This window comes from Furipterus horrens, unplaced genomic scaffold, assembly GCF_987537825.1.
Source record: "Furipterus horrens unplaced genomic scaffold, mFurHor1.1.pri manual_scaffold_1, whole genome shotgun sequence".
Classification (NCBI taxonomy): domain Eukaryota; kingdom Metazoa; phylum Chordata; class Mammalia; order Chiroptera; family Furipteridae; genus Furipterus; species Furipterus horrens.
Genome location: NW_028327171.1, coordinates 45,538,545 through 45,610,353, shown reverse-complemented (window position 1 = coordinate 45,610,353; position 71,809 = coordinate 45,538,545). Strand labels below are relative to the sequence as shown.

The window sequence follows — 71,809 nt, the reverse complement described above, 5'->3', positions numbered from 1 at the left end:
CCCAGCTCTCCCACCTGTTTTTTACTTAAAAACTGTTTTAAAATAATTTTAATCGTACCATTTCCAGAATGTGGATCCAGATTTTTCCAACACTTGTCATGACAACATAATCTTTCCCTGTCACTGTGCAGTTCACCTGTTTTTGTGGATGGCTGCAGGTGAGTCCATTGTGTGGGTGGAAGCAAAGGTTTTCATCCCTTGACATAAGAATGTTTATATTCAAAGTCTTACAAAAGTAGAAAATGTGAATCACATTTAGTCAAGTCTCATAAACCACTTATTTTTAAAAGGCATTTATCAAGGCGGGGCTACTCAATGCATAGTCTGAGTTTTGTTGCAAACAGGAAGAAATCATCCCTGCCCCAGAAGCTTATATTCTAGTTCCTGGAGAATTGAAAATGAAGGCAGTGTGGTCTGGTGGTCAGTGACTTGCAGTCTGGAGTCAGACTTCACTGGGTTGAGTACATCCCCCTGTCTTCCCTCCACTTATTGAACAAATAATTTACTTTAACCTTTCTAAGCCCTAGCTTCCTCATCTGCAGAATAGTGTTAATCTAATTCACCTTGCAGAGTTGTGGTAAGGATTAAAGGCAATATATGTAAAGTGCCAGACATTTGGTAGGCTTTCAGAAATGTTGGTTATAATTAAAGTAGCACAAAACACATGTCAAATGCTAAAAGGACACCATGTAAAGCCAGGGGGTCAGAGCATTGAGGGGTAAAGGAGTGAACAGTTCTTCAAGAGCAGAGGTTCTCAACCCTGGCCACGTATTAGAATCAGCTGGAAGCTTTGAAATTCTTTCATGCCCAGGCCCCACTCAGACCAGTTAACCCAGAATGGGGCCCAGGCCTGGGCATATTTTTTAAAAGCTGCCCAGGTGAATCCAGGGCAACCGCAAATTGAGAACCACTGCCCTAAGAGGTGTTTGAAATATGATTTGGAAAAGAACCCGACACGTATTAACTTGTATATGCTAGGTGCTTTCACAACTGTTAGTTCCTCTACGTTCTCCTGACAGTCATCTTAGGCAGATGCTTTTAATCCTATGTGAGATGAAAGGAAGCAGAGATTTATAAAGATCACTGAAATCTACCCACCACCCAACCCAGACACTATTTTACTGCTTGATGCTCTAGGGCCTCCAACAGAAACATAATGTGAGCCATAAATGAAAGGCATAGGTGTAGTTTCAAATTTTCTAGTAGCCACGTTAAAAATTTTAAAAGAAACAGGTGAACTTAATTTTTTAAATATATTTTTATTTAACCCAATATACCTATAATATTATCATTTCAACATGTAATTAATATAAAAATTATTAATGAGATATTTTACATTACTGTTTTCATACAGAGTCTTTAAAATCTGGTGTGTGTTTTACATTTAAAGCACATCTCAACTCAGACTGGCTAAAAGTGCTCAACGGCCACCTGTGTTGTGGGATTGGACTAGGTAAAGTACAGTTGACCTGGAGTCCTGCTGGGCATATAAAAAGAGGTGGGACAGGTCCATGGATGGGGGGGGGGGTGAGGATTAGCCAAGAGATTCTTAAGTGAGAGAGCGTCCTATGACGTGGTGTTCAAGATAACGGTCCAATGGCTGGAGAGTTTGGAGCCCACCCATAAGCCAGAACAAGTAGTCCAACTGGAGGGAGAAACATATGCAAAAGAATTACACTGGACCCATATCTTACACCATAAACAAAAATCAACTCAAAATGTATTAACTTAAACATAAGAGCTGAATGTATAAAACTCCCAGAAGAAAATAGAGAGGAAAATCGCCTTGACATTGGTCTTGGCAATTACTTTTTGGACCTGACACCAAAAGCAAAAATAAACACATGAGACTACTACATCAAACTAAAAAGTTTCTGCTCAGCCAAAGGAAAAAATGAACAAAATGAAAAGGCAATTTATGGAACAGGAGAAAATATTTGCAAACGTACATCCAAAATAAGTTAATATTGAAAACATATAAGGAACTCTTACAATTCAATAGCAAAAAACCAAATAACCCGATATTTTAAATGGGCAAAGGATCTGACATACAAATGGCCAGCAGGTACATGAAAAAGGTGCTCAACATCACTAATCATCAGGGAATGAAAATCAAAACCACAATGAGCTATCATCTCACACCTGTTAGGATGGTTATTATTAAAAATATAAAAGATCACAGGTGTTGGTAAGGATGCAGCGAAAAGGGAACCCTTCCTTCCACAGTGTTGGTAAGAATGTAAATTAGTATAGCTATTATGGAAAATAGTATGACTGTCCCTCAAAAAATTAAAAATAGAACTACCACTTGATCTGACAATTTCACTTCTGGTTATATCCAAAAGGAAATTAAATGACTATGTTAAAGAGATAGTCATTCCTATGTTTGTTGCAGCATTACTCACAACTGCCAAGATATGGAAACAACGTACATGTCTGTCAACAGATGAATGGCTAAAGAAGGTGTGATTATGTATGTATATATGTGTGTATAAACATACACACATACAAACACATACATGTATATAAACATGCAGTGAAATATTATTTGGCCATAAAAAAGAAAGAAATCCTGTCATTTACAACATGCATGAAACTGGAGGGCACTGTGCTAAGAGAAATACATCAGACAGAGAAAGACAAATACTATATGATATCACTAACAGGTGGAATCTAAATAAAGTTGAACTCAGAAATAGCTAGGGACTGAGAGATGAGAGAAATGGGGAGATGGTTAAAGGGTACAAACTTTCACTTATGAGGAAATTCTGAGAACCTAATGTACAGCATAGTAATTGTAGTTTATAACACTGTATTGTAATACTTGAAATTTGCTGAGAATATATCTTACGTATTCTCACCAAAAAAAAAAGTAACTCTGTGAGGTGATAAATGTGTTAATTAGTTTATTTGTGGTGATCATTTCACAATGTATATGTATATCAAGTCATCACATTGTATATACATTTAAAATATACAGAATATCATTTTTCAGTTATACCTCAATAAAGCTAGGGGAGAAAAAGTCCAAAGACAATGAGGAGCTAATAAGAGTTGGAAGAAAAATAACCCAGCAGGGGATCAGCCCCATAAGTAGGACTGGGAACCTTGGCACCTGCCCTCACCCCAGCTGGAGGAGACCTCAGCCGGGCCACAACGTGACTTACCCAGTTGGGAAAGGGCTGTTTTATGGTTCCTTTGGCTCCCCACTCACGGAAGCAGACTTGCACCAGATCTCTCCCCGCCCATTCCCCCCACCACCCCTGTAGCCCATAAAGGGTAATGGAGCTGAAGTTAAAATAGTCACATGAAACCCACCTTATTTGAAAGGGCACCTGCTTTAAAGGCCAAATTTCCTGAACCCAGGTTTATACATTAAGCTAGAGAAAGACCTAATTAATTCAGACCCCACTCACTCTGAATTTGGGATAGATTCTGCCTCAGGCTGGTCTGAAGTCCTTCCTTTGCACTATCTATGAAGAAACGGTTTGCTAAGCAAATAAATAGTGCAGGACAGATTACAGAAACAGGTCTGACTTACTTAAAACCATTTTAAAGAACTTTTAAGAATCGCCTTAGCAGCTCCATTCACAGAAAGTTAATGAGATCATTACAGCTGGTCCTTATCTATTTCAACATTTCAGTTTTCCAAGCACCTTCATACACATTTTCTGATGTGACCCTTGGGTGGACTTCCTGTTACTTTTCAGTCTCCAGCAACTGACTTAAGGCCTGACATGTAGTAGGTACTTAATAGTTGCTTAATGAATAGAGGGTGGCATGGCAAATAGTATTAGTCCCCTATTACAGGTGAGAAACTGAGACTGCCTCAGAGTTGTACATCATGCATCTTGGGCTGTTGCAGCAGCTGCACCAGCAGCATGGCTAGTAACTGGTGAAACAGGGCTTTCAGCCATTCCTTGCTCTCTGGGATCCTTCCACTCTATTATACTGTTATCAGGACTTCTGCCTGACAACAGTTTATTAGCTGAGTTTGAGGAATAGTCTGTTCCTAGGCACAACAAAAAAAGCCCAATTTTTCTTTCGTAAATAGCCTTTTCCTCGGGTACGGGTTAGTGAGTTCAGAAACACGTGTCTCCCCACTACCCAGCCACAGTCCCCTTCTTGGAGGAGTAGGGTGACCTTTTAGACCAGGACTAACTCTGACTCACGTCAGGGCCAGCATACCTGTGTTTCCTCCCTGGGGGGAAGAGCTGGGAGAATTGGAGACAGCTCCAAACTGATTTGGGCCCGCCTCCTCCAGAGACTGCTTCCCAAAGCACAGGCCTCCCCAAGAAGGATGGTCTCTGTTCGCTGGGTTTCCCTGTCCGCACGGGGGTGGGTGTGGGGGGTGGTGAGGGGCGCTGGTGCGGTGAGGGAGGGAAGATGGTCGCTGTCTCTCCCTGGCCTTTGTTCTGGAGGCTCTGCCGGCTTGGAACACTGCGCAGAGAAAATTCCCTGACCGTGAGATCTGCAGGCTGCAGGGTCCCCGGGGAAGGCTGGGCCTGGGGCTCTTTCGTGCTGCAGCTGGAAAGAGGGGTTGGGTTTCAGCAAGCAGGGCTGGGGGAAGGTAGCCTGCCTTCCCGGCGGGGAGGGAGCCAGCCCTGCGAGTCAATGGTGCCGACAGCTTCCTGTCGAGAGCTGGGGGCCCACTTGACTGCTCCCCACTCAGTGGATTAGGGGGTGAAAGACCCAAGGGGGAGGGAGAGCAGGAGGGGCGCCCAGGCGCTATCTGCCCTGGCTGGGGGAGAGGGAGGCAGAGCACCAAATCCTTTTTTGCTAAAGAATTCTGCTGGCTCTTTGTCACACGGTCCAGCAAGCTGGTCCAGCAAGCGGCCTCTGTCTGGGGAGGGGGTTATGCTGAGCCTTGGCACTCAATGGGACCATGGGCTGTTTGTTTAAAGTCCCCTCCCCCCAACTTGGCCACATACACATCCCCCCAGTGCCTGACAGGGAGGAAATGCAGTAGCCACAGACCTGCTTGGTGAAGAGGAGATAGACTCCGGCTGTGACAGGGAACACACGGTGGCTGGATTGAGGGCAGTGCACACAGCTCTGACTCCTAGGTCTCTCCCCCAGCTGGTACCTCCCAGCCAAGTGCAGCCGTGGCCAGAGAATGAGGCCTCCCACTACAGCCTTCAGTTCTAAGTATCAAGCCTTAATTAGAGATGCCCTGTTCTATACAACAAGCATTTATTGAACACCTGCTGTATATGGACGTAGGCACAGAGACAAGTAGGATTCAGATTTGCCTTAAGAAGGTAGACTTGAGATGATAAGGTTTGAACGGGACAGGGTACAATGAGGCACAGAGAAGGGTACCCAGCTCAGCCTTGGGTCTCAGAACTTCCTGGAGTAGAAGGTGCCTCAGAGGAGGAAGAGGCCAGCAGGGAGGGGGTTCAGTTCAGAAGGAGCTCCCTGAGGACCCATTTCAGTGGCAGTGGATTTCTGGGAGCAGTTTCAGATCCCACATGGTGTGCAAATCACCTCCTTCTCACCACCCTGCTCTGTCACTATTGCCCAAGAGGTGGCCTAGGACCCATAGGTCTATGGGAGGCAGAGAGGACCAGCAAGCCAGCAGTGCCTACCTTCTTCCCAGCTGACATAGGCCTCGTGTGTGTGTGTGGTGGGGGGGGGCAAGGGGGGGCGGTCAGCAGTTTTCCCGGTCAGATGAGCTCACACCCTCTCCCCTCCCCACACTCCCTGTGATGGATGCATTGGATGGCTGGGAGAGAGAAGGGGCTGCCACTTGGGCCACCAGCCCTCTATAACCCTCCAAAAGAAGACCAACAGCCCCAGGGCGAAAGTCCTTGCCACCGGACACCTCCCCAACATCTGAGTGTGTGTACTGTTAATCGCCACCTTGGACTTTTCAGATCCTTGGCTGCCTCCTCTTTGGGATTTCTGGTGCGGCTCTGTCTGCCCTGTAGGTGATTTTTGTTCCAAGCTCCATATCTATTGTTTACATAGCTCAGTGTTCCATGGAGTTAGAACAACATGCTTTCCCTTCCACTGCAGGTGCTAGAAAAAACACCCCATCTGAGGGGGGCAGGTGGAAAGGCCATGTGTGCTGTCAGGCACCTCATTCTGATGGGCTCCTCCATTTAGGATACCTGTCTGTGACACTCTGAGCTGGCTCAGCCCTGAGGCCCTAGCAGTTCCTGGAAGTGGCCTGGGACTCTGAGGGAGCCCAGGTTCCGGAACTCTCTCTAAGAGTTCCGGCTCTAAGAAAGGAGCTGTCCCTGCATGGAGTTCTACAGGCCTGGAATGCCGCCCAAAGAGGGGGTGATGGGCATGCAGCTCTCTCCAACCCAGCTACCAGCTGCCACCTTATCTGAGGGCTCTGAGGAGAACGAGGGAAGCTCATGCTGGGATGTCCAACAGGCAGGGTGATGGGAGAGGATGGATGGGGGATTGGAGTGGATGGGAGAGGAAGAGAAAGGCTGTTCACTCAACCTCGCAGAGGACCTGAACACTCCTCCACTCCTGCTTTTAACCAGCTTGTTCTATCTTGGGGGATTCTCTACAGCACCTTTTTTATTTATTTATTTATTTTACTTCTCCACTGCAAAGATCTTGCTTCTTCTTTCTTGCATAGTTTAAAAACTGTCTAGGTGCGGTGGGCAGAGGACTCTGATGATTATCCCTAAGGGTCTCCTCCTGGATTGCCCCCGAGAGCCTGGTGCAAAGCTCCCCACCCTCCAAGAAATCTCATTCCTGCTTCTTTCTTTGTTTTCCCTTTCCTTCTACCCTCCCACTTCTCCTTTCTCTGCCCTGCAGTCCTGGTTCCTCCAGCACATTCTCCTTTTGGGTCTCTGGGTCTTTTTCACTCACACTCTGTGTGTTGCTCATCCTTATCCATCAGCCAATAAGCACTAGGGTAAGCCAACTCATTCCCTGGACCTCAGTTTCCCTGTTTATAAAATGATGGGAGCTGCTGGTCGGGTGGGTGGGAGTCAAATGGTCTTGAGAGTCCCAGCAAGCTTTGCCATCCTAAGATCTGAAGCACTGCCTCATCGACGGCCAGGTTCCTGGGCAGGTGTTAGGAAAAAATAGACTGCCCAGAATGTGCACAAGGCCCTGACCTCTTGATCCTGGCCAGGCCAGGGCTGGGGGGCAATCTCTCTTAGGAATTCAAATCACCACTGGTCAAATGACAGGATGGGGCACAGTGGAATGGGGACACACCGATGAGAAGGGAATGAGATGCACCTTTCACTCTACCCTCTCCCTTGACTAGTTCAAATACTCTTGAACTCTGAAAAAAATTCCTGAATGTTCCTGAGCCAAGAATCCCCAAAGGAGTGGCTCAGTGTCTGGGGTTACAGAGACTTTGTTACTTTAGCAAAGCACACTACACGCCATTTACTGCTTTAATTTAATTATTTATGATAACACTTCAGAGTAAAAACTACACTTGTCAAAATAAAGGGGACTTTGTGCTGCAATGACCCAAATTTTATTGTTGCATTACTTAATGCACCGAAACCTGGTAATCGGCACCAGATCTCCCTGCAACCTGGGCAAATCAGCGCCGTGTGAGGAGGACTGAAATGGATTATTGCTTCCTGGGGGAATTATTTTAAACTATTCTAACAAAAAGGCATGTTGAGCCCATCCTCCCACCCTAATCTCATCTCCTCCTTTTCCCCAAATAAGCTGGCTTTCAAACACATTTGGACCACCTTCCCTCTTCTGCACCAGCAGTTCCCCACCATGCACTAGCTACACAATTCCTAAACCTATCTGCACAATAGAATCCCTGGTGAGTTTTTAAAACAATTCAGATTCCTGGGATCCACCCTGAAGAACCAACCCTCTCTGAGCTTAATTGTCACCTCTCCTTGCCATCTCTAACTTCCGCACCCTGTCAAGCATTTCCTCCTCTGTGGTTCCGTTTGCTCTTTTCCTGACAGCTTCACTCCTTGACTGTAAGTTCCTTGAGGGCAGGGTCTCTATCTTTTACCTCTGTGCCTTTCGTGTCGCAGAGTGTCTGCGCATGGGGAGCTCCATAAAGGGTGGCCGGTTGAGTGCTGGGAGGTATTTTGAGAAACTAAGAGTTGTGAGAGTATCAGACCAAGTCCAGAGCATCCTCTCCTGTCCTCACCCAGAGCTGGGTCCCTCTGATTCCCACCTGATGGCTGCAGAACCACATTCATCCTTTGGCAGAAATGGCCTTCTTAGCCAAAAGACCTTTGAGGGCATGAAATTCCTGGCTATGCTGTGCGGTGGACTTTGCAGAAGTTTGGAGATGTGAATTCACAGCAGAGTATAATGGGTGTGTAATCTGGCCTCACTGTTCACAGCAAGTCTGTCAAGACCAGCTTCAGGGCCCTCCCCCAAGTCCCAAGGCTAACACATTCTCAGCACCTCAGCCCCTGCCCCTCCATTATTCACAGTGATGACAGTGGTGATGGCAGCCTAGGTGAACCACAAATGAATCTTGTGATGGATGCCCAAAACGAAGATGTCCCCATCCATTTATCCCATTCATTCATCCATCTACACAGTCATGTATTACTAAGTCAGAAGAAGGATTAAAAAATAAAAGGAGACCTAGTTTCTGCTCTTTAGGGGCTGGCAATCTAGTTGGAAAACAGTGGTTATAATTCCAGTGCTCCAGTCTTCAACTATCCATCTGTAATAAGGATAATTTCCCACACTGTCGATGCTTACATTTACAAAGCCCTTGCCATGTGACCTGGAGTTCCTTTCACCAGGGAGAGAATGCTTCACTTTTGCCATCTCTAAAACCGATTTGGACCAGATGAGTTCTGAGATCCCTTCCTGCCCCAGTCCAGGCGGGTTTGTTCAGGAGGAAATCCCTCCTAGAAAAGGAACTTCTGGGGCCCACATTCTGCACATAGATGGCTTCTTGGAGGTGTCTGCTAAGGAACCAGGAATTTTTGAAGACCTAATAAGCCTGAGTCAGAGACCTTGGGAACAATCGCTTGAGGGCTTTGAAGGTTGAGGGAAGAGAAGCAGTTTCTGAAACCAAATTGGATCAGAACTATGAGAATGGAGTTTGGGCATTAGTAGTTCTTAAGAGCTCCTCAGGTGCCCCCAATATGCAGCCAGGGTTAAGAACCACTTATCTAACAAACTAGCCTATTTAATGTTGGAGGGATCTGATGCCAGGAAGGATGTAACCTGAGCAGAGACCCAGGTGAGACCAGCATAGAACAGATGCTGAGCTGCCCGAGCTCCTGCTTTCCCACATGGCTTGCCTGCTTCTCCACTTCGCTATGGAGGGTTAGTTCTTTCTCTCATGGACATCCAGGCCCTGCTGTCCTTGGATACCCCGATTTGTCCCCAACCTGAGGACAGTGCCTAGAGCTGTCTGGCCCCTGATGTATCTTTTGCCAGTGCTCAGAGGCCGAGGGGCAGGTGGCGGCAGGTGAGACTGGAGCCTTCAATCCAGGGGCTTTTGCCAGAGTATACTGGGATTGTTTGTCTTAAACTAACAGGGCTTGTTCCAGGAAGACGTTGTCTGGATGGGGCAGCCACACCATTCATCATGGTGGCTCCGGGGCTGGGGGCAAGAAGTCAGCTTCCAAGGCCCTGGCCCACAGGGGAGGGCTTGGGGACTGCTCCCCTAGGCCCGGCCTGGAGAAGATGTCAGGAAACCTAATGAGCAACCAGACAGCTGCAACTTGTTAAAGAGCGCCTGGGGCCCATTGTAACTGAGACCTTTGAATATACATCATAGTCAAATAAACAGCATCCTCCAGCTCAACGGCCAGTCCCCTCCAGTGCCAAGCTGGTCCTGCCCAGCCCACCCAGCTCCCCCCACCTCCTCCTCCCAGTCCTCCCTCCTTTCTTGACTGAAAATGAATAGATTTTGACAGGGAGAGATGGGTGCAGCCTGGTTCTCTGACCAGCTCTTCTTCCTTCCTCTAAATAGAAATAGTACAATAGCCGCATCACAGACCTTATCATCCTGTCGAGGTCCCCATGGGTTTCAGAAAATCCAGATGGCTCTGTAGGACCCCAGAGAACCTCTGTAGGACCCATCTTTCACCTGTCAGAACCTTCTGGAGCCACTGAGACCTAACCTGGAATGCCCAGTCCCAGCTTCTCGTCTCCTCCTCCATCAAAACCCACCTCAGAGGTTACCACCTATGGGAAGCCATACAGACTTACCTAGGCAGAGCTGCTTGCTGGTTTTCTGCTTTGAATGAATGAATGAATTTGTGGTTCATGCCTCTAGGAGCTAACTCTAAGCCCAGGTGAATCTAGAGTTCTGTGTCCTCTGCCACACTGAGCTTCTTGAGAATAGGGACCAGATTTTATTGAGGCCTGAATCCCCAGACTACCACAGTGCATGACACCTGGAGGGCTGGAGTAAGCCTGTGGAGAACCAACCCCTCCTGTGTACCGCTCGTCCCCCTCAGTAATGCTCTCATTCACCCATTAGGTTACGTTAGGATCCCAGGGCAATACATGGTAAGTGGGCTGTGCATGAAGTGATTACTGCCCTGCAGCCAGGGGTGCTGGCAGGAAGGATCCCAAGCAGGAGGCCATGGCACTGTCCTCACAGTAGTGAATGTTGGACAGAAAGATTTTTAGGTCCATTAGGGAAGGGGCCCTGTCTGGGAAAAGTCTAATTTAAGATGGAGAAATGAAAGCAGAAAGGCAAGACAGGACTGTGAAGTGGAGGGCAACATATTTCCTTACCAGAGGATTGCCCCTCACCACGGGGGACATCAGTTTACCAGTGTCCTCCACCTCATCACCAGGAACCTCCCCTCCCCACAGCACACTCTACCTCACTCCAGTATACCGTTTAGCATACTACATCATACTTCTTCATGGATATCATATAAATATAATGTTGAGGTTCTAAGGCCCTCTCATGGTCTGTAGAGGCAACCCTGTCTCTAAGCCCACTAGATATGAGAAAGGAACCAGAGGGCAGAAGAGAGACCTGAGACTAAACAAACAGAACAGGTCTCTGTATACCCACAAGTAGCAGTTTGGGCCAGCCCAACCACATTTAACTGCCCTATTGACCTAGGCCAGGTGGCAAACCTTTCCGATGTAGACATTCCAAACAAGTGTGTGTGTGTGTGTGTGTGTGTGTGTGTGTGTGTGTGTTTGTGTGTGTGTGTGAGGTGACATCTACTAAACATTCATTAGTTTTTACAGGCATTGTGCTAGGTGCTTTATATACATATAAAGCACATTCAATCTTTATAAACTCCTGGGGGGATGGTATAATTGAATTTATTTTTCAAATAAAGAAACTTGACACTTATCCAGAGTTATATAGCTTGTAAACTGTTGAGCCAAGAGCTGGGGTTTGAACCTTGGTCTTCCCAATCCTAAAATCTGTTACTTCAGGCCGTAAACAGGCCAAAGATCATTATCTTTCGCCTACGGCAGAAGGCAGAAAAGGCAGCACATACCAGATCACTGGGCAGGTAAGACAACCTCTAATTAAAATTGGTTGTAAGCATCCTGCTCTAGGGATGGTCCAGAAATAGTCAGTTCTGCTGACCATATATCTCTGTGTACCAGGGTTGGTACAGAGAGACATCACTACTTGAGGACACCCTGTACTGCCAGCCATTCCTCCAGGTGACAAGCAGAATAAGCACCTCACACATATCTTTCCTCGGGTTCTTTCCTCCTGAATGAGCTAGGCTCCCTCCCTGGCCTGGAGCCTACCTACGTCAGCCACTTCAGTGTGGTCCACCCTATACCCCTGTTCCCTTGACCTGCATCGGGTCTGCCAATGTCCACCCTAAGCACTCCTGTCATCTTTTTTATCACTGCAGTCTGGCCATAGAGCCCTGCAGAAGTAAGGTGCATGGGGTTCAGGATCATGCCATCCCATGATTGCCCCTCCTCCTGTCCCCCTCTTCAGGGTCTTCTATAGTTAGAAAACTCTACAGGTTCTAGCACTGTACCTGGTACACAGGGACTGATGGGGACATTTGGGTAAGCTCTTTCAATATAGGGGCACTCAATTGAGGGGCCAGGCTGGGGTGGAAATCCCTACCCCCACAGAGATGCTGATCACTTACTAAGCCGTGTACCCTTGAGGCTCTGTCTGCCCAGGAAGCGGGTAGGAGTGCTTTTCTCTCCTTTATACAAAAGTGCTGTGTAAATGCTGATAGTCCTGGTGTTGAAGTCCTATCTCATGGAACAAATCAATGAATGAATAATTCCAACCTGCTCTCTAAATTTTAGCCATAGCAGACAGGAGTAGACTCTCCTGGATACCTTATCTGGGCCCATCCCCTTCTCCCTCACACTGGTGTTTCTCTGCCTACCCTCCCACTTGCTCTATGCTCTGAATAGAAAGTGTTCTTTTCACTTGCCCCAAATCATCCCTATTGGAACACCCAGCACCCCCCACCTAGTTTTGCCTCCCAGGAATTCTTGCCCTCCCTCTTTTCTTGACCTCCTCCTCCTCCTTTCAGAATTATTTTTACTTATTTGTTTTTAATTTTTTAATTGTGGTAAAATAAACATAACATACAATTTACCACGTTAACCACTTGTATGGGTACAGTTCAGGGGCATGAAGTACATTCACATTGTGTGCAACCATCAGCACTATCCATCTCCAGAACATTTTTTGCTTTCCAAAATGGAAACTGTCTCCTTTAAACAATAACTTTTCACTCCCCCTCCTCCCAGCCCCTGAAAATCACCATCCTACTTTCTGTCCCTTTGAGTTTGACTACTCCAGATAGCTCATGTAAGTGGAATCATACAGTATTTGTTCTTTTGTAACTGGCTTATTTTAGTTAGCGTAATATCTTCAAGGTTCATCCATGTTGTAACATGTTTGAGAATTTCCTTTCTCTTTAAGGCTGAATAATATTCCATTGTGGGTATATACGACATTGTGTTTATTCATCCATCTGTTGATGGACTTTTGGGTTGCTTCCAGCTTTTGTCTATTGTGAATGATGCTTGCTGTGAACATCAGTGTCCCCTGCTTCTTGGCTTCCACTTTATTTTTTTCCTTTATTTGTTCCTTCCCCTCTGATTGGAAAACCACAAAATATTAAGCAGCAACAGAGCCTGGGTTTTTCAGAACAATCTCAGTTTCATATAATTTTTTCTGTTGTCTTTACAAGCCACAGAAAAGTCCCAGAAATTTCAAAAAATTTTCTCCTTCTGTGTCTTATATCCAGAAGAGACACAAAAGTCCTTTATAAGATTTTGATTTTTTTTTTTTTTTTTGTTCAGGAAATTTCATTACTTTTAAAAGTTCCTCCCTATTAAATAAAGAATAAACATCTTTGCTTGGCCCTGCTGCCTCCAGGTATCATCTCTGCCCTTCCATTTACTGCCAAACCTCTCTGAGTGTTCCCCAACACTTCTTCCGCTTCCTCACCCCCTGCCACTCTCTTAATGCCCTGCAATCTGGCTTGGCGGTACAATTCTACTGAATCTGCTCTTGCCAAGGTCACCAATGACTTCTTTTCAAAACAAGTCTCAATTATTCTATTTCTTGATTATCAAATAAATGCTTCATTGTAGAAAAATTGGCAAGTAGAGAATAGTGCATAGGAGCAGACAAAGGCTAACCCATACATAACCACACCACCCTGAGGTGAGCACTGTGAGCACTTGGCATTCTTTCTTCCAGTCTTTCTTCTTTATTCCAATAATTGTCTTACTTTTCATCATCTCATCTTTCCTGGTGCCTGTAGCACTTAATGCTATTGAATATTTACTTCTTTTTATTTATTTTTTAAAGATTTTATTTGTTTATCTTTAGAGAGAGGGAGAAAGTGAGGGAGAGAAACATCAATGTGTGGTTGCCTCTCACATGCCCCCAACTAGGGACCTGGCCCGTAACCCAGACATGTGCCCTGACTGAGAATTGAACCAGCGACCCTTTGGATAGTAGGCCGGTACTCAATCCTCTTGAGCCACATCAGCCCGGTTGAATGTTTACTTCTTTAAACCCACTCCTCTAACCCACTTTTCTAGTTTCTAATTCACCAGGAGAACTATTCTCTATGACTCACTCAAGCTTCCCAGATTGGAGCTCCATAATCCCCACTCTAAAATTTCAGCCAGAAAGCCTTCCTTAAATATAACTTAATCTCTCTCCTCCAACCATTTTCAGTCAGATCAACAGAGGAGGCCTGGGGTCCTTCCTACTACACAAACGACAGAAAGAGAGTTCAGAGAGGGAATGCACATATATAATTAGGCGATCAGGGAAGAGGGATGCGAGAAGAGACATCTGACCTCAGTCCTAAAGGATGGGTAGGATTTGACGTGGAAAAAAAATTGTTTTTTAATACAGGAAGGAAACAGCATGAGCCAAAGCATGGAGGTGATCTAGTATAGAAAACAGCTAACCAGTAAGCTGCCTCCTGGGACAACTCTTCTATGCTCTGAGGATGTTCCCAAGATGGTTCCTGAGTCATTCCCCATCTGTCCCATCTATCCCATAGATAAAGCAGTTTCAGCAACTGTAAGGTGGGGGGTTGGCTGATGGAAGCACTATGGGCTTTGAGGACAGAACAATCCAAGTTCAAATTCCTGGTTCTGCCTTTGACTAGTTCTGTGACTGTGAGTAAGCAGGTCATGTCTCTGAGTCTCACTTTCCTCATCTGTGAAATGAGGATTATGATACCTACGTTAGGATGTTGTTATAAGAATTACATGTAGTAATCTTGAGGATGTAGTAACTGCTCAATAAGTGACACATAGCAACAACGTCATTATTGGTACTACTTGAGAATTACCATTGTCGGAGAGGTTCAGTCATATTTCCTTTGTCTCTTTCATTTTTGCTGTAATGAGGTGGAATCAGAAAAGACTTCAGTCCTCGTGCCACTTGGCCATGTGACCTTCAGCAAAACATTTTAATGTCAATGTCTCCACCTGTAAAATAGGGCTAGTTACTCCCCTGCCAGTATACCCCAGGTCCTCAGTTAAGGTTCTGAAAATCATTGCTTTTCTTGCTACCCTCCCAGAGCCCAGTGTGTGGCCCCAGGCTGGGCTGTCGGTCAGAGTTGCTGGATCATGGGGTAGGGTGGGATGGGATCGGGTAGAGGCAGGACCCAGAGCTTAATGCATAAATAACAAGCCATCCTGGTCTCATTTCGAAAGGCCTGCTCTCCAACCCTTTAATCATGGAGCTGCTCTTCCCTGGCCACCCTCCAGGGCCCGCCTTCCTACTTCCCATGCAGAGGAGCGCCCCATGAAGGAGCCTTGGGTCTTTGCAGTGGCCTGTTTTGCATGGTGAGCCTGCTAATAGATCCCAGGAACCAAAGGGGCTGCCTCTCAGGTGACTCACCCATACCCAGCATCCCCAACCCCATCTCACAGGCTCAGCTCAGGATTCCACATGTCACCCCCTCTCTGACCAGGCCTACCCTTCACTTCCACCTGGCTGGAAAATGGATTTGACAGGACAGTGTCCTCGCCACGGTGTGTACATTGCACAAACGAAAGCATCAGTCCCCTAGGCTTGATTGTTCCAAATGTTCTCGTGGGACAAATGGAAACCTAATATTAAAAATTGAGCCAGTCTCAGAAAATCCAGGACATGTGTTTGCCATGTTGATTACCAGCCCCCCTAACTGTAGGCAAACCTCTCTTTAGGCAAGGCGGAGTATTCCTTTGGGATCAACAGCAAAGTATGCTGTGGCTGGGGGTGGGGTGGGGAGAGGGGATTGCATATGAAATCACATTTGGCAACTTGAGTCGTATTTTTAATGCACTAATGGAGTTGGCTTCTTCGAGAAAAGAACCAGTGATTCTTTTTCGTATGGGAATGAATTCATATGGGAAAGAGTTCCAATAGAAGGAGCTATTTTTAGATTTGGGTACACTGGATTTGCTTAAACTGAGGCACACCGGTGTCTAGTTTGCAACCCTTTCATTTGAGGTTTCCTTCTCTGAGTATCCTTGGTGTCTGACTTCCACCACCCGTGGTGTCATTTGCGCTCCTTCCTGACAGAGATGAGGTGCAGGGTGGCACAGTAAAGTGGACAGCACTTGGACATTGGCACAAGCTGGGCCGGGGTTTGAATCTCTGCTCTGCCACTTCTCAACCAGGTAACCTTACACATATTATGGGCTGCTTTCTGCTTTTGTTCCGAGCTGGGATGGACCTAGAAGGGGATGGGAAGTATTCTTCCTCGACAAAACATTTGGGAGGATTAAATCAGGTTATGTTTCATAAGTCATTGAACATTTGCTGACGCACAGGAGAGACTAGACCATGAGATTCCCTCCCCCCAAGGCTCTGCCTTCAGAAGTTCTTAAAAAATAACATCTGCCAGCTTAAGGAGCACATCTGCCTGTTCCCCAGCTCACCATTAGGCCCTGCTAACCTGAGCACATCCTGGGCTCTCCCCTAACCAGGGCTCTCTCCCCTTTTTCCAGATGAGCCCCTCCTCCTGAGTCCTGAACTCAGGCAGACAATGGAGCTGCAAGATTACAGCAGACTGAGGTACCTTCGTGAGAACCACCGCTGCTCCCTGCCTCCCTGCATCCAGGCAGAGCTAGCCTGTGGCGCTCTCATAAGTCACAGAATACTAGAATCCTAGTGCTGGGAGTGTCCTTAGAGACCTTGTGCTTCTAGTTCCTTGTGGTGCAAGTGGGGAAACTGAGGCCAAGAGAGGCATTGTTAGTGTCAGGATCAGCACAAAAGACACTCTTAGGAGACTCAGATTGTCTTCTCTCTGTCCTGTTTCCCCTGGCGGGTGGCTGGCCTGGCCACACTGGAAGCCTGCATTCCGCCCAAGCAAAGACTGTGTCCCTCATTAGTCCACGCCCAGAGCTCTGAGTAAATGGTGTTGGCTGATGGCTGACAAAATTCTTCACAAAGAAAGATTTTAAACGAGTGCTGGAAGCCTCCTAGTTTTCCATCCTTGTCTTTGGGAGGCAGTGTGGTGCCGGGAAAGAATGTGGACCTGGAGCCAAGACACTTGGGTTTTGTAAAATGCAGCAAACTCACATATACAAAGTGACCGGCATAGTCACATGGGCTGGGCTTGGGGAAGGAGCTAGATAGTGGAGGCCATTATCTGGAAAATTAGTTCTGGTTCTGCTGCTGCATGACCTTGGGCAAGTCAACAAGCCTCTCAGAGTTTTGGTTTTCTGGAAGACAGGAACAATAACACATCCCCAGCCTACCTCCCAGGGGAACTGGGTCTTCCAGGGATTTCACAGGCCTTCACAGAGCAAGTGACATCAGTCTTTCAGGTTTTCCCGAACTCCAGAGAGCCATGCTCACCCCTTTCTTGTACAGACCTCAGTGCTCACAATTCCACCTCCCTGGAAGGACTTCTAGCAAGTCGATGACCTTGCCAAGACTCAGGAATAGGATTTACCCTGGCTCTTTGGACATGGATGACAGGTGTTTGTGAAGCCCCTGAAATCATGTGCAAGCTTCTGTGTGTGTGTGTGTGTGTGTGTGTGTAGCGGCCTCTAGCTCTCATTAGATTTTCAAGGAGGGCTGTGCCCTAGTATGGGTTAGGAACCTCCAGGCCCCAAAACCCTCTGCAGGGCCCAGTTCCTTGTCCCTAAGCCCTGACACTGTGAAGAGCACCTGAACTCCAGGTGAGTATCAAGGCTCCCCTGAGTGCTTACCAGCCCCGGGCCCTGCAGCAGACCAGGGAAGGGAAGCCTATACTAGCTCCTTCAGGCCTCGAGGAGCTTGAATCACATCTTTACAAGCACAGTGCCTTCGTGAAGGTGTTTCTTTCTGCTCCATCCTTCATGAACTCTTGCAGGTCCAATAGGGTGAAGTGGGAGTGAAGGGGCAGGCTGGGATGTGGGCTTCTAGAGGCATCCAAGGTGGGGCATGTTGCAAGGAGAGCAGCTGGCCCTGGACTGTGGGTGCTGACAGAGCGCAGAGGCTCAGCCCTTCCCCCTCGGGTTTGGGCAGATGAGGACTGAGTGACAGCAGCAGGTCCAAGCCAAGTGGCCTAATGGGGCTCTCAGGCCTCTTCAGCCACCACGGAGGCCCCGGAAATACCAGAGCTGGGAGGGGGCGACAGGGTGGGGGTCGGGGGAGACAGAGGCCTAACCTCCTATCACTTGGGTCTCTGCCAGGCCATCCTTCAGCCCCAGCCACACTGGCCGCCTGTCCCAGGCACCCTTCCCTGCCATTAGACAACTGCCTCTCCCCAGCCAGGTCCTGAGCTTCCTCTCCTATCAGGCTCCAACACCACACTCAGAAAGACCTTGTATGTTTTTCAAATTAATGCAATTAAGAGCATTAAAGTTTGCGAACGATAGACTTTTTCATTTTCCTTTTATTTGATTAGAGAAATTCCCACTGCACAGTTCCTCCAAATGAAACCCAGACCCGAGGCCCATTGTTCCGGGGGCTTCCATGAGAACATTACCTTTCAATCTCACACACTAATGTGTTTAGTGTTACAGTCCCCCCCCCCCCCCCCAGGCGGCTGCAGGAAGGATCTGGAGTCTTGATTAAAGCAGCCTTTGCTGGGCAGGAATGTGGACTCCTCCGCCTGGGAGTCACAGAGGGGCTGGGTATTTGCTCGGCAGAGTCTCTGCTCACATGGCCAGCTGGCCAGGGACCGGGCTCGAGGGCAGCAGTGCCTGGCTGTAATTAGGCATTTTCCCCCCTCTCTTGCCTTTGCTCTCAGACCTCCTGCATCACCACCTCTCATCCCAACACATTCATATGCAAGAACGCAATGCCCTCCCATGCACACGCGTGCACACACTCACATGCTCTGTCTCTCTTTTCTTCTCTTTATTGTCTCCCTCTGTCCTTTTTCTCCTCTCTTCTTTCTCATCTTCGGTCCCAGGTACACTGGACTTCCCAGCAGCCTCTCCATGGTCAGCTCTGTTTAGAGGCAACATACAAGAAATCACACCTCTCCTCCTTTGCTCAGGCCCAAAGCGCCAAGGCGAAGAGCAAAATGAGAGCCAAAAGTGAAAAATTGATTAGAGGAATATGTAAGGAAGGCCAGAGAGAGAGAAGAGAGTGGGTCATAACTCCTGTTAAAAAATGCGAATAGTGCCATATATAAACAGGATGTTAAGTCTATACTTCTCCCGCCACAAATCACCAAAGACTCAGCAGCACTGGATGGCCCAGGTTCCTTCCTCCTTCAACTGCGATCTCCCTCCCAGGCCTCTGCAAAACTCCACACCCTATTGTCCCTGTGTGTAAATCCCAAACCATTCACATGCTCAGGCTGGCTTTTTGAGAAGCCGCTCTGTGGGAAGTGGAGGCAGGGAGGCTGGTGCCTATTTAAGGCAAGGGAAGATAGAGGCTGGATTAAAGCTATGGTGGAGAATGGGGAACAGCGGGAGGACTAGAGGGATGACTCAGCCGGTTCAGAACCAGATCTGCTGCTTCCCACCTGGGCTGCTGCCTCATTTATTCTACTCCATCCCTGGGGAGGAAAGTACCCCCACGTGGACTAGGAAAGTTGAGGAGCTGATTTGCAAGGCTAAGTGAGGGGAGTTCACTGGCCTTTTGTTCATGCAGACACTCACTCAGGCAATACTTGGCTGATGAGATAAATCCACCTACACCTTTAAGCTGTACCTCCCCCACGCAGGGCCCAGAAGGTCTAACCCTTGGATCGATCCCAGTGTTCTGCTGCAAACATCTGCCAGGGCCAACAGCCCCCAGGGAGCGGATACATAATGTGAACTGCATTTGGATGAAGAAGGAGTTGGAGAAGGCAGCGTGAGGGAATCTGGATTGCAGTGGAAACTGCTCAGGAATTTGGCTTCGTGTCTAAATTGATTCTTCCTAGACAATCACCTTAATGTGGGTATCTCTCGGTTACCTGTGCTGCGGGGAAGGTTGGGATGGGGGTGGATAATACCTATGGTGAATAATCCAAAAATTATTTCTGATTATTCCTGTTGGACTTTGCCAGTTGGCTTTTTCTCTTTGCTGGGAAACTTGCTTCTCTAAGCAGGATTTTCTTTGACTATTTTTCAAATGTACTCATGATTTCCAACCACGAACAATGCTTCCCCAAGATGACTAGGCTGGGCTTTATCCTGAGCTCCATTCACACCACAGAGACAGAAAGCAGGGAGTGGGGGTGGGGGTTAACAGAGATGGCACTGGGGGGTCAGAATTGGCTGTGGACAACACCCAGGGTGAGAAAACTATTGGGGGGGGGGGTCCCTGGGACACATAGCTGCCCACCCCGTCCCTGTAGGGTCCTGAGAGGTCATGGCCACAATACATACTAAGGACTTAGTGGTGGACTGGGAAGAAGAAGAGGAGTAAAGTATAATTGTATGAGATTGGGGCAAGAAGGAGCAGCCCAGGTAACAGGCTGGCTCCCAAGGGAGGTGGAGAGTAAGAGCCTGATCACAGTTTCCAAGGACCTATGGGAACCTCAGTTTAATCTAATCCAGCACCTTTATTTCTATAAAGTGGCCAGCACAGAGGCTCGGCACCATATAGGGACCACTCAGGAGCCAGTGCCCATGCCCTGGAGTCCTGTATCACCAGAAGAGGACAGGAGACAGGCACAATTCTCTCTCCTGTGTACATCACTCTGTCCCCTTTTAGCTCACAATCCAAAAGGTACTGCAGCAAGGATTCTCCTCTGAGTTTCAGTTTTCATGGAAATGAACCATTTTATCATGGAACACAGTGAAGGGGGGAGGAATTCATCCCCTTTCCTTAATGCAGATGGACTAAATCCCCTTTGCTTCTTGCTTTAAAATAAGAAATCCAAATGTTGCTGCCATTTCCTCTGTTGGATGCTTACTGATAACTCTGAAACTGGAGTGAATAACTCTAGAAGGTTGCTTGCAGCTCCTCAGCCTGGGCCCCAGAGGGTGTGGGGGCTGCCTCAGCCACCCCTTGTGGTTGCCCTGGGGCTTGGGAAGGACCAGAGCAGGGCTGAGGGGCAACCTGAGTTAGAGAAAAGTGATTGCCTTGAGAAGGAAGCCTGGAACTCTTTGAACCAAAGGCCCAGTGTCCTTTGGAAGGGTTTCACAAATACCATCTGACTAGCTTGCTGCCAAAGTGGCAGCACAGGCCTAATGTGCTCAACATCAGCGCCCAGCTAGGTCAGCCAAGTGCACTGTACCAGCCAATTCTTAGCCTTGAGTTCAGCATTGACCGACAGAGCTCTCTCTGTGCCAGGTGTTTACCTGCACTCCCTCACAAGCAATCCTGAGAGTAGGTATTAGCATTAGCCCCATTTTACAGATTGTGGAACTGAGGCTGTAAGAGTTAAGGTAAACTCTTTTAGGTCATGCAGTTAGTAAGTAGCAGAACCAGGATCTGAACCCACAGATCCAATTTCTGATCCTGTGATCCTTACTTCTAAGTTAGGCCATGCCTGATTTGGGTTCTAGTTCACCTTACCAGGCTTCTCTGCTCTGTTCCTTACACGGACATGACAATTTGGCCCCATAAATGCACCTTGTCTTTTCTGTGTCCTCTTCCTGACAGGCTCCTCAACCTGACCTCCAACAATGGCCTGCTACACTGACTCAGTATGCCAACAAAGAATTTTCCCTCTTCTAGGACCCCTTGGCACTTCATTCACCTTAGTGATGCCCTAGACCAGCAGTGTCAAAATCAGATTCCGCCTCATACCCGCTGAATCAGAAACTCTGAGCATGGTACCCACCATTTGTTTTAATAAACCCCCAGGTGATTCTGAAGCCCACTCAAACTTGAAACCATTGGGCTATCTCTTGCTTCTCCAGACCTCATCAGTCTTGGTGACGATGAAAGATAAGGTTAGCTCTTACTTTGGTCTTTGACTCCTGAGTCTACCTCATTGGGTGTATTTAATGAGATTAAATGACTAATAACAAAATGAGTGAGGTTTTTTTGTTTTTGTTTTTGCCTCTGCTACTGCTTTCCACTCCTCTACTTGGCATAATGTTCTGGAACAGCTAACAAAAGTGACCACTGGGGACTACCACCACTACCTTCAGAACGAGCTTCAATACCCTCAACCACTGCCCCTCCACCTCACATGAGGCTTAAGCTATAGAATCTCCATAACAGGTACCGGGGCCCTGGCTGGTGTGGTTCAGTTGTTTGGAGCATCATCCCATAATCAAAGGGCTGTGGGTTTGACTCCTGGTCAAGGCATATGCCTGAGTTGTGGGTTTGATCCCCTGTCAGAGTGTGTACAAGAAGGCAACCAATCAGTGTTTCTCTCTCTCCCTCTCTCTGTCTCTCTCTCTCTCTCTCTCTCTCTCTCTCTCTCTAAAAAACAGTGAAAAAATGTCCTCAGGTGAGGATTTTTTTTTTTAAAGTCATAGGAGACTATCAGTGGGCCAGCGTCAAAGAGTCTCTGCAGGTGTTGTTGCTGAACTATTGCTTGGCTTCCTCCTGGCCTCCTCTTGAGGTGTCTCACCACAGCCCCAAGCCCATCGCCCAGCCCTGGCCTAGGGGATAGCCTCTCAAACCCATTTGTCTTGGAGGTGCAATCAGACAACTGCACCCTTATTGATAGATCTCTGTGATTATGGTATTGCCTATTTCTCTCTTTAATTCTATCAGTTTTTACTTATTGAGTTTGAAGCACAGTTATTAGTTGCATACATGGTTATGAGCATTCTCCCTTCCTGATGAATTGACCCATCTACCATTATAAAATGTCTCTCCTTATCCCTTTGTCTTAAAGTCTATTTTATCAGATATTTATATAGCCTCTCCATCTTTTGAATGTACATCATTTTAATCCATTTATTTTCAACTTGTCCGTATCTTTATATTTAAAATACCTCTTATAGACTGCAAATAGTTAGTTTTTTAAAATCTATTCTAACAATCTCTGCCTTTTAATTGAAATGTTTAGTCCATTAACATTTAATATAATTATTGATATGGTTGGATTTAGTCTTATTTGCCCCCTCTGTTTTCCATTTCTCTGTTTCTCCTCCCCTGTCTTCTTTTGGATTTTTAGAATTCCACTTAAATTTATCTATTGAATTTGTAACTATAACTCTTTGCATTAGTTTCTTAATGATTGCCCCAGGGATTACAGCATATATCCTTAACTTTTCACAGTCTACTTAGAGTTACTTTTACAAGTAAAATGTGGAAACCTTGCAACCACGAGTGGTCCTTAACTCTCTACCCCCATCCTTTATGTTATAGTTATCATATGTATTTCATCTGCATACATTATAAAACCCACAAGGCGATATTATAATTTTTGCTTCAAACAGTCATGTGGACTTTAGAGCAATTAACAGGACTTATTGCCAAAGGGAACCTCAAAATTAGGGGCGGCATTTCTTAGGAAGCTAATTCAGCTCATTATTATAAAAGGGAACCTGGATCTTTCAATGTTCCTTCCCTCCCTTCTAGCTGAAGGTGAGTTCTGGGTCTGCAGGGCAGAACCACAGCTAATTCATCTTTTGTCTTGTCTTTAAGAGTCTTTATGGAGTCTTCTGAGACCTGATCATCAGACCCAAAGTCCTTTTTGCTGTTTTCTAGAAGTTCTTTGACATTTGGACATGACAACCCAGAACTCCCAAAGTGAATATGCAGATTAAGCCTCACCAGTATCCTGTCTTCCTCTAGCTCTAATAAGAGCTACTACCAGCTACTACCAGTTACTACTCTCATGTTACTACCAGTTGTGCTTTTTTTCCACCTGTCCTCCTAAGTTATAAATCCTGAAGGTAAGAAAACTGGTCTTATGCATAGTAGGCACTCAGACAACTTTGCTGAACAAGCAAATGAACCCCAAACTCATTTCCTGGCACCTCTTAGGACAGTTGAGCAGAGAAGGGAAAGTGTGCTGGGGGGAGGAGGTCCACATGTGTCTGTCTCTGGAGTGGTGGGAAATCATTTCCAGGGGCAGGGGGTATAGCCAAAAACATCACTGTGGATTGATGGGAGGATTGCAGAGAGCCCGGGGTGGACTCTGATGAAATGTGAATGTGGGAGTTGAGAATGCGAAGGCTGCAAAGTGAACCGGGGGAGGCTACGAGGCCAGGATGTGTGGGTGGGACCAAGATTTTTAGCACACTCACATGTACCTGGAGGAAGTATGTGCTGGGCCACCCAGAGCTGCTGACACTGCAGCCTGGAGGGCTAAACTGGAGCTTTTTAGAGAAACCATTAGTCTAGTGACAGGGAGAAGAATGTAAAAGCTGCCAGGGCCAGGGTAAGCACACGGCTGGTCTGCAGGGCTGTGGGCCACCCCATGAGGGAGACAAGCAGAGGTAATTCATCTGGGTAGTTCTAAGAGACACTGGGGAGTCAGGGTTTAAGGGGTTAAAAAAAAAAAGGCCCTCTGTCCTACAACTAAGGGGCCTGAGAGTATAGTTTCACCTAAGCCTTGGGAGGAAAAAGGGTGTCCTGGCAAGAAAGGGGTCAGGATAAAGGAGGAAGACATGACTGGAAGGAGGTGAAACTGGGAGTGCCTCTGAGTCATGCCCTCAGCCTCCGCCAAGCTAATTGAATAACATGAGACCTGCAATACTTAAGTTCATATGAAATGTGATAATCGAGTAATGGGGCAGATTTTTACATGTGGCTTGTAGAAAAGCTGAGAAGGAGCAGAGATGGAGCAGGAACAAGATGCAGCACGTTTCAGCCCATAAGAGCCAGTTAGCCAGTCCGCTGGGTGGTGTCAGTTTGGGTGAATGAAATGACTGTTGTTTCAAGGCAGGGGGAAAACGAGTGACCGTTATTTAGAGTAAGAAATTTATATCCAACATAGTGTGAGATTAAACAAATCTGCGAGGGAGACTTGACCTGTTATAATAACCTTAAGTGTTTTGGGCCCCCACCGGGGCGGGGGGAGGCATGGATGCTCAAAAGACCCTACTGTGCACACATCCCCATGGCAAGATAGCTACCTACGCAAGACAACACTAGAACTCACTGAAAGGCTCAAGGCATTGTGGAATTGTTAAGTTACTGGAATTTTTCTGTTTTACAGTACAGAATGGCTGGCTCTTTAATGCATTAAACTTTCTAACACCACATGGTAAGCATGATTACAAAAAGACAATGTGAGGCCCTTCATTAGGTTTCCAGGGATTCAAGCCAAGAAGAGTGTGAACCCCGGGCCCAGCCCCCTCCCCACAAAGGAAATGTTGGAGTATTTGAAAATGTGCTTCCCCCAGTCCAATCTAGCTTCAGCTTCCTTGCTACATCCAAGGTGACTGCCATCTCTAGTTGATTAAGAGCCTGCACAGACTGGATCTTGGAAGAATTTAAAGCAGATTCAAACAACTCCTGAAGGTCTTCTCCAATGAGGAAATTAGAGGCCACTGCCCCAAACCTTCCCCTCCCATGATGATCTCTTGGCTCATCAACAAACCTGGTAAGCTCCTTCTTAACTGGGTAACCTGACTCTGCTTCTCTGTCCAGTACAAAAGACAGCAGGGCTTAGCCCAAGTCTTTATCAACAGGGTTGCTTACCCCTGTGAGGGAATTCTGAACGTAGCAAGGCCCCTAGTCAGGATCAATTGGTTAGGATGTCCCTTTCTGGACCCTATAATGTGAATGGTTCTGCCTGGACCCCAGGCATTTAGGCAAGTCCATCCCATCTGAAGCTCTTAATTGGGGACTTTAAAACAAAGGAATTAAAGAATCCCTGGTAAATTGTCAAATCACAGAAAGAGTCAGCTACAACTTTATTAAACAACTAAAGTAAGCATTTTGCCTAATTACAGGTGTAAGGCATGGTTGTCTTTCTGGTTCTAGCAACCCATCCCTGTTCCTCCGGCCAGGGTAGGGGAGCCTCATGCTGCCCCTGGACCATAGTCGCCTCTCCATCTTGTCAGTTTCTTTCTTCTTCATCTGTCCGTGTTGCCTGGCAGTTGGAGACCCCATTTCTATTTTCTTAATACCTGGTGATTATATTGCAATGCTTGGCTGCAGAATTGGCACAAAGCTCAAGAGAGCTTTTCTGCTGCCAATTCTCACCCCCCCATCTCTCAACACATCACTCTCTGCTGGCTATACTCCTGCTCTCTCCACAGTCACTATGCTGGCCTTACTCCCCGAGCTCCTACATCTAGCGTCTCTCTGTGCCCACTCTCAAGGCTCTGATTGGATTCAGCCTCCTTCAGGCCCAGCCTGCCTACTGCCTTCACCTGTGGCGGCTCTGGAAGCCAGGCCATTGCTGCACAAAGCCTCTTTGTGATGGAGCCTTCTACCAAGCTTGGTGAATAGGGCAGTTGGCGTTTTGACACCTGCATTCTCATTTGGATGGATGCATACTGATTTTTTGTTGTCATTACATATCAGTCCTGCAATCACAGTTATATACCTCAATTACTTTCTGATTTGTCTATTGGCAAAAAGAATTCCTTCAGCACAGCATTATTGCAATGACCATCAAATTATTCTGAGCTTTTGACTCATAAATACTATCACTAATACTTTAATACTTAACCAAATATTAATATAATTTGTTTAATAATTAGAATGATGAATAGTGATCTATTATTAAAGTATCATCAGTCTGGGTTTCTGCTCAACTCCCTGAGGGCTTTGCCCAGGTCTTACAATTGACACCTGTGACTACTGGTCACGTGTGGAACTCTGACCCCTGGGGTGGCTGTGGCTTTTTGTTTTTGGTTTGGTACTGAATGTTCATATTGTGCCCTAGCACCCATTGCTTCCTCTGCCTCCTCCCCTTGGCTCTCCTGATGTCACATAAGCACTGGGAGCTCCTACACATGCATGTCACACAGGTGTAGGTCAATGGGTGAACCCTGGAAAACAAAGGGGAAAAACAAGAAATGCTTACTTTCAAAAGGCTTGTTAGTGTGAACTCTATATTTTTTCATGGCCACTATATTTTCCGTGTGTATGAGGTTGGGCCATCTAGGTGGGCTCACACATTAGCATACTACTTAAGGTTTCTGGGTGCAGGCTAGTGAGGAGGAGGGCCTTGGACAGGCCTTGATACTCCCATCCTCCCTGCCAAGTCAGGGTAGATACTGTTCTTATTTATAGACAAGGAAACTGAGGCCTAGAGAGATTACATGACTTGCCTCCAGCCACAGAGGAGGAAATGCTGGGTCTTCAGTGTGTTTTGTTTTCCAAAATCCCCACCTCCTCTCCCTCTCTCTCATTTCTGGGGAGATGTATGGCTGGTTCTCATTGCTGTGAGGAGTGGGAGAGGCAAAAATCATACCAGCTAAGTGGGTCTGGGACTGTGACAGAGGAATTCCCTTTGCTTTTCAGAGACTACTAATGGGGACGAGGGCGGGCGGGGCTTAGCTGGGGAGGGGAAGAGCGGATGGAATCACTTGCAAAACCCTAATAAATCTGCAGGCCCAGCTGTTCCTCATCTGATGATCCTGAAGGGAAAGTGTGAAATAGTAGAGATGCTGATGGGCCTGGGGGGCCCCTTCAAAGGCAACCCGGTTTTCCCAAGGACCCAGAGCAGGGGTGGAAAGTGTCCGGAAACGTCTGAAGGGTGTTTGTTAGAGTTGGGAGGCCTGGGCCCCCAGAGGCTGTATGCACACATGGAGTGTGCCTGGGAACGCCTGGGGCCTGGAAGTTCTGGAAGGGTGGTCAAGCCATCCCCTCCTGGAGTGCAAGATCAAGGCTGAGAGAGCTGGGAGTTTGAATCCCAGCACCACCATTTCCTGGTGGTATGGGCCTGAGTGGGATATTTAACCTCTCTGAACTTCATTTTTGTCATGTGTAAAATTAGGATAATAATCCTCCCTTCAGGTGGCTGTTAGGATTAAATGTGCTAATGCATGTCCATCCAGGTTCTTCCCCTTTGCTTCTTTTTCCTCTTTCCCCCCAGGGAATCAGGAAGGGGCTGGGCTATACTCATACCTAAGGCCAAGCCCAGGGAGGAGGAGGAGGAGCAGGAGTACCCCTCCAACCTCCACACCCTCCCACCCTCCCCACCCACCCCAGGCTTTCAGCTGGGTGTGGATGGGGTGGGCCTAGCAGAGAACTGTTTCTACTTCCCAGTCTCTGCAGCCCAGCAGCATACAGCAGGAGGAAGAGGGCTGTAGAGGGAGGCTCCTCTTGACCTTGACCACTCTCAGCAGGCAGGAGCTGTGAGTCAGTGGGGAAGCGGTAGGTGCCTAACCCTGCTTGGACTAAAGGCTTCCATCCAGCAAGTGAGCTGCTACCCCCAAGACAAAGGGCATGGTCTCTGCGGCTGAGGACTCTGGCCCCAGTTGAAAAGCCTTTAACTGTTCCAACTTTACTATTCCCAAGAACACAGTGGTCAGTCCTCCCAGGAGACAGTCTGACCACAAAGTCAGCCTCAGAGAGCAGGCCCAGTGGACCCAGGGGGATCAACTGGCGTTCAGAGCATCTGGGGCCACCTGAGCTCACAGGGATCAAGCCAGGAGCCTCTGCCCTGGGCAGGAGCATGTAGAAGCCCTACAGTCTCCAGGCAACCCTCCCTGTACTTGGTTCAGATAATCCTGGGTTCAAGACCTTCACCATCTGGGATGTGCCCTGCCACCCCCCCGCAAGCCAAGAAGCCCCTCTGAATGGCAGTTTCCCATGTGTAAAATGCTAACGCACCTGAAGGTTGTGAAGATGGCTGTCCTCACTCTCCCAGGCCTGCCCTGTGGACTCCGAGCATGCTCATCCCCTCCCTGAAATTCATTTTTTTCCTCTCTGATTTTTCTCTTTCCTTGTCTCTTTGACCTTTTTTCAGCTCTGAATTTCTTCTTAGCACCTTCTTCAGGCTGGTTGCTTTTCTCCCTCCGACAAGTCAAACAGCAGAGTGGGGAGGGTTGGAAGAAAACTTCACGTCTCAGATCACAGGGACCCTCTGCTCCAAGGTCTGGCCGCGCCGGACTCAGCCAGGCTCCCAGCTCCTGAGCAGATCCTGTCCTGACCTCAGCTTCTCTTTCTCTTCTCCCTCCTTCTGGGTGCTCCTGCCTGGCTCAGAAAAGGAGACAAATCAGGAGTGATCAGGGTGAGAGGGGGAGCAGAGGTGGTAACCCTCCTAAAACAAAGGTCAGTGGAGGCTGAAAGAAGTAAGCACGACATGACCCCTTAAGCTGCAGAGTAATGGGGAGAAAGTCAGTCCCCTTCCATCACTCCCTGCCTGGTCCCAGAACTAGAAGGAAGTCCTTCTTGACATCTAACTTATACCCTTTCCACTGTGATTCCTGTCTACTTCCTTTTGGTCTATGTGGATGATGCTACCTTCATCATCCCTTCACGGGCACCTCCTCAGTGGGCCTTATCCTCAATTCTGTTCAGCTCAAGGCCCAGGGGAGTGAAAGAGAACTTTAAGAGGATGTTTAAAGTTTGGCTTCTCATCACCACATCTCAGCCGAGTCCATAAAACTGCCTTATAAAGCCCACTGGCAAGCCAGCTGCCCTCAGCCCCAGGGGCCTCCCTGTTTTATGATTGGCCCCAATTCAGACACCAGCTGGATGTAGGAACTCACTGGCTTTTACAAAGAGATGTTAATGAGCAGTATCTCTTCCCTTCTGTCTTGTTCCCAGAGTCTCTAATCCTTCCCTCATTCATGTGTTCCATCGGTCAATAACCATGTACCAAGAGCCTCCCGGAGCCAGGTTCTGGGTTAAGGGCCTGGGGTGAGGGTGGTTCTCCCTTGAAAGCACTGGCCTGCAGGAACTAGCACCTGGGTGGCAGTTCCCAGTAGCTGCAGTAGCTGGATCACACTGCACTGTCAGTGTTTGTAAACTGCACAGTAATTGTGAAACTGTGTTGGAAAAACAAACAATTACAGAGCAGACTGATAAGAGCTGCCACAAGGTGTGTTCCAAGAGCCAGAAGCCTGCTCAGATCTGGGAAGTCTTCTCAGAGGAGGTGGCCTTTGAGCTGTTGCCTGAAGGATACTTAAGAGTTGTCAAAGCAAGAAAAATGGAGCAGGTGGATAAAGGGATATCCAGGGTCAAGCTCTCCTTTGCTAAGGGCCAGGAGTGAGGGCTGGGTAGTGGGGACAGGGATCCTGGCAAAAAGCCACAGGAGCAGTGCAAACAACACAGGTTCGAGTCTCTCCAGGGCTCAGTCGTCTGCCTGTGAAATGGTTATAGTGTTGGTTAGTTAAAAGAAAAACCAGAAGCAATAATCCCTAGTGTGTGTATATTATAGTCTTTCACCATTTCTAGTTACTTTGCTTTGCATTACCTCACTCGATCCTTGCAATAATACTGTGAGTTAGGAAGGGTGGTTTTTTTTAATATCCATTTTTCAGATGAAAAAATTATCTCAGAGAACTGCAGTGACTTGTGGCTGGAGACACAGCGAACAAGTGGCAAATGTGGATCTTGTATTCTAAAGCCAGGGCTCTTTCCACTGGTATCGTTTGGAGCTGCTTGGGGAAGTGCTGAGGGATAGAGGTGAGCAGTGGGGGGCAGGGGTGGGGGATATATAAGTGTTTCCTCTCAGCAGCCTCTGTTACGGTGCCTGCACCTCCTGCTCCCCTGCACCGAGTTCATCTCGGTGTGCCACCTAATACCAGGGTGAGGGCTAGAGGCAGGTAAGGGGACATAGGCAGTAGACTCAGATTTCCCTGGGAGCAGAGAAGGAAAGGAGGACCTCCTGAAGATGGACACACCATGGGAAGGGTCCTAGGCAGAATCACATTTATAGGGGTCTCAACAAAAGAAGGAATTTGGGAAGGAAAGACCCTGAGGGTCAGCCATGAGCCCCCAGGACAGCCACTGTCCTAGGTGAGAATGTTGGGGGACTGAATGCCTCCTTCTGGCTTTGGGGAGAGGGTGCCCTTGTTTCCTCCCACCTCCCATCCCCCATGGTGAACTTAAAGGGGCCAGTGCAAGTCTCATATTTGTAAGTGAAGCCCGGGGGACTAGGGAGAGAATATGAACCCCTGGACACACCTCCACAGTCAGGTGTTCAGAATGGAGGGGCTGGAGAGGACAGGGACCACACACACAGTACACTCGGACATGCAGCATCACACTGTCCCAAACACATACATGCAGTAGTAGACACGCAATGACTGCGTCTCATACCTGTCACCCAGACTGCAACACAAATGCAGCCCCTCTACTCCCATCCTAAACACAAACACCAGCCAAGACCCTCTTACATAAACCCAAACACACAGGCTCCGTCTGGGCCCCACCTCTCCCACACAAGCGCATTCATAGGCACACACAAGCATAAGCAATGCAAACAATGACTTCAAGTTTACAAACTGCTTGTACACACAGCAAACACAACACCTCTAGATCCACAACCAAATCCAAACTCACTTGCACACTCAGACATATAAATATGTATGGAAATAATGATCACACACACAGCTCAAGCACCTAAGGTCAGGAAGGGGCCCAGGGAGCTCTGAAGTCTAGCTTAGGCGCCCAGCAAGTGTCCCCCAGCCTGGCTTCCATCAAGCTTGCCATTCTCTTCCCCACCCCTCCACTCAGACTCACCAGGCTGATAAGAGTTGGCCTGAAGGGATCAGGTCTCCATCCCTATCTCCAACCACCACTCTTCCCTTACAACCCTTCAAGTACTCATCAGGGCTCCAGGGACACACTAGGGTCTCTGTTGATGTTACACCCCACCCCTTTGTCCTACCATCATGCAGAGACCTGAAGCCAGAAAGTGTGGGGTTAAGAATGGCTGCCTGGTCCCTTCGAGGGGTAGAGCAGAGGCGGTAAGTGCCACATGAAGCAGGAAACACTACCACCAGGACCTTCCTCCTCAGGCCCAGGAGCCCCAGACTTCCCTCTGTAAAGCAGGATGGGCTGGGAGGACTGGTGAGGAGAGACACTGCATCCCCAGTGGAAAGGGTGGCAGCTCCTGCCAGCAGTCTCTGTGTCTCTTCAAACACACTCACACACACGCACACACACACACACACACACACACACACACACCCTCCCCCACTGTAATTAGAATGGTCCCTCCAGCACCAGGGGAAAGGCAGTGATTTATGAATGGGAGTTGGTGTAGAGAGATTCCAGCACCATCTGCTTGGGAGCAAACAGGAAGAGCTTCAATGTGCTGCAGACTTGGGGGAGGGAACCAGTTGGTGGAACAGGCTCATAAAAGCCAATCCTAATGGCCACAGGTGCTCCCCCAACCCCCAGCCCCCAGGAGAGATCCACAGCCTCTGCCAGGGCTCCCATGGCATGCACTCCTCTAGCCAAGGCCAGGCTGCCTGAAGTGGAGCCGTGAAGGAAAGAGCCTAGACCATCCAGCAGAACTGAATGTAAATACCTACATTTACTTATAACTGAACTTCAGTTTATTTGTCTATAAAATGGGTATGATAGGATGACGGCAATAAACAACTAAAAAATATTAAATGTTATAATGTGCCTGATAAGGTAAATCATCTTAGCCCCATTTTACAGATAAGGATCCTGAGGCTGTGGAGGTTAAGAGACTGTTCCAGGTTTGCACTAGTGAGCTGCAGGGCCATGACTGGAGCCTGGGTCAGCAGAGGTCACTGCCCTAAATTTTTTTTTTTCTCACACTGCTTCTTAATATAGAGAAGCTTTGGAGATTACATGACATAAATATTTCAAGTGCTGGGCATGTGATAGGTACTCATCATGCATTAATTTTCTTCTTTTTGGGTATCTAGCTCCAGAAGTCAAAAATTTCAAAGACAGAGGGGGAGAGCAATAGACATTAAAGAGAGGTATTATAATTAGCACTTGGTGCCTTAAACTAGCAGACTGGCCAGTCCCGAGATGTTTACAGTTATAATCTAATGTCACCTACAGAAAATGACTGGCGTTTTTTAATGACAAGCCCAGCTGTGCTTCACAGTGATGAGTTTTGGTTGTGAGCAGGGCTATAAGTGACTGCCATTTGTATGCCCATCATATGGCCAGTCGTCGTCGGCAGCCGTCCGTCTCGAGAGACGATGGTGTAGCTTCTTAAGAGTCTATCTGCACCGCCGAGAATGGTTGTGCAGTCCGACTCGGGAGTGACACGGTATCTGTCTCCTCCCGTGTTGAATCGACATCTTGCGATGACGCTGGAGTGTCCTCTCCAGTGAAGCTGAAGCTACAGAGCCTGGGCAGGGTGATATGGAGGGTCTGCTATTGCCCATGCAGCAGACCCCCCCTCTCTTCGCAGCTGAAGGGTCCAAGGGAAAGACGAAGTCAATACAGCTTGGCTTCAGGTGCGCCGCAGGAGTTGCCGGTGTTGACTACAACGTCAAACCGCCTTAGGGACTCCGGCTCCGGATTTTCTGTCAGGGTTTACTCCCTTAGCCTTTCCCCTGAAGAGGTATGCCGCAAGGCAGCGGAGGTTTTTTGGAGTCAGAGTTTTCCTTCTCTGATGTGCCCTGACTGGAAGATCGAACCAGCGACACTTAGCTCGCAGGCCGACGCTCAATCCACTGAGCCAAACCAGCCAGGACATATGGCCAGTATGAGTTTAATTTTACTCTTCTTAGTTTGTTCATCCCCAGTGCCTTTAACTTATTTCCCCAACAGTGGTTCTCAACTAAAACTAAGATTCAGAACCACCTGGGGTTTCTAAATGTTCTAAATATTCTCCAAGTGGTTCCCACCTCCTATCCCTGGGGGACCCACTGGCCTTTGATTTGCAAGTCCTTCAAATCCAGAAATTGATCAAATGCATTGACACTATGACCACCAGAATGCAAGTTCCTCCCCCACAAGGACCATGTCTTTTTTTTTTTTTTTAAGATTTTATTTATTTACTTTTAGAGAGAGGGGAAGGGAGGGAGAAAGAGAGGGTTTAGAGAAACACCAATGTGTGAGAGATACATCGGTTGCCTCTCACATGCCCCCAGCTGGGGACCTGGCCTGCAACCCAGGTATGTGCTCTGACTGAGAATCGAACCAGCAACCTTTTGCTTTGCAGGCTGGTGCTCAATCCACTGAGCCACAGCAGCCAGGGCCAGGGACCATGTCTTATTGGTCCCCATGGCCCCTTCAGAAGTCTTGCATTCAAGAATAAAGTCTTCTAAAAAACACAGACATTTAGTCCTTAAGACCCAGCTTTAAGACTGGTGGAAACAAATGCCAAATGGAGGGACCAAAAATCTTGCTATCAAAGAATTGATATTGAGAAGGGGAGATCAGAAAGGAGGTGACATCTCCTTGGCTGGGCATTAAAGGCTGAGCGGGATTTTGAGAGTGGGTAAAGAAGATGGGTATTTCAGACATAATGAACCACCATGATACTGAATACCATCAGGCCTTAGCTCATGCCCTAACAGTCAGCATCTCCTTGTATTGCCTTAATTTTCCATGTGGGAGTTGAAGGGTAGAAAGTTCTACATGTCCCAGGGAGCTGGGGAAAGGGCAGAGAAGGCCAGCAGACAGTGTGGTTTGGCCCAGAACAGCCCCACATTTTCCCTATCTCAGGTGGCAGACCAGGCCTCTATGGCCCATTTCTCAGAATATTGTGGGTCCAGAGTATGTAGGGGCCACATCCATCATGGAATAAAGGCTTGCCCTATGATCTTGAGGTTGTGCATACTCAAGGGTTAAGCAGAGTCTTTCAGACTTGAACAAAGAAGGCCTAGAAGAGAGTGATCGGGAACCTGCAGGAGGTGGCACCTGGCCAGGCTGGAGAGAGAGTCAGCATTGCCCCACCTCCCTCTGCCACCATTATACTTCCTCTCCCACTCAAAATTAGACCTCTGGTTCCCACCACCCAGCCATTATACCGCTCACCCAACCTGGCCAATATCACATATTCACCCACAGGTGAGTATGGGCACTTGGCTCATGATCTTCCTCTGTATCCCAACTCCAGCCATCACCCTAGGTACCCTGAATATCCACAAGGACATTCCAACACCCTCACTTCTTGGCTCCTCTACCTCCCCATCTTCAATGACCTGCTTTCTGCCTCAGCCACCCACATACTGCCTAGAACAACTCCTATAAACTCTTGAACTGCAGTATCCCCCTCCTGGGCCGCAGCTTCTTTCCTTTCCTCCCATTAAACCTGGTGTCCTTTCACAGAGATTTCTCTAATTCTCCCATTCTGTCTTGCTCATTCAGCTACGGTACTGGAGTGCTGGCTTTGGACGAGGCACACTGCCAGGCTGTCAGCCCCTTCCTGGCTCCACTTCCTCCCCTATCGACCTGCCTGTGATTGGCCACATCATTCATTCTCCCTGGCACCCATGATTCCCACACCCCCTCACCCTGTCTTTCCCAGCCCTGGAGGATTCCAGTCATCTGCTTTCCCCATCATGATTCCCAGGCTACAAGAAGGCATAGGAAAATCACCCAACCGTGCAAACTGGTGCCACTCCAGATTTATGGTCCCTGACGTCAGCCCGGCCCTCCAGGCCACTGGGCCCTGGTGGTCAGCTCCTGTTCTAACCCTTTACCACCCTTTCGGGCTTCCAGCCTGTCTCCTCCCTCATGTAAAATTGATGGAGAAAATAGAGATTTTCAGATCATAACTCCCCCAACCTCCCTCTCCTCCTCCTCTCTGCTTATCACAGACCTAAACTCACCTATTTGCAATACCCTGTTTGCACACCACAGACCACCCAGCCCTTGTGAAAATTCTTCTCTTAGCTGCTGTGACACCACCACCCTCTTTCAGATACCTCTTACTTTCTGATCATCTCCTCTCTGTCTCTTCCACCTACTTCTCCCCCTCTGTCTTTTCTCTCTCTATTTGGTTCCCAGGGCTCCTTCTATCACTTCTCCTGGTGTTTCCCTGCTCCCACTCCCCAAATCTTATCTAAAGCCATGGCTTCTTGCTCCAATAATTCTGATATCTGTGGTTCCATGTCATAGCTTGTCCTGATGTCCTGGATGATTACCTGTCCATCCTGTAGGAAGCACCAAAGCAGCATGTTGCCGACTAGGCCTCTTAGTTCCTTCCTAAGACCTCTCCCTCCCTCCTTCACTCTCTGGATGTCCGGTTACAGCATCACCATTCACCCACCTCCCCAAGCTAGAGACCTTGGAGTTGCCTCAACTCCTTCTTGTCCTCCCCATACCCAATCACCACATCCTATCCTGTCTCAGGGAGGATTGGTTCCCAGATCCTCCCATCCCTTCCATCAAGCTGCTTATCTGTTGCAATAGCCTTTAACTGGCCTCCCTTTTAACTGCTCCATGCTCCTGACTTTGTCCCACTTTTATATTTAAGCCAAATTTTCTACAATGGCCCACAAATGCCTTACCATTCTACAAATCTGACACCCCTCCCCCTGCTCTCCTTTCCTGCCTCTGTCACACCCCCAACCCAACTGGCTCCAGGACAAGTGGGACCTGCTCAGAAGCCCATGTCTGTGCATTTGCCAGTCCTTCTGTCTGGAATGCCCTCCCTTCCCCTTCCTTAACTGGGAAACTATCTTCCAAGAGCACATTCACAGTTCCCCTTCCCAGATACTCCAGCCCCTCAGGCAGAATTGCTCTCCTCTTGGTTCCCCTGTACCAAGTTTACCCAATCTACAATATCTGTTGGTTCCAGTTTGGGGCCTTCATGGAACACGTCTGCCATGAACATCCTTGTACAAGAATTCACCTTTGGGGTGTGCATATCTTCGACTTGACTACTTGGATACTGATGGGCTGCTTCCAAAGAGGTATTTGAGAATTTTTGTTCCACATCTTCACCAATATTTGTTCTTTATGAGACTTTAACACTTTTGCTAATCTGGTGAGTATATAGTACCATTTCATTGGCATTTTAATTAGCATTTCCTGGATTACCAATCAAGTCACACACATTGCCATATATTTTTGGCCATTTGAACTTCTGCATATTCAATTCCTTGATCCAATTTTTTCACTGGGTTGTCAGTCTTTTGCATCCACATTTGTAGGATCTTTACACTTTCCAGAGAAGAGGCTTTTGTTGGTTGTATGCATTGCAAAATCTTTTCCCACTCTGACTTTTCTTCTTTCACTCTCTTAAAAGATAGAACTTCTTGCTTTTAATGTACTCAAATTCATCAATCTTTTCCTTTATGGTTAGCATTACTTTTGTGTGTTAAGAAATCTCTCCCTACCCTAAGGTCATGGAGATATTTTTCTATGTTGTCTTTATTGCTTTATTAAAAGCTTTATTGTTTTGCTTTTCACATTTAGGCCCATGTTCTGCCTGGAATCCACAGCACTGGGTACTTACTTCTGTAGTACCTCCACCTCCATCTGTATATGTGTTGGTCTCCGCAGCTAAACAAAAACTTTCTTTAGGGCAAAGGACAAATATATGTATGTATGTATTTAAATTATATTTTAATTTTTCAATTACAGTTGACAGACATTATTTTATTAGTTTCAGGTGTACATCCCAGTGATTAGATATTACATAATTTACTAAGTGAGTATCCCAATAAATCTCACACCCACCTGGCACCATGCATAGTTATTACAGTACTATTGACTATGTTCCCTGTGCTGTACTTTACATCCCCATGACTATTCTGTAACAAACAATTTGTACTTCTTCATCCATTCTCCCAATCCCCACCCCTCTTCCATCTGGCAACCATCAAAATGTTCTCTATATCTATCAAATGTATTTTTTTAATTGCTATATTCAGAGGTCCTAACATGGTGCCTGGCTCAGAGTAGGCACTCTATAAGTGCTCTTGGGTGCTTGGATTGCAGAATCCAGGTACAGCTTCTTCCAAGTAGGAAGACATTCTCTTCTGAAGGCCCCCAACTTTGCTGACTTCCCCACTCCCCTTGATAAGCTAACCCTCATGTCACAAGCACGTATCGAGCACCTATTGTGTGCAGGCCCTGGGTATAAGGGTATATTGCTAAGGATGGTGTAGTCTTGGCTCTCGTGAAGCTCACCACCTGGTGCCTGGCTTCCTAGCACTGGCCAGAGACCCACATACTGATTTGGGAAACCAGACAGACCAGGGTTCAAATCTCAGCTTCACCTCTTGAATTCAAATTCCAGTTCTATCATCTTGTGAGACCTTGAGCAAGTCACCTCAGTATCCTGGGCTCCAGATTTCTACTTTGTTAAAGGGAGGATAATGGATAACTTACTGGTCTCCATGAGGACTGAATGAACCAGTTACTACAGTTGTTCATATGGAAAATTATACAATAACTGATAAATCATAATACAAGGATAAACTGTTTTGTGACTCACAACTGTAAACCTACTTCTGCCCACCCCTATACAAAAGTGCTCAGCAGGTGCTAGACATATGGTTGGTGTCCAGAAGTTGCTAAGTTGAGGAAATAACAAATGAATGAATGAATAAGTGGATGAACTGGTGTCAGGGTATAAGGAGAGATAGAATTGGGCAGTGGGAGAGCAGGCAGGAGGCAGAGGCTGCTTGCTGGTCCCTTGCAGGCCTTCCTTGTTGTCACAGTAACTGCTGTCAGCAAACGTCTCCCAGACAGGAATCCCCTTCAGGGCTCCCTTCCCCAGTCCACTGCATTTGTTGACTCAAAACCGCTCCACTGCCAATTTAGCCTCCAGTAAGGAAGGGGGGGGCAGGGGGGAGAGGTGTAGGAGGGAGTGGAACTATACAGAAAGGGGTCTTTGTCTGAGTGCTCTGGCATTTCAGATTTTGGTGAAGTTCTCTCTCTCTCTCTCTCTCTCTATTTTTATTTTTTAATTTAACCTCCTAAAGAATTGAGGGGGCTGCACTTGCAGTGGGAAGTATCTGATTTAGACAGCAGGAGGGACTTCCAATGGGCTCTCTGTATTGGGTGGTGGAGCAATAGAATGGGTTGCCCAGTCCCTGGGGAGTCTACCTGGGGCTTGGGCACAGACCAGGGCACTGTCCCTGTGAGGATCTCCCATGGGCTTAGCCCTCTGGTTCCACAGCAGCCCTGCTCCCTGCTGAGCTGAGAGGCTCCATGTTCAGGAAGCTCCTCTGGAGCTGGCAGCAGCTGAGCCTCCCTGTTCCTAGGCGTGGCTTGGTCTTGGGCCTCTGACCACCTGCCCTGCTCTGCTTTGGGCCCCTCTCACGGGGTTCCTGTGGGGCCAGCTCCAGCTCCTGAAGTGCTCGAGGCTGGGCCCCGGCTCCCCTCTGACCCCGTAGAGCCCTCCCACCCAGCCCTACTTTCAGGCCTGCCCTCCTGCCACCCTCAGTTTATGCCCAAGAGCAGGAGCCCGGCCTAATGGCCCTGGCCTCCTACCGTCCCCTCCCCAGGCCCGCCCCGCCCTGCCTTGAGCCTCTTCTCCCTTTGCTGCCTTGCCTGTCTCTTTAGGTGGTTTCCAGGGCCCTCGGTGTACACACCCAGGTTTAGCAAGCTTCTCTCAGGACCTCCCAGGCCCATGTGTCTGCTTGTGTCTCTATTTCCCTTTCTCTCTCGCTGCGTCTCTTTCCTGACGTCTGCCTCCCTCCGCTCTCTGCCTCAGCCTGTCCCTTTTGCCTTCCTTCCTTCATGTCTATTTGTCTCTCTCTGACTTCTTCTTCCTTTTTATGACTCCATTTCTGTCCTTATGTGTGTCTAAGTCTTTCAGTCTGTCTCTGGAGCGTCAGTCTCTCTTTTGGTGTCATGTCTCTGTCTCCTGTCTGTCCCTCCCTCTGTCACCATGTCTCTGTCTCACTCACTACCTGGGCCTCTCGGTCTATCCCTGGCTCTCTCCCAGTCGGTCTCTCTGCCTCTATCCCTGCTTCTCCCGCTCTGAGCCTCTCTCTCCCTGGACACTCAGCAGACCAGAGCCAGAGTCTGCCCAGCAGCCCTCACCTCTGGCATCACTGCTGGGGACAGGCTTTGCCAACAGCTGCCAAGTGAGAACAGGCCTGTGTCCTCAGGCCTGCTCTGTGTGCGGGAGTTCCAGGGGCTGGAACCTGTCTTCACTCAGCACCTGCTGAGAGCTCCTTTCTCCCTCCCCTCCTCCCTCTCCTGGACTTAAACTCAGTGTCCCCACCCCCACTCCGAAGAACCTGAGCCCTGGCCCTGAGACAGCACCACTCAGAGCTCCGTGGGGGCACTGTGGCAGGAACTCCTCCCCAACACCAGTCAAGAGCTCCCAGGCCAGCTGGGGTGCCCACACACCCTATGTGGAAAGCGGCGTGGACAACGAGGGTAAAAGAATCCAGGATCCAGTGTGGGCCACAGACTGGAAAATCCCAAAGGAAGGGAAACCAGAGTGTATGTCACAGAGAAAGGCTGGGCTCAAGCTGAATGGGACCAAGTCAAAGAGAGAAGGCAAAAGAGGGCATTCTAATGAGAGGACCTGAACTAGCAAAGCAGGGAGGTAGGAATAATTGAGGGACCCTCGATGGGCAATGGTTTAAAGGGCTAGAACTAAGGTTTGTGTAAGCACTTGAGAGCAGAGAGAAGATTAAAAACTATCCACATGCCCTGGCCAGTGTGGCTCAGTTGTTTGGAGGATGGTGCCACAGACCAGAAGGTTGAAGGTTTGATTACCGGTCAGGGAACATACTCAGGTTGCAGGTTCGATCCCCAGTCAGGGCACGTATGAGAAGGCAGCCAGTCGATGTTTCTCTCTCTCTGACTCTCTCTTCCTCTCTCTAAAAGCAATGGAAAAAATGTCCTTGGGTGAGGATTAAAAACAAAACAAAACTACCCATGTGGTGGTAGGTAAGAGGGAGGCAGAAGTTTCATAAGCGACCATGACAGGCTCAGTTGGTTTCTAATTCCCAAAGTGAAGAAGAGGAAAAAGGGATTTCAGGCTAAGGAACTGATATGTGCTCAGAGAGGTGCTGACGCTGTGTGGTGCAGAGTGAGAGGTCTAAGGGACAGGGAATGGAACAGGAGCTTGGCGTGCCACCCTAGGGGACTATCTTGTGGCTGCCACAGAAGAGTTTTGAGGAAAGTGACATGGTCAAGTCTTATTTGTTTTTACTTTTTAAATCACCGGCAGCTGTTGGGAGGATGGACTGGCAGGAAGGGAGGCTGCGGGTGGGGAGGCCTGTAACAGCTACTGCAATAGTCCTGGCAAGAGCTGAAGAAGGGCTGGCCAGGGCTACGTTCCTGGGAGTGGAGACCAGAGAACTCTTGGAGGGTACCTTCTGAAACAGACTATTAAAACCCAACCAGAAAGGGGGTCAGGGAGAAAGTTGGGGATGTTGAAGTGCTTAGCTTAGGGAACACAGTGTTAGAGGAGATGTTTAGAAGAAAAGACCAAGAACTTTGGGTTTGAAGTATCTGTGGGACTTTCTAGGGGTAGAACTCCTTCCCCTTGGCCCCTCACTTGAAGTCCTGGAAGGTGCAGTCCTAGAGAGGGTCTAGTGACCACAGAGAGTTCTGGAAGTTGACAGTCTCTGGGGCTGAGCAAATGCTGAGCTGAGGTCTAATCTATTTATGGCCAGTTCTAGCTCCAAAGCAAAAAGGAGTAAGAAATGACTTAGGAAAGACACTGCCTGGTACCCTCTTGAATCCTGCTTCTTCAGTGTCTTCTCACCCATGCTCCCTACATGCCTACACCCTACACACACACACACACACACACTCACTCACACTCTCACACACATAGAACTAGATCAGCAATGGCAACAAATGTCCAGACCATCCAACAAGTATTTTCTAATGCAAATTCCCTCCCTCCCATTGTTACCCACACAACTGCTCTCTGAGCAGCTGGAGGCAGAGTTGGGGTGGTGGCAGCAAAAATAAATCCCATTTTCTGCTCCTCTTTAGTGCTGGGTTGCAATCCTCTGCTGCCTCCCCTCTTTCTCCACAGATGGGGGATTAGACTGGCCTCAGGTTCGGCTCTGTCTCGTGGGGAGGGTGACGGGCAGGGCAGGGACTGAGTGGGAGGGAGTGGAAGTGTTCAGTGACAGGGCTAAGAATAACAGCTTCCATCGGGCCTGACACCCTCTCCCACTTGCCATGGCTCAAGTTGTTCTGTGCGTGCGGAAGACAGACAGACAGATACAGGGTGTCTGCATGGGACTCTGTGTATTTGTGCATGGGACAAAGACCAAAGCTGGGGGTGCAGTGGAGGGCAGGTTGACAGGCCAATGATGTGGATGTGACTGGGAGAGGCTGGAGACAGAGCAGCCCTGTGTGAGTGAGACGGTGAGAGAGAGAGAGCAAGCATGCTCTGTGCTTGTGTGTGTGTGTGTGTGTGTGTGTGTGTATTTGTGTGTTTTAGGGGCTGCGGAGGGAGGCGTGCTGTTGTGAGAGAGGCTGCTGACGTGTGGGAGAGAAGATCAGACAGGCAGGGGGAGGCTGGGCCCGAGTGTGCAGTCATCATCAGGGCATTTGTCAGCAGCCACGGTGAGGGCAGCAGGGAAGGCCCTGGCCACAGGCCTCACTCTGCCTGGAACCACTAGGCATCCCACACGTGGCAATTCAGTCGCTGCCTTCTCTTGTCCAAAGGACAACTGAGAAGGAAATGTGTGTGTGCACAGGGGTGTGTCTGAGGGTATGGAGACTGTGTGCAGCATATAAGGGTGTGTCTTGTATACATATGTTAGTGTCTGTATACATGTAGGAGTGTGTGTTAGAATATTGTATTGTCTCTTTGTATGTAAGTTTGTATACATGTCTATTTCTGGGTGCGTGTATGGTTTGTTTACGAGTCTTTGTGAACGAAGGTGCATCTGTCTGTGTCTGTGTGTATGTGCGTGTATAAATGTGTATCTTTGTGTGAGCGTGTATGTGTGTGTGAGACTGAGTATCCGTGCGTGTGTAGACAAATGATGAGATGGGATCCTCAGGCCCTCAGCTTGCCCAACTTCCCTCATTGCCTCCAGCTCCCAGCAGATGGTGAGGGACCTGTGACCATCAGCCTTTAACTCTGTCCCCACTTTTCTAGTGCACAGTGAGCTGAAGATAGGGGCAGGAGCCAAGAGGCTGCTGCATTTCTAGCCTTTTCCGGGATGGAGCAGGAAGAAGCGCCAGAGTTTGCCTGACGGTGATGACCGCACCCACCAACCCCGGCGCCAGCTGTTAGCGGCCAGTGCAGTGATGCCTCGTTTTATCGAGAGCACATGTTGGGATAGGGAGCATGCTATTTGAATTTCTGTATATGAATCACAAATGCCATGAGAGGTCCTCAAAACAGTTTTATGATGCATTCTTTGTGAAGCCAGTGGTTAGTATAACATGGGGCACCCCAGCCTTGTCAAAGCAGCTGTCTGGGAGTATGACTTCCCGAGACATGCAGTCTGGGCCCCGGGCCTTCTCTTTAACAGCCAGGAGGGTCTACCTAGCCAGGTATCTATCCATCTATAGCATCACCTAGAGGGGTTCTTTAATGCAGTACTTTATGAAGCCAACTAAATGGTTCATTGAGAATGACTAAACTTAACCTTGGAAAGAAAATCATAAACATTTTACTACCTAGCTAAGCCAAGCATGATTACATATGGAAACTATGGACACTACTCAGTGGGATTTTGATATTAATTTCCAATTTCCTCTTCACTGAGGAACTGATGAAAACCCAGTCTCTGTGCTATCCAGGCTAGAATCAACATCGTCATACACCTACACCATCCATGCAAACTGCTGCTTCTCACCATCCCTCCCTCCACTCCAGGTCCACCCTGGCTGCTCCAGAGCCTTGACTTGACCCTCAGTCTTGGACGGTGTGCACACTGGGGTCTATTTAAGTGCCATTTCCCTCAGTGACATTCAGGAGAGCTGCCTCAGCTGGCCTCCTGCTGTCACAGGCAGCGCCTCCCTCCCTGGGCTGCCTGCTGAGCCCCTACTCTGTCTTATTTCCAACCTGCCTGTTTGTCCATTCTGGCCTCTCCTTCCTGCCCCAGTGGGCTCAAGGGAGCTGTGTGTTATTCACTGCTTTGAGCAGGACTCAGAGAACAGCTTCCCCCATCAGGCAGGAACAAGACACCCAAGAGCTTCCTGTGTCCACTTCCGCTGTCCCCTCTGAGAAAGGGAGCTTCCACTCCATGTGTAACATCAGGGGACAGGAGGCACACCATGGAGTCTCCAAATGGCATGAAACCAGTAGCTTCAAGTGGGAACAACCTCTGGGGAGGGACCCAGCACCGGGTTCAGAGACAGGCACACACACTTCAGTTTGACTCTCAGCCCTGCCACTCTGAGGCTCTGGTCAAGTCAGTTATTCTCTTTGTTAGAAGGGCACATTCACACCTTCCATGAAATAATGGATTCACATGGAAAGCCCCTGCGCCTAGCAGGCATTCAGTGCAGGCCTACCTCAGAGATACCGTGGGTTTGGTTCCAGACCACTGCAATGAAATGAGTCATAATCCTTTTGCTGGTGGAGAGTCTTTCCTTCAATTTGTAAAAAAAAAAAAAAAAAAAGCGACATCTGTGAAGCGCAATAAAGCAAAGCTCAATAAAATGAGGTATGCCTATAAATGGTACTTACCACCATTACTACTCTACCAACCCAAGGGATCTTGGAGAACAACCAGTGTTTACCAAACTTTGGCTGTGACTCAGAGTCACTTGGGAAGCTTCTTAAAATGCAGCTCCCTGGGCCCAGAGCCTTTGCCTCAGTGGGTCATGCCACAAGCCCTCCATCTACCCCAGCTTCAGAGTACCAGGGTGGTTTGTGGAAACGGCTGGGCTACACTGGCCTCCCACCCACCCCTTTCTTGCATTTCAGAGCTACTGAGGCCCCAGTGTGCGTTGGCTCCTGAGGACGCCATCCCAGGTGATTGAGTTTGACATCATCTTTGCTGGAGAGCACCCTGGTGGCTGCTTTGGTTTTGATTACAGGCAGCCTGGCACCGGGTAGCCGTGGCCTATTCACCTGAACTGCCTGCACAAGGCACAGATGCTAATTACACGGGTAAGTACTTGCAGATTTCCCAGGAACAACAAAGATAATTTGTTTGCTGCATGGCTTGTTAGGAGAGAAGCCGGGCTCTGGTGTCTGGGTGGCTTGTAGATTAGGCCCCTGGCCTTTCACCTCCTCCTGCCCTTGCCTGCTGGTTCTCCCAGCTGTGCTGATTAGAAGCGGGGGAAATTAAGATCACCCTCTCAGCCCCCATCCCCACAGGCTGGAGGAGCTGGGGGGAGGAAGGGGGATCCGCTGGGCTGCAAGGCTAGGCCAGGCTGAAGACATCTAGCAGGGTTCCCTCCTGCCCAGCCTGGTGCTTGTGGAGACAGGGCAGACAAGTAGCCAGAAGCACGGCTTTCCTGAGTCTCCCCCTTGGACATGCACAGCATTGCTGCCACTGCTGAGGAGCAGGCTGAGGGATGAGAAGAGTTCACACACAAGGAATGTGGGAACTGGAGGAGCTGGAGAGGGAACTTCTTGGGGCTCCCACAAAGGGTGGTAACGGGGTGGTTGCTGCAGGGAAGGATACCCCGGTCTTGGCCTTGACTGCTATGGAGTGGGCAGGAGTGACACCCTATCCATCTGAGAACAGGGTCATGCCAGATCTGTGAGTCCAAATGACGTTGTAAAGAGGAAAGTCGCCGTGGAAATCAGCCAGACCCCAGCTGCCTAAGAGCAATGCAAGGAGCCCCACGAGAAGTAAGGCATCAGGGCTGAAAGGGTTGTAATAGTCTTCTCCCCTTGTTTCCTCTGCCTGTGGGAACAAGAACAATGGGATTGTTATTATTAATATTGGTATCCCTTATAATTTTATATGTCTTTAATGGTTTTTATACACTAATAGTCACTATTTATCAATGACCTACCATGTGCCAGACAATGAAATTGGTGTTGTGCATATGATTAGGCTACAAGGGAGAGGTCATTAGGTCTGTATTACAGATAAGTAAATTGATGCTCAGTGAGATGAACTACCTTGACTGAGGTCACACAGTAAGATGCGGAACCAGGATTTGCTTCCCCTGTCCCCTGATTGGCTCCTTTCCGATGGCAGACTAGTGTCCATCAGAACCAGAATGCATGTCTGCCATTCAAGCACATGGCTTTCCCACACAGTGAGTGGAGGAGCCTGGGGCAGGGGTTTAAGTTGTGTGTCCCCTATGGAAGGTGTGATGATGAGCAGACTTACAGGGGATCCAACCTTATTCTGGAATGGTGGATATTCCATCAGAATAGTCTACTATGCTCCAGTGAGAACAGCCCTTGTCCTGGGCCTCCCACCCCTCTTTCCTTTCCTCTCTATCTCTCTCACTTCCGTAGGCTATGGGTGATCTTGAAGGTAAATGGAAACTCTGTCTATGGGGGAAAGGAACCTGGTGTCCCCCAGGGCAGAGGCCAGTCTGGGATGGGGTTGGGTACAGGACGTGCATGGCTGGCAAGCTGGGAGAGGGAGTTAGTGAATAAAGTGACAATGCCAACCCTTCGATCAGCTGCTCTCTGTGATCCCAGGATTTCCTTTCATCCTACATCTGCTTACATCTTTCCATTCTGGTTTCACTAATTATCATTCCTCTAAAAACTGTTGGGAAAATTTGTTAAAGGCAAATAACTTCTGCCCATAGCAACCCTTTCAGTCTCTTCACTTCTGCCCCTGGCCCTAAGACCTCAGCCTCTCAGCTGTCGAGAAGGAAACCTGTCCTGATATCATTAGTGTGTCCAAGAGAGCTGTGTTTTCACATATTTCTGTTTCTTCCAATTAAGATGATTCATTAAACCTCTAGAGGAATTCATTCTTATTCCTCGATCAGAACTTTCAAATAAATACATTCGGCCGATGGAAAGAATCCTTTAATACAGCACATGTCCTGATTTTGGTTTGGGGCATGTAGCCCTCAGGTTGTCGCTGGGAATGAGCAGAAGAGACCTGGGGCCAGTCTGTGACTTTGTGCAAGGGAGGTGAGCAGGCTGAGCTGACTCTGGCCACGTGAAGAGAAGCAGCTCTCCTCTCCCGCCCCGCCACCCCAGGGGTCTGAGGACAACACGCCAACTTCCCGGGTCTCGGCAGGCCTTGCCGGCCCCATGGCCCAGAAGCGGAGACTGCTTCTTCCCCGAGGTGGGCCTGCTGAGGAATTTGGGCCTGTTGCCACTTGGCCAGCTGTAGTTTCCATTCTGAGTGACCAGGGAAGAATGCACATTACTCCCAGCACCAGGTCTCCACGGACGACACACAGCTACCGGAACCTACCTTGGTGGAACCTGGCACGCTGAGTCTAACCCTGGTTCTGTTCCATGAGGATTTGGGGCTCCTTGCTGCTCCTCTCTGAACCTCGTTTGTCTTCAAATGGGAGGCATTTCTTGGGCTTCTACCATGTTACCAGATTTGCAGTTCTAAATCTTGCCAGCAGCCCTCATCACCCCTATTTTACAGATGAGGAGATTGTTGTTCAGAGACATTGACTTGACTAAGACCATATGACTGGTAAGGGAACGATCCAGAAATGAAGCCAAGACTGTTGGCTCAGGATTCTCTTGAGACCTCAAAGGGAACCAGTGATTGGCATACCCTGAGCACAAGGTCCTGGCCTGGTGGCTGCTCCTGAAAAAATAAACAGGGCTCAGAGACTATAGGAGCAAACCACATACTGGGAGGTGTGCTGGGAGCACTCAGAGCTAGGAAGGGGATATCACCCAGACTGTGGATGGAGGGGCAGGAAATGTACTGAGCTGCAGAAATCCACATCACCGGTTCCAAGAGACAGAATTAAAGTCTAATATAATGGGACTAGAATCTAAATCTCAGGTGCTGTCTGAGGGAGACAGAGCATGGCAGTGAAGTTTTATATCTGTTAGGAAGCATTGGGCTACAAGTAACAGAAAATCTGGCCAATAGTTGTTTACTCAAATAAGGGGTTGTTTTGCCCACAAAACAAGAATTTAGAGGTAGGTGGTTGGTGGTATTGACTCAGCTGCTCAAAGGGTGCTATCAAGGATTTTCTGTCTTGCTTTTCTGCTATTTTCACTACATTGGCTTTTTGTCCTCATGTTTGTCCAACCTGATGATTTTAATGTGGCAGCTCCAAGTATTACATCTGCATTCAAGGCAAGAAGATGGAGGAGAGATGGTGCCAATGATATTTTCCCCTTTAATCAAGAAATCAAAAGCCTTTACTTGCCAGTTGAAAGATTTAATAAATAGGTTGAAAATATGGAGGAAAGAGAGGAAGGAAGGAAGGAAAGAAGGAAGGAAGGAAGGAAAAGGAGGGAGAGAGGGAGAGAAGGAGGGAGGGAGGAAGAAAGGAAAGAATGAAGAAGGGGAGAGAGAGTTGGAGGATGAGAGGGAGGTAGGAAAGAAGGAAAGAATTCTTCTCAGAGCCTTCCCTAACATTTTTTTTTTTTTTTTTTTTGAAGAGAATGGAGTCACATGGGCACTTTTAATTGCAAAAGAAGCTTGGAAGCAGATTATCTGGCTTTTACATTCTATAGTGAGAGAATAACAAGAGAGAAAGAGATTAAAAATGGCTACCGAGTTTATCAACCAACTGAATTTGCCATGGAATTCTACATCTTGGCCATGTGATGGCATTCCAGGGATAAATCACAGAAGTCTGTCCTGGTCAATACACTTTTACACATGCTATTTCCTGGAATTGGGACTCCACCCCATTCCTATACCTCTCATATTTGCCTAACAAAGCCTTCAGTGTATTCTGGAACTATACTTTTAGAAGCAATTTGGCAACATGTTTCAAGGGCCATAAAAGTGTTCATAAATTTTGACCCAGTATTTCCACTTCTGAGAATTTATTTGTTCCAAGAAAATAACCCAAAAGGAAAAAAAACTACATGTTCAAGGATGTTCATTACAGCTTTAGAAATAAGAAACAACCAAAAAATCCAACAATAGGGGAATGGGTAATGAAATCATAATATACTCACTGGATGGCATATTGCTTAGCCATTAAAAGTGATCATTATAAATTTCACTTGGTGATTTAAAAAAGGGCTGTGATATAATGTTATGTTTAGAAACAAAACATATGGTCCTGATCGGTGTAGCTCAGTTGGTTGGGCATCATACCACAAAGCGAAAGGTCACTGCTTTGATTCCCAGTTGGGGGACATGCCTGAGTTGCAGGTTTGGTCCCCAGTCTGGGCACATATGAGAGGCAACTGATTGAGGTTTTGTTACAGAAACAGAGTCCAAAAATCCCCGGAGTTTGTGGCTGGGGGATGGGGAGAAGGAAGCAGCTTTCAGAATGCCTCCACATGCCTGAGGCTGATGGCCGGTGTCTTTCATTATGTAAATTGCACCAAAAGCCTCAGGTGCATGGGAGGAGTCTTGAACCAGGGGATGGTATGGAAAGCACACAGAGCCTACCTGGGGTTCTGTGAATGGTCAGAACTATTGGCAACACCCACTGCATCAGAGGACACAGTCAGGGATATATAGGCAGCTGCGACCACTTTAGGGGGGGCACGCTCTGGGGCTGTCTCCCTCGCTGGTGAGTGTTCACAGAGGTGCTCTGGAGAAGGAGAGGAGATCCATGCAGTTTACAGAAAGAAGACAGTTCGCAAGGAGGCCGAGAATCCAGGTGGTCCTGCCTTGAGAGCTGGAAGACACCACAGCACAGAAAGGACCTCGCCAATCAGATTGAGTGATTGGCAGCTGCTGGTAAAGCTGAACTGTGCCTAGGAAGTAGGGAAACGGTGTTTCTGACCCCCCCCCCCTCCAAAACTGGTTAGGTTTGGTAGAGGGTAGGCAAGGATATGTGTAACTGTTAAATAAACAATTTTTCTTTTCACTCAAATATAATATTCAGAGTTGTAATTTTGGCGGCGGGCAATCGGACCCCTAACTAAAGAGCCCGTGGGTTTGTTTTCAATTGGAGCAGCCCAGGGGCTCTGTAACAGTTTCTCTCTCACAACAATGTTTCTCTCCTTCTCTTTCTCCCTCCCTTTTCATCTAAAAATAAATAAATAAAATATTTAAAAACAAAACATACATATTCATCCAGACAGGTAAGAGGGGCGGAGCCAGGGCAGAGAGGACACAGTGTGGTGTCGGTAGCAGCGGTGACAGTGGCAGGCTGCTGGAAAGTGCAGTCACACATTTTAAAAAGTCGGGAAGGACACGTGGAGAGCGCACCCAGCACCAGACCAGATAGCACAACTCAGGGTCCCAGAGCCAGGGGAAAAAAGCCTCATTGCTTCTGACTGTGAAAACCAATGGGGGTTGGGGCATAGGAAGAAACTGTCAGTCTCTCAGCAGAGTCTGCTTGTTTAAAGGGCCTCCATGGTCCTAGAACGTCCGTAGACCCACACACTCCGGGAACGATGGCCAGGGCAGCAGCTAGAGGGCTGCCAGTCCCGTATGGAAGTGAGAGAAGTGCCTGGAAAAGGCGCGAGTGCTAAGCAAGCAGCATTGTTCCCTCTCAGACCCCTGCCCCACACACAGTGCCACAACATGGTGAAACAGGTTGCCCTGTACTGAGGAATATACCTAAGGCTCTGACCCTTACAACGTAACAGGAGTGACAGCTCTACCTAAGACACAGAGGCAGACAAACACTGAAGCCCATCAAGATGAGGAGACATAGAAGTATGGCCCAAAAGCGGAAATGAATCAAGGTTCCAGTGGGAGAACTAAGAGACAAGGAGATAGCCAACCTAACAGACCTAGAATTGAAAACACCGGTGATAAAGATGCTCACAGTCTTGACAGATATGCTTGAGTACAACAAACACATAAGAGAAGAAGTGAAGGGTATGCTAAATGAAATGAAGGAAAATCCACACAAAACCAATGGTGAAGGGAAGGAAACTGGTGTTCAAATCAATGATTTGGAACATAAAGAAGAAAAAAACAGTCAACCAGTACAGAATGAGTAAACAAGAATTGAATAAAATGAGGAGAGGCTTAGGAGCCTCTGGGACAACTTTAAGCGTGTCAACATCTGAACCATAGGGGTGCCAGAAAGAGAAGAGGAAGAGCAAGAAATTGAAAACTTATGTGAGGAAATAATGAAGGAAAACTCCCCAAATTTGGTGCAAGAAATAGACATACAAGTCCAGGAAGCACAGAGAGTCCCAAACAAGCTAGACCAAAAGAAAACCACACCAAGACACATCATAATTAAAATGCCAAAGGTTCAAGATAAAGACAGAATCTTAAAAGCAGCAAGAGAAAAGCAGAGAGTTACCTACAAAGGGATGCCTATAAGACTGTCAGTTGATCTCTCAAAAGAAATTTTGCAGGCAAGAAGGGGCTGGCAAGAAGTATTCAATATGATGAAAAGAAAGGACCTACAACCAAGATCACTCTATCCAGCAAAGCTATCATTTAGAATGGAAGGGCAGATAAAGTGCTTCCCAGACAAGGTGAAGTTAAATGAGTTCATCCTCACCAAGCTATTATTATATGAAATGTCAAAGAGACTTACTTAAGAAAAAGAAGGTCAAAATTATGAACATTAAAATAACAACAAAGTCACAACTATCAACAACTGAATCTAAAAAATAAAAACAAAATCCAGCTAAGCAAACCAGAATAGGAACAGTATCATAGGTATGGGGATCATTTGGAGGGTTATCAGCTAGGAGGCAGAAGGGGAAGAAATGGGGAAATGGCGCAGGGATCAAGGAGCAAAATTGGTTGGTACAAAATAGACAGGGGGAAGTTAAGAATAATATAAGAAATGATGAAGCCAAAGAACTTATATGCATCACCCATGGACATGAACTAAGGGGGGTGAGAGTGTTGGAGGAAAGGGGGGTACTGGGCAGAGGGGAGCAAAGGGAAAAAAATGTGGACTACTGTAAGAACATAATTAATAAAATACACTTTAAGAAAAGAATAATATAGAAAAGGGTGAAGCCAAAGAACTTATATGCATGACCCATGGACATGAGCTAAGGGTGGTGGGATTAGTGGAGGGAAGCGGTGTACTGGGCAGAGGGGAGCAAAGGGGGAAAATTGGAACTACTGTAACACCATAATCAATAAAATATACTTTAAAAAAACATATGCTCAAATGTATTATTTGGACTACATACTTGTCTTACTATTCTTGGACTACCATAACAAAATAGCATAGAGTAGGTGGCTGAAACAACTGAAATTTATTTCTCACAGTTCTGGAGACTAAAAGTCCAAGATCAAGGTGCCTGGAGAGTCTGTGGCTGGTGAGAGCTCTCTCTTTGGGTTCCAGACAGCCAACTCCCTACTATGTTTTCACATGGCCTTTCCTAGTTGTGTGCACACAGAGAGAAACTCTGGTGGCTCTTCCTCTTCTTATAAGGGCACTAATCCCACCATGAGCGCCCCACCCTCATGACCTTATCTACACCTAATTATCTCCCCAAGCCTCCATTCTCCAAATGCATTCTCACATTCCGGGTTAGAGCTTCAACATGAATTTTGGTGGAACAAAATTGAGTCCATAGCAGTACTTAAATGTATGTGTGCCTTGTGGACAAAGCCCTGAAGGTGTTACATAGTTTTTAGCATAATTGGGGGGTCAGAGAGGAGTTAGAATAAGTACAATCTTTCAAGCCCCAGCTCAAATACTACCTCCACTAGGAAACTTCTTCCTCAGTTTTTGCAGTCACATCTTTTCTAAAGTTATTTTACTGGACCATGTGCTTCTGTGGTGCTAAGACCATGAACAATTCCCATTTGTTCCTGACCCGTGATAGACCAATGACACAGGAACCCAAGTCAAGAATCCAGACTAGGAGCTCAGTTGGGTGCAGGTAGTAAAGAGTGGGTGATGTATATACGCAGAAACCAGGTATGAGATCTAAGCAACAGGCCCAAGGCACCAGTAGGTGCAGGGCTTGAAAATGAAGGCATGGCTGCTGAGCATGGAGTTAGAGCTGTATTTTTAGTTATTTTAAATTTGTTATTTTACTTATTATTATTATATAATACATGTATACATGTTAAAAAAAATTAAAATAGTTCAGATAAAGCCTATCTTGTCTCCTACACAATTCCACTCCTCTCCCTAGGAATGGTCAGTTTAGTATGTATCCTTCAAGAATATTCTTCCTCATGCAATAGTTTCAAAGCATGCATCCACATTTATGTAAACAGAGTCACATTGTTCTGTGACTTGCTTCTCTCTTATAACAAGACCTTTTCACTTCAGGATGTGAAAGTCTATCTCATTTGTTTGGATTTCATAAAACCATTACTAATGTGGATATTCAAGTGTATTTAGCTCTTTCTCTATTAATGAGCATTTGGGTTGTTTCTGATTGTTCAGCTTTCTGCCCCTTCCAGCATGGCCCCCGGGGTGAGGCCTCTTTGTGCACTTGGAGCACGTCTCCAGGCAGAAACCGGGAATAGCTATGAAGGGTTTGGGCATTTTTCATTTTCACAGGCACTTCCAGATCACAGCTCTACAAACACCATGACAAATTCCATGCTTACCAACAGTAAAAAAGGTGTTCGTCGCCCTCAGCGTTGTTTGACTTGCATTTCTTTGATGACTAGTGAGGCCGAGCCTGTAGTCCTGCATTTATGGGCCATCTGCAGTTGCTGGAGGTGAACTGTCTGTTCTCAACTATGGCCCATTTTTTCTTTTGGGTGGTTTGTCTTTTACTTACTACTTGTAGGAATTCATTATATAATCCTGACTATTAATCCTTTTCAATTGTATACGTTGCAAATACCTTTTTCCCAGTCTGTCACTTGTCTTTTAACAGTATTTATGGGGTTTTATCATGTTTTTTGTTTTTTGATTTTTGTCATACAGCAGTTTTAGATTTGGACATAATCAAATTTAGCAACCATTTTTTTCATTTTTACGGTTTTTGTGTTTTATGTCTTGCTAAAGAAAGCTTTTCCTACCCCAGGGTTATAAACAAATTCTCCTATATTTTCTTTTAATAGTTTTATAGCTTTCTTTTTTTATGTTTAGTTCTCTAATCCATCTGGAATTTATTTAGTGAATGGTGTTGAGGCAGGAATCAACTTTGTTTTTTTCACACGAATAGCCAATTGTCTCTACAATATTTATTGAAGAGTTCATTCCTACCTTACTGCTTTAAATGTTACTTTATCCTACACTGAACTCCTCTTTATAAGAACTTGTTAAACTCTGTTCTATAACATTGATGCATATGCCTTGTCCCCTGCCAGCACATCACCATTTTAATTAGCACAGCTTGGTGATGTTTTGTTATCTGATGGGACAAGTCCTCCCTCATTGTACTTCTTTTTCAAATATATCTTGACTATTCTGACACAGTTATTCTCGTAGATTAGTTTTAGAATTGGCTTGTTGAGTTTCTCTCTCTCTCTCTCTCTCTCTCTCACACACACACACACAAATCCTGTTGCAATTTTTACTGCCATTATGCTGAATTTATAGAATTCGTTGGGCAGAACTAATATCTTTACAAGTACTCTCTCTTTTTCCTCTGGGCCTCTCTTATGTCTCAGATCTTGATCCTGAGGCCAATTCCACTGCTTACTAGCTCTGTGATCTGGGGCAGGGCTCAGCCTCTCAGAGCCCTGGCTCCTAGTCTTCACGGTAGGAATACTATTTCCTGTCCCAGAGCTCACGGAGGATTAAATGAGAGCCAGTGTGTGAAGGCACTAGATGTGAGCTCCCAGTGGGCAGGCCTCTGCCTCATTTAGCTCTGCAAACCAGGACAGTGAGTTCTTTAAACAGTCCTGAGGGGAAGAGGAGAACACAATGTCTTCATTTAGGCAGATTCAGGGGGTGCAGGATGTGGGGTTGGCATGGAGAGAGAGGCAGAGAACTAACATGTCTACCACTGTGTTAGGTACTTTACATGTGTTATCTCATTTGTCCTCAGAATAAGCCTGTGAGGTAGAGAAAAATGAGACTCAGTGATGTGTCTGGACTCAGATGCAAGGCTCTAGGAAATTGCAACCTGCACCCTCTGTCCTGCCTGGTTTGGGATCCAATGGGTGCCTCTCCTGTTCATAAAGCCAGAGCTGCTATATGATCTGATGATCCCTTCTGAAGTCTAATGAACCTAGAGTAGACTTAGCTCCAAGATACCCACATGAGCATTCAGCACTTAGCACAGTACTTCGCACATATTAGGGGCTTGTTGAATTAGATGGCAACAAAGTTCAAATATCATGATGTGAATGGTACAGAGAGTACAGTAACTGCTAGCCGAGTTCAGGAGAAGAAAAAGGCTCTGAGGACTAGGGAAATCAGAGAAGCCTTCCAGGTAGAGGTGAGATCGGAACTTAGCCCTGAGAGATGGGGAGGATTTAGACAAACATAAGAGAGCAGAGCATTCCAGGATCAGAGCTGTACTGCCAAGTAGGTGAGCTCAGCTGGTTGGATAGGCAGTGAGTGTGAACAGAGCAAGGCAACTCAATGACTGGGGACTTGGCTGGGCAGCATCTACAGGCTGGAGCAAGGCTGGGAGGCCAGTAGGTGATAAATGTGGTTATCTTCTAGGCCCATCAAGCTAGCCAGCGTCCTAAGGTTAAGCTTCACTTTCCACATGCGGATCTCACAGCCAGTTGCCATGGCACCAAAACATACAAACCAGCCCTGGGAAGTCAGCTGGGAGAGGCAGGAAGGGGCTGTTTTCCTCATGCCCTTTGCCTGCCCCACACTGCATCCTGACCCTATCTCTTCACTCTGACTTTGCCTCTTAACTCCATGCATCAGTGTGTTATGTATAGGCACCTGGGCATGAGCTATGTGCCCTTGGGTGAGTACCTCAGCTTCTCTGAACTCAAGATACGTAGTTTCCAAGTATGCACATATTCTAGTCATACGTCCCTCTTGCTCCCATTTGAGACAGAAACAGCTTCACAGTACAGTTTATGCTAGGTGCTTTATATACAGGTTGCCAGGTTGAGTTTAGGTGTTTAAAAACCAAAGCACTTTAGTTCAGGTCCTTCAAGAAGCCAGATTCCATGATGGGATTAGAAATGAAAGATATTTATTTGCATAAATATCTCTGAAGGAAAACGGAAGTGAGTCAGAGGAGGTGTGCAACTGTCAGACTGTTATGTGCGTCTGACCCCTGTGAGGTAGCGAGGGAAGGAAGGGGGGTTAGAAGAGCAGAGCCTCAGACCGCAGCATAATTGTAAGGAGGTTTCAGCCAAGCCAATAGGAAGCCCAAGACCTAAAGTTGTCACCAGAGGAGGCCTGTATCTCTCAGGAATGGGACCCTCTTAATAGCCCCGCTGTGCTCGGTGTTCAGTGGGGAGCAGCCCCTGCGAAGTGTGGCCTTGGCACCAATATACATGAGCTGGGGCCCTTGGTCAATTACACTCCTGCAGTAGGAGAGCTGACTGGCACATTCTCATGGCTGTCACCCAAAGCAGTGTGGCATTACCACCTGCTTGATGCTGACATTATTTAAGCTTGAGGGAGGCCAGGTATTGGGGTGTAAAGAGAAAGCATTTGGGCAAACCTCACTGTGGAGTTCCTCTGCTTATTAACTATATGATCACACTCAGGCTTTTTACTAACCTGACTTTCAATTCTTCTACAAAATGGAGTAACAATACCGTTTTTGACAGGCTGCTAAGAAGATAATCTAGGACCTGAAACACTGTCTCCTCAGCTTTAATGGGAGAAAACTAGATGGAATTGACTGACTGAAGCCTGGGTCAGAGACCCAAAGGAAGAAGTTATTTTCTTCTTCCTAGGGGAGATTCAAGAGGTTAGAAGACTTAAAAAAACAAGGATAGAAAGGAAAGACCCCCCGAGGCCCATTCACGGTAGATGTGGTATAGTCACTTGAGAAGAAAAATACAGATTCTTATTTACCATCTGGATATTAAATGCTTTATAATCCCATAAAAATGTATTAGTTCTATAATTTACCTCAAAGTAAAAAGTTTGTTCACAAAATTTTTCAGTTAAGAATGACTTCAGCTGCAAATGTCAGAAAATCCAACTACTGGTGTCTTAAGCAGTAATGTTATTTAACTACTTCATGTAACATAAGTTAGAAGATAAGAGGATCTGGGGTTTGTTTAGTTCCTTAGTAATGCCAGGGTGCTGGATCCATGTCTCTGTGCCTCTCTTGGTCTTTGCCTCACTGTCACAAGATGGATGCCACAGCTCCAAACATCACTCCCTCACCTAATACTGTCCCAAAGAGGAGACCAGAGGAGGTTATAAAAGAAGGCATTTACCTCTCATTTCTTCTTTTCAGAAGCCTCCTGAAGACTAGTCCCTTATGTCTCATTGTCAGGAATTAAGACCCCTCTTTAACCAATCACCAACAAGGATCTCTTGAACAAGATCAAGGTCTATTAGCACAGACTACTACATGGAATGACTCTAGAGTAGGCAAAAGAATGTCTTCCATAGGATGAATTTCTGAAAACAGAATGAATCTTTCTATCCACTGAGCACAGCTAAGAGGTTACACAAGCACATAAGCACATTCAGTATAATGAAAACAAAGAAAAATAATATACAAGACACAGGAGTCAAACTAAGGAAGGTATTCATTCAATGAAAGGTGGGGTTCAAAGGTGACTAAAAGAGTAGACACAGTCATTATAGAGGAGCTGACAGACTCTTTGTCCTTGGGGAGGGAACCCTCACAGCATCTATGTCTAACAGAGGGCTGCCAGATGAGTAGGAGTTCACTGGGCAAACTGTGTTTAAGAGGAGCAGACTCAGCCCACAAAAAGCTATGCTTGTACAGGAAGTGTTCATGGAGTTCCTACTGTCTCAGCCATAACAAAGGGAAGGGATGAGTTCCCAAGCCTCCTTCCAGGGATACAAGGACACAGGTTGGCTGGGGCCAGATTGGTTAGAGAAAGTCTTCACAGAAGAGGCAATTTTGGAGGTGACAACAAATGGCTCGGGGAGCACGGGGATGCCCAGGGGAAGCAAGAAAAGGGCCTTGGCAGGGCCATTTTGATGTGAACTATCCAGACTAGTAGAGGGCTGGGAAGATCATGGGCCTACATGCAGTAAGGAAACTCAGCTGGCCCTTCATGGCCAGGCCCGGATGTTCCTCTCTGCCTCTGCATAGCCTATTCTGCTTGGAATGCCCTTCTATATCCCCCTTCCTGGCAAACACCTTCCTAACTTCAAAGTGCCTGCTCAAACATGGTTTCCTTGGAGGAGCCTCCCTCAGTGCAGAGGCAGAGCACATCACGCACACACCATTGTCTCCAGGCCTTGCGTCATCCCCCTCTATGTAACTGATCTGATTTCAGGTCTGTGTACCTTACTAGCTGGGGTGCTCCTCCAGGCCATTATCAGCCTGACTTTCAGGAGGACTCGTCCACCCTGTGAGCCTGCAGCTCAGAGAGCCTCAAACATAGAGGTTCAAAAGGGAAGGAGGCAGTCCAAAAATAAACAAGTAGATCTGTGAACGAAGAGAGCCCTCCAAGGTAACCAAGCACTCCTGGTAAGTGTCCCCATGCACACTCCTGTGTGGGCACCAGTGACCAGATCCAGGTACTAGTACCCTCCCCGACTGGTTACCCCAGTGTGTGCCCTGGGAGTGGGAGCCAACTAGGTTTGACGCTCATACGCTGCAGGCATGGGAGAAGGGAAGGGAGTATTGAGAAAGGTGATCGGCACCTGAGAGAAAGGAAGAAAAGCAGGAACTCAAACAAGAGTTTTAAAATAGCCCTTTCTAAAAGCTTTCTGCACCAAGCAATGGGAACCAAGATGTAAAACACAAATACTGAGTTTAAGAACTGAGGCACTCTCTAAGGAGAATTGGATATGTCCACATAAGGCAACAAAATTAGGAGAAGAGAATGAAACTATTCTGATGCCTAAAGCAGCTCAAGGGGACCTGGAGATTACTTGTTAGGTATGCAGAAAGCTTCCCAGGGAACTAAAATGATAATGGTCATGCCAAAGAAAGTGGAAATCAGGCCAGGATACGAAGGAGGGGTAGAAGGAGGGGTACATACAAGAAAATAACAAAAGGCTGTGGAGATAAAATCAGGAGAGTCGTTTAGAAAAAGAAATGAGATATAACTTGCACAAGGCGGCAAAGAATGAGAAAAACATTTTCTAACGCTAACAGGCCAAAAAAGGGGATCAGGAGGTTGCTGGCTCGTTTTGAGTTGGGAAAAGAAAGCCTATAAAGCAATGACACTAAAAAGGCAGAGGCTTTTAATTTTTTTTCTTAGCCTAAAAAGGTCATCTGTGATCTCAAAACTGAAAAGAGGCACCGCATGGGATCATGAGAAGGCAGAAAGCCAAGAGGGAATGAGGGAAGAACTTGTGTGTTCACATCCATAGGCCCTGATGACTTACATGCTTAGGTACTTAAGGAATTGGCCCAAGGTGGAGTCAGATCACTAGCTTTCACTCTGAGGGGATTTGTAGAGAACTGCTGAGGGGCCTGGAGAACAGAGGGAGACTCAGGCAGCCTGTCCCTGCCTCTCTTTAAATCTGGGATAAAGCAGATGCCTCTGGAAGTGCCGAACCCCTCAGCTGAACTGCTATAATAGAAAACTATTGGGACGCATCGTCAAAAAATCAATCTGCAAACACGAGGTCATAAGGAATTAGGTAATAACCAGCACTGCTTTCCAAAGAACACATTCTGTTAGAGTAATCCAATTTCCTTCCAGGACAGAATGATGGACCTGTTAAATCAGGAATGGCAAGAGACACATAATCTTCCCTAATTTAAAGAGCAAGGCACTTAACTTCATCTTCCATGAGAAGTCTCAAAAGAAAAATGCGGAAAATGGGGTCTATAGTTGGCCTTTCTGGGATTGAACAAATGAGAAGTTGAAGGGCTAACCCAAATAGACGTTCTTTAAGTGTTATTTCCTGTGGCTGGATTAAAACGGGCAGAGTAGGGGTGGGCAGGGTACGTGTGCTGGTGATGGCAGGAGACAGATGGTTAGAGAAGGTGAGAGGGTGGTCATGGAGGTGATAGAGATGGTGACAATGATGGAGATGGCAGCAGTGGTGGTGGAGATGGTACTGGTGATGAAGGCAGTGATCCTAGTGGAGGTGGTGATGGTGGTGGTGGAGATGGGAGTGATGGTTGTGGGAGAGGTGTTGGTGGCGATGAACACAGTGATGGCTGTGGAGATGGGCATCACGGCTGAAATGAAGATGGAAATGCTAATAGTGGTGGTTATAGTGGAGATGATGGTGATGAGCATGATGGAGTTCTATTAGTGCAGTTCAAGGACAAGGGACTGAGAAGGGTGGGCTAATGGCCTCCGTCCCCCTTGGTTTTCACCAGGATGTGGCTGTTTTGTTGAATGGAAATAAAACTTAAATGCCCCCCCAGTCTGTGGTCCAGTGTGCCTTAGGAGCCCTGTGGATGGGAGAAAGATGGGTCGCTGGAGTCCATGCTAGGCTCCCTGGAGTGTGTGCTGAGACAGCAGTTTGCCATCTTGGGCTGGACTCCCCCAAAAACATCCTTGATGCTGCGAACTCAGCTCAATTGAAAAAATTCTTGCCTACCTCCTTGCTATCTTCATGGTCCCAATCGGCTGTGTGACCTTGGGGCAGGGAGGACACTTAAACTAATTCAGGTTTCATGATGTTCCCTTGTTCCTTAAAGAGTTGGACCTCCTCTGGGGGCCTTCAGCTATGGATTCAGTCCCCTACACATACTTCACACCACGGCTCTGTCCACAAGCCCACCCCACCTGACCTGTTCCACCCATCCTCTCTGCCTATAGGACCAGACCCCTCATCCACTGTGGCCTTGGCTCAAGCCCCAGCTCAAAGCCAGATCTGCCACAAAGCATACCTGTGTTCACCAAGCAGAAGTAACCCCTTCCTCCGCTAGACCTCATAGCCTTTGTCTACCCTCTGCCCTAAACTGTCAGACAGTAGGGCGCCAAGCTCAGTGCCTGCATCAGCTTATCTGGGCCCATAGGCCTGAAACTTGTTCATCTCCTACCCCTCTCAGCAACCTGCACAGCCCAGCAGAGAGGATGCTGCAAAAGTGATGAAGAGTAAGTGAATTTTAAACCTGAAGAAATCGAGGTCCAAAGTGGTCAAGTGGCTGAGACTAGAGCCAAGATCTCTGAATTCTCTGTCTTCCTCGATTAGAGCCTCCCAAACCTGTATATGAACAGACCTCTAGAAAGGAAAGCAATTCTCATAGATCCTGTCTGTGAGTTCTCAGTAGTTCCCAGACCAATGTTTGTGCCACACCGACTTAAGACACTGAAGTCCTAGTCCGTGAAAACACCTAACTGCAAAGAGTTCTGACTTTATAACTGCTGCAATATTTTATTATCAATGAAATCCAAATTTTAAAAATCTTCATAGAACTTAGGAACTCTGAGGATGAATACCCTACTTCAAGAAACATTGTCCTAGCTAACCCACAAATTCACAGGAAAATATGAATGACTGATAAATCCTTTTTGTTGTGCCACTAGGTCTCAGGGTAATTTGCATTTTTACATGTACCCTAGGAAAGGACAATGGGTAATTTATTAGGTGGCCCTATAATGTGAAATAGTGGTCTTTGGGTCACCCAGGATGGTGGGAGGTTCTTGGAACCCTACAAAAGAAGCTCTGTCCAGGATACCAGTTCATACTTTACTTAGGCTGAAGGTAGATAAGTGTGTATGGGAGAATGGGAGTGGAAAGGGGGTGGAAGGAGGGTTCCAGGTTCCAGTTACAGGAAAGGGATGGCTTCCCCAGATTCCCCTTCCAAACTTCCATTCTGCTTCCCAGTTAATCCTATAGAGAAAGGGCTCTCCACAGCACTGCATACAGCCCCCTGACCCTACCCCCACCACACACACATATACCCATACAGATTCTCCCCCCATGCTGCACTCACATGCTCTCATCTTGGCAGAGATGGGGCAAAGAATTCAATCTCCAGAGAAGACCAGGAGCCTGGGTGATGAGTCTTGTTCTGAGACCTGCTATATAACTTGGGCATGTATTCTGTCTGCACATTCTTTTCTCCATCTATAATGAGAGATTCAGATTGGTTGGTCTCAGAGGTGATTTCAGAGGTCCCTCCCAGACCTGCCCTGACCTTTCTGCAGTTGTATCATTTCTCGTCTTATGCTGTGAAAAGACCCTATGGTGATGTGGAAAGGGGAGAGGCTTTTGATTCATACAGATCTCAGTGCAAATCCTGGCTCAAATTCTTTTTAGCTAGGTGATCTTAGCCAAGGTACTCAGCCTCTCTGAACTTTACTTTTTTTTGTCTTTAAATTAAGGATAACATCTTCTATTATATATACTTGTAGTAAGCATCAGAGGCCAAAAAAATAAAAAATAAAAAGTGTGCCAGCTCTGCTCTCAATTAATGGCAGTTATTATTATTATATTGGCTAAGGACCAATGTGTTTGGTGTTTGGAAGCATGGACTCAAACCCCATGGCCTGAGTTTGAATCCCAGCTTAGCCACTTTCTAGCTGTGTGACATCAGGAAAGCCACTTAGTTCTATGACCCGTGTCCTCCTCTGTAAAATGGAAATAATAATTATACCTATCTCATATACTTGTTGCAAGGATAAAATTATTCAATCAACAAAAAACTTAGAGCAATGTCTTATATAATAAGCACTGAGAAATACCAGCTATATTATTAATAGGCTGGGTATAGATAAGTATATGGGGGGAAGCTGCTGCTACCACTCTCCATCTACTTCCACTCTCACCTTTGCTGAGAACTTGGGAATCCCATTCTCTTCCTATCATTCATCTCCCCAGCCTACGGCCCCCCAGTTTTCATTTAACACCCAGAGCCTGGTGACCCTTATCTTCCCTGGCTCTTTCAGAAAGCTGAACTCACTCCTGAGTTCTCCCTGAAGCTGGCTCTCCTTTGCCCCATGCAGCCTGTTAGCTTGTTCCCATAACTCTTGGAGCCACGCTTTTCCCTTTGGGCAACTGGCTACTGGCCATGAGACCCTAGTGAGCCAGCCCTCACTCTGAGCTCCTAGGGTATCTGATCCACCCAGGAGCACAGGAATACGCTCAGAGAAAGGAATTATGCTGCCTCCCTTATGTAGGTCCTGATAGCATTCACTGACATTCAGTTCTTCCTCAAAGCTGCCCTAAATCTCTGCCTCTCATTCTTGAGCTCTTTTTCAGGTCTTCACAATGTTTTCTTTAACTAATGAGCCTTGGCTGAGCTGTAGAGATTCAGGGAAATAGAAATGAAAACAAAAGTGAAAAACTTTTTTGCTCACTAGATTGGCAAATATATATATATATGATACCCAGTGACAAAGATGTGAAAGAATGGACACACTCATACTTTGATGGAAGGAGTGTAAATTGATATGACCTCTTTGTAGGGAAGTTTAGCTCTGTCTATAAGAATTTAAAACAAGCCTTGCTTGGCCAGAACCTTGCTTGGCTCACTTGGTTAGAGCATCGTCCCAATACTCCCAGGTTGCAGGTTTGATCTCTGATCAGGGCACAGACAAGAAGCAACCTATGACCCTGGCTGCTGAGGCTCAGTGGATTGAGCATCGGCCTGCAAACCAAGTGTCGCTGGTTCAATTCCCAGTCAGGGCTCATGACTAGGTTGCACACCAGGTCCCTAGTTGGGGGGGGGGTGTGAGAGGCAACCGCACATTGATGTTTCTCTCCCTCTCTTTCTCCTTTCCCCTCTCTCTAAAGACAGATAAATAAAATAAAAAATGAATATAAAATAAAATAAAGTAACCTTGTTAAAAAAATTAATTAATTTAAAAAAAAGAAGCAACCTATGAATGCATAAATAAATGGAACAACAAATAAACATTTGTTTCTCTTTCCCTCTCTCTTTTCCTCTCATTCTCTAAAAAACACAATTAAAAAAAATTTTAAGAATTTGAAACAAATATACCTTTGACTCATTGATGCCACTTCTAGGACTCTATCCTATAGAAATACCTTTATCTGCACAAAGATACTCTTACAAAGATGTACGTCTACTAAAGCACTGTTTGTGACTGCAAAACTTTGGAGACAATATAATGTCCACTGGTAAGGGACTAGATTATCAATAAATGGAATGTCTATACAAAGGAGTACTATACCACTTTTAAAAATTAAATATATATAAGCATATGCATCAAACAAGTAAGAGAAAATTGGCATGCTGCAGAACAACATACATGGTTTGATCTCATTTTGAAAAAAACCCACCCTTTCTCCCTCCTTTCAGCTGGGTGGGGGTTTCCTGCTAAATTCAGGCTGGCTGAGGACTGGCTGCACTGGGTTGAAAGCCCAGCTCCTTCCAGCCAAATGAATTAGGGCCCCAGAATGGCCATACCTGGGGAAGGAAGCACAGCTGAAGCCCTAAGGTCAGGACTCTTGCCCTGTGCAGCACAATGGAAGTGGCCTCCATTCTGAGGCAGATAGACCTGGGTTCAAATCATGACTTTATCTGTTACCAGCTGAGTGACCTTGGGCCAGGTTCCTCATCACTCTGAGCCTCCATCCCCCCTCCCCATCTATAAAATAGGAGTAATATCACCTACTAAACTGTGGGGTGGGAATTAAATGAGACAATGTATAGACAGTCTCAGTATGCCATCTGTCTCCTGTTCCTCAAAGATTTCTTCTACTTTGCTTTCAAATTCCTATAATCCAGCCCCAGCTGCATCCCTGTTTATCAGCCCCTCGTCCTCTCTATCCTACTCTGCTATGGTTTCCATGGTGGATTCTTCCCACGTCCACTCTTATTCTTCATTCAGTGGCTATACTGAGGCCTCCTCCAACACTGAGTTGTGTAAGGCCAATAAAGAGTGCCCCCTCCATCAAATATCCTCTCTTCCCACCCACCCACCCATGACACCAAAGTGTCTCCTATTCCTTCCCACCTGTGCCCAATTCCCACCCCCTTAGCCTTCTTCAGAACATGACCCAATCTGTCATCTCCTCTTTCTCTCCTTGGCATCGTCAGCGCAACCCTCCCCTCCACCCCAACCTTATGATTAAGCTCAGGTGAGTCCCCCCATAGAACACCCACTTCTCCACCCTGCTCCCCACCCTATCTCCCATCTTCTTTTACCACCCAGTTGCTTCCTCCTGATGCTTCTGCCATCAACCCAGGGACCCTTGTTCAGCCTCCTTCCCCTGGAATGGAATGTGGCCCACTCACTTTCACCTCTGGTCAACAGTGGAGACAGTTAGCCCCAGGCCCATGGAAACCAGTTCCTGGAATGGCCAACCACCTGACCACCTCTAATGCTTCTGCCCTGACACACACCTCTTCCTCTCACCTCCTGCAACGAGCTCCTAACCCATCCTAAGGGCAGACTTCCTTCCCTCTCTTTACTGACATAGTGACTAAGCTTGGGAAGAAACTTGACCCATGCTCTCTCTTTTTCAGAGGAGAAAACTGAAGCCCAGTAACGTCCCCATATAACTTCCCCAAGGAATCAAGTGTTTCCAGAAGCTTCCGGCTCTCCAGAACTTCTCTTCTACTCTACACCCTTCCTTGACACAAAGAAGAAAGAAAGAAAGAAAGAAAGGAAGAAAGAAAGAAAGAAAGAAAGAAAGAAAGAAAGAAAGAAAGAAAGAAAGAAAGAAAGAAAGAAAGAAAGAAAGAAAGAAAGAAAGAAAGAAAGAAAGAAAGAAAGAAAGAAAGAAAGAAAGAAAGAAAGAAAGAAAAAAGAAAAGAAAAGAAAGAGGGAGAGGGGGAGGGGAGAGAGAGAGAGAAGAAGAAAGAAAGGGAAAAAGGGGGAGGAGAGGAGAGGGGAGGGGAGGGGAGGGGAGGGAAGGGGTGGGGTGGGAGAAGCCCAGCCAGGTGCATATTACCATAAAAACGTCCCTAATTAGTCTCCGTTTACGCCTGGGTCATATTCAGCATCCTAGGTCCCAGCCTCAGGCCGAAGCATCCTCAACTACATCATCCCCGACCCTCTCCCACTGTCCGGGAATCTCCGAGCACCTGCCCAGAGAGGGGGCCGGAGGCCGGAAGTGTCTGCGGAGGCAGGGCCGCTGCCCCACCCTGGGGCGGCCGGGCCCAGCGCGGGACGCCCACTTCTGGCCCTTCGCCGCCTTCTGGCGGGCGCACGCGGCGCTCGCCTCCCGAGCGTGGGAGGGTTTGATTGACCTTGGCAAGAGGCAGCACAGCCCTCAAAGGCCTCGGCCCCTTGCGGCCGCCCGGCGCCGAGGCTCCAGTTTCTGCTGCCACCATCTCGGTTTCTCACCCCGCCAGCGCCCGGGGGAGGGGTGCTGGGAGGAGCGCAGACCGACCCCGGCAGCAGCGCTCGGCTGCCGGAGACGCAATCTGATGAGGACGTCTTCCTGCAAATTAAGCCTCCTCCGGACTCTTCATCCGGTACCGGCAGCAAGCCCGGCGCGCGGGGAGCCGGTCCTAGGGGGCGGGCACAGCTGCAGCAAGGACCCTGCACCCCACTATCCATACCCGCCTTCCCCCGGCTGCACCGAGGGTCTGCCGGCTCGGGATCGTAGGGGGAGCCCACCTACCGCTGCCTCTCAGAAAGAGAGCCAGCTGTGCCTCTCCTCTGCCCCGCTCAAAATGCAAAAGGGATCCGACAGCCGCCCCCTCTTGTACCCCTTACCCGCTGGGAGACAATCTCCCGGCTCCAGAGGCGAGACCCCTGGGTTCCAGTCCCACTTCTGAGATAGCTGTGGTACTTGTACAGTTGCTTCTCTTGTTTCCCCAGGTGTAAAACAGGGGCAGTAGTCCCTTTACGTTTGGTTCTCGTGAGGATTCATGGTCATGTATGCGAAGCATCCGCCAGCAGTACCCAGGGCACTTGGATCCGAGGGTTTTACCCAGGGTCAACCCACGGGCTTCAGGAACTCTGCGACTTCCTCCCACCCCAATTGTTAGCAAACGTTATCTACCTGCGCTTTTCTGTGAAAAACATGAACGAGTTTTCGAGTGTATTTATAAAAGGAAGAGGTAGGATTTGGGAATACGGTGCTATCCTGGAAAAATAATAGGCTCCAACATTTTCTCCAGGAAAACAAAAAACAAATGCCCTAATGAAAGAACTTCACCTTCCGCTGACTGGTCTTATAGGCAATAAAACCATTTCAGAAATGAGGGAACTGAGGCTCAAGTGATTCCCCCAGCATTACAGAATTATTTTTTAAGAAGAATTCCAAGTGGAACGCAGCTCTTCTCATTCCTAACCCAGGGCTCTTCTTTGCTCCTCTGCACTGCCTTTGGACATGACTACTTTATGTTATTTATAGTTTCTGCACTTATCTTTTTTTTCCCTTAGTATTTGGTGATTTTTTAAAAGACTCCGGCCTGTCTTAAACTGTGCTGGAGGAAGACAAAGAAGAAAGTGTGTGTTGCACTTGCCTCTGAGTTCAACATACCAGGCAGGGTGTTGGGGTGAACAGAGTGTCAGGGAAGGTGAAATTCCAGGAGCTGTGATGTCAGGACATCTAGGGAAACCCCTAGGGTTCTCCTCTGGCCCTGACCACTAACAATTGGTGCTTTAAATACTGCTCTCCCACGCTTCCCATACTGGGGATTAGGGCACTGGGCAAGTGCCCAGCCTCCGACCTGCCCAGTTCTGCCTTGGGGACTGCTAGGTCTTCTCCCCACGGGGGTATCTGCCTGGCAGCCAGGGCAGGACTCACCTCTGGGAGGACAGACAGAGAGGCATTCAGAGGCTGATACAGGGAGAGAGACAAAGGTGGGGAGGAAGCACTAGAATGAGAGGGAGAGACAGGAACCCAGAGCAGGAACAAGGGAGCTATTCAGAGTGAAAGAGAGGGGAGGCCGCTGGGGAGAAAAAGAAAAGACAGGGAAAGAAGGGAGGAAAGACAGACAGACAGACAGACAGACAGGATGGGGGGTAGGAGCAAGAAAGGGAGGAGACAGAACAGAAGGCGAAAGAGAGACAAAGGAGAGAATGGAAAGAAAAGAGAGAAAGCGGGGAGAGGCCACAAATAAAGCGAACCGGAGAGAAGCAGAGAGGAAGGAGAGTAGAAGGAGGGAGGGAAGGAGAGGGAGAGCCCAGAGGACCAGCGGGAGGAAGCGGGGCAGTGAAAAGAGCCGGGAGAGGGAGAGTGAACGAGATGCGGAGGGCCGCGGGGCCGGCGGGTGGGACCGTGTGCTAAGCCTTTTCTTTCTCTTTTTTTGGGGTGGGCGGCGGATCTCCGCCGAGATAACCCCGCCAAGCTCCCTGCCCCGCGTCCCAGCGAGGGGCCGCAGCTGTATAAATACCGGGGGTGGGGGAGCGAGGCTGCTGCCTAGGGGTCAGCGACACCGGAGAAGGCTTTGCTGTCATTAGCTAATTGAGCCCCAGATGTTAAGAAAAGGTTACGTCCTCCTCCGGAGAGTTTTTCTTTTTAAACACTTTACACGGATTCCCCGGCCAAAATGGCCGGGAGGCACCGAGCCTGGCACCCACCCACGCCCCCAGCACTCCCCCCACCCCCAAGGCCCCAGCCCCGGGGGCTCCCCAAAGCCTTGGCTGCTGCCCCTGTAATTTAAGTGGACTGCCCGGAGGCACGGCGGGCTGGAGCGGCGGGGACCACCGGCGGCGGAGCCAGCCCCCAGCCCCGGCCGCCGACTGGGAGGTCAGCCCGGAGGGAGGGCGGCGAGGAACGGGGGACCCCGGGGAGAGGGGCTCTTGGGCTCTTAATCCCCCTGAAGGTTGCAGATCAAAGACGGTCCTTCAGAGAGGCAGAGGCGGTGCGGGTGAGGGCCGGGGCGCTGGCTGGCTTGGGCCTCAGCTTTCCCCTGCTCTGTGGGTTAGGGCTATCTGACCAAGGACCCCAGGCTGTCAGCCCAGGGGCGGGGGCTCCGACTGGGCTGCTGGGTGAGGCCCGCAGGCCCGCGGGAAAGTCGCCCAAGCGCCCCCACAGGGCCTCCCTGGAGTTGGAGGGAATGGTGTTTGTCCCTAACACCCCCAGAGAACAAAACTAGAATGCCAAGGCACTTGACATATATTCTTTCATTTAATCTTCACAGCAGTGTAATGGGTTTTTAAGTTGTTATTATTAGTTCATAATGAAGAAACAGACTTCCCCAGGGACCCCACCACTAGAAAGTGGCAGAGCTAGAATTCCACAGGGCTCAAGGTCATGTGTTGCCCTCTCCACCTCACTACTCTCCTCCAGCCCCTCTACCCTTCCCTCTTCTCTCCCATCCTCTTCCTATGACCTCCCAGGCTCCTTCAGGCCCACAAGAATGAGCCACCCAGCTGTGGCCCTGGCAAGTGGGGTGGGGGTGGGAGGTGGGGGAAATGTGGTGCCAAGGGTGCGGCCAATGTGGCAACAGCTACAGGCTAAATGTGAGGGACGGGGCTGGGCAAGCATGTGCCTGGGTTGAATCTGAGCTGAAAGAATGTTCATGTTGCCCCTGCCCCAGAGGTGGGGCTCACTGCTAAGAATAGAACCAAGCAAGTCAGAGCTGGAAGGGGCCTTCTGATCTAACCCTCTTGTTTGACAGATGCAGCTGAGCCCTGGAGAGATGATGGGTCCTACCCAAGATTACACAGCTAGATGGTGGCAAGAGCAGGAATGAGGGCTCAGGTCTTCACCGAGTGTTTCCTAGGTGTCCCGCACTAGAAAAGCTCTGTCCACGTGATCTTGTTTAACCCTTCAGCAAACACTTCAAGGTGATTAGCACCTCCATTTTAGAAATGAGGAAACTGAGGCTTGGAGAAGCTAAATGTGCCCAAGATCTCCCAGCTAGAAAGTGATAGAACTGGTTTTGAACCCAGATCTTCTTAACAACTTCCCACTCCAAACCCCAGAATAGTGAGGCTAAGGAGTAGACATGGAGGGATAAAGAGAATGCCATGCATTCAATGGCTCTAGAGACACAAGGGGAAGGGGACACAGGCTGGAAAAAATCCCATCCTGCAACTTTAGGTATGCTCTCCATGGCTACTCTGAAACGGCCCAGATAGAGAGGTTCTTCCTGAATTCCCCTTTGAGAATGTTGGATGCGAGGGAGGTGGCTGCTGGCCCTTATGGGTTGTAAGATTCTGGAGATGGAAGAGAGGCCTTTTTTTTTTTTTTTAAAGATTTTATTTATTTATTTTTAGAGAGAGGGAAAGGGAGGGAGAAAGAGATGGAGAGAAACAATGTGTGGTTGCCTTTCGCATACTCCCAACTAGGGACCTGGCAAGCAACCCAGGCATGTGCCCTGACTGGGAATCGAACCAGCGGCCCTTTGGTTTGCAGGCCAGGGCTCATTCCATTGAGCCACACAGCCAGGGAAGAAGAGAGACCTTAATCCGCAGGATCCCTCTGTATCTTACCTGGGGGAGACTGCAGTTCAGCTCCAGACTGATGAAGAGGCCCCACAGCTTAACTGCCCCATTCCAGAGCTGCTCAAAGGGCACTGGCCATGCTGTCCCACCCCAGCTTATTAGATAGGCTTCAAAAGCTTCATCCTCATACCCCTCCTGCTCCCCAGCCTTCTGAGTCTGTCCTACCTTTTCTTAGCCTCCCATTAGCTCCATTTCATTCATTCATTCATAAATACTTTCCTCAAAAATTTGTCAACTATCTACTATGTATCAACTGTGCCAGGCACTGGGGATACAACAGAAAGCAGACTACCTTTTTAGAGGCTTTAAGTCTAGCAGGAAGGCAGAATTAACCAAATAGATGTATAAATAAATTTATAATTATAAAGTGTTGTCATGAAGGAAGAGTATCGAGTTTTGAGAAGTCTCAACAATAAGTTTATATGTATGGGATGATTATTGAGACAATAGAGGCTAAAATTATTATTACTAATAATGAAAGCAACCCTTCATTTGCAATCATGCCCACACAGCCACCTGCAATTCTAGAGTGGGTCCCCAATTCTCCCCCAACAGTGACCGCCAAGTCTGACCCAGAGGGCCCAGCTGACATGGGTAGGAGCAAGGTGATTAGATGGCGGCCCCAATGCAAACACTACCCTCCACTATCCAGCTCAGGACTGGAGAGGTGGGTAATTCAGAGGTGCTGAGGAGACAGAGAGAGGGTGTTTGTCCAGGTAGCAGATCAGAGCTGAGGCTTGAGACTGGGAGTACTGGGGGGATGGGTGGGTTGGGTCTGGAGGAGAGGCAATAGGTCTAGCTAATGAGATCTGCCTTCAGATCAGATCCTCCCATACACATTCACATCTATACACAAGCACTCTTCCAGACTCTTTAGGGAAGGGCTGGACCAGCCTGTGAAAAGTATAACAGAGCTTAATAGGCCCTGCCTTGACGTCAGACAGCTTTGGGCTCACATCCCCCTTCAGTCCCTTTCTATGTGACCTCAGACAGGGCTCTTTGTTTCCCTGAGCCCCCTGCCCTATCTCTGTTCTCTGAGAGAATGAAAGCTGTCCCCATATATGGTTGTGAGGATTTGGTAACCTCATGTATGAAAAGCACCGATATAGTACCTGACCCATGGTTCACCATTCATAAATGGCAGCCATCACTCTGATTATATAACATGGTAATTAATATATAATTGTAATAAAAGAAACCTCACATGCCCTCTGGGCTTCCACCTGGTTCCCTACGCCTCTCTGGGAGGTCACTCTCACGATCAACCTCTTGTGAGGAGTTTTATTGGTCTGAAAATTGTCCCAGACATGCCAGAACCTCTTGAGATCAAGGCAGAACACACAGTAGGTGCTCAGCATTGACTTGGGTAGTTGGGGAGAGGTGGAAAGGGAGGGTCTAGGAGACCCTCACATGTGCTATTGGGGGTATGCCTAGTGCCTCCTGGCTTTGAACCCTAGGCTCTCAGAGCACAAGGCTGGCTGTCCCGCCATACTGGGTGGGGCCTGGCCCAGCTCTACACTCTTCTCACGCTAGAGGGTAAGGTTGGAAAGGTCCGGCTAGTTGAGCCTTCCCAGCCAGCCGGGCAGTCACAGCCACAGCCACCAAGGCTGGTTCAGCCACCGCAGGGCACAGAGCACACCTGGAACCCATTAGGCCTGGCCAGGAACTTGTTCCCTCTCAGTCTAAGTAGAGTGGAGGGTTTGTTTTGACTGCATTAAATTGTGCAGATTTTAGGGCCTGAAAATTGGAAGCCCCCAATGCCCTAATGAACAAACAGACCAAGAGACAGAGGGCTGAGGCAGCAGGAAGAGAGTCCATTCTTGTTTTGGTTCCTTGTCACCATCTGTGTTTAGCTGGGCCTCTAATCATGACAATCACAGCCATGCTCTATGGAGCATGTGCTGTGGGCATGAAGTTTAACATGTGCCTTATCTTCCCTGTAACCATGTAAGGTAGAAATTAGAGTCCCTGACTTCCAGCTGAGGAGGGGCAGTGACTTGCCCAAGGTCAATGAGCTAGTCAGTAGCAGGTCTGGATTCCATACCAGGCTTGTCTGATACTGAGGCCAGTGGCGATCTTTCCAGGGACCACCAAGGTTGCAGGGAGGCGGGGCCCTGGGTCACCATCATAAACATGAGGCACATGG

General features: G+C 47.7%; 1 long non-coding RNA gene across 2 annotated transcripts; it reads right to left on the bottom strand.

Annotated features, from left to right (window-relative positions):
* Positions 1–25,562: 25,562 nt before the first annotated feature.
* LOC150021004 (uncharacterized) lies at positions 25,563–65,361 on the bottom strand. Of its 2 annotated transcripts, XR_016510608.1 has the most exons (8): positions 65,207–65,361; positions 61,278–61,411; positions 46,756–46,927; positions 44,949–45,264; positions 43,919–43,996; positions 40,212–40,299; positions 28,445–28,807; positions 25,563–26,655 (listed from the first exon to the last, which is right to left on the bottom strand). It is a non-coding gene; the product is annotated as an uncharacterized LOC150021004 (long non-coding RNA). The 2 variants fall into 2 exon arrangements; XR_016510609.1 differs by lacking the exon at positions 40,212–40,299.
* Positions 65,362–71,809: the final 6,448 nt, after the last annotated feature.